Source organism: Oncorhynchus kisutch, linkage group LG3, assembly GCF_002021735.2.
Source record: "Oncorhynchus kisutch isolate 150728-3 linkage group LG3, Okis_V2, whole genome shotgun sequence".
NCBI lineage: Eukaryota > Metazoa > Chordata > Actinopteri > Salmoniformes > Salmonidae > Oncorhynchus > Oncorhynchus kisutch.
The window spans coordinates 69,575,076-69,647,164 of record NC_034176.2 but is presented as its reverse complement, the minus strand read 5'-3'; the positions used below and the strand labels follow the sequence as shown (position 1 = coordinate 69,647,164).

Sequence of the window (72,089 nt, the reverse complement as noted above, 5' to 3'; positions counted from 1 at the left end):
CAAGAGGGGGAGGTTTCTTTTTAAACGCAGAGACATAGCGTTTACTTTTTAGGAAGGTATGCAGCAGGCCTCTCCCCCGGAAACAGCCCTGTACGTAGCCTAAGGTGTTCTGGAGTATTTGCTTTTAAATCCACGATTAAATAAGAAAATGGCTCTTTGGTAGCGTCCTCATAGCTCTCCATAAAGTATGATTTCCGTCCAGGGTACATCTGCTGAGCTAGAGTGCTAATTTGCAGTTTGTCTCTAGGATTTTTAAACAATACCATGTAGTTGGCATTCAAGCTAATGGTCCGACTATTTTTACCTTGGTGAAACACATTCTGGACCAAGTAAAGCACGGACAGGTTTCTATGATGAGTATATTGGGTAAAAGCTCGTGCAATTTCAGGGTGTTCGCTACCAGCAAATAGCATATCGTCCAAAACCAGCAGATTATTTACATGTGGGGGGAGAAGTTCATCATCAGACAGAGAATCGGGTATTCCTTCAACAAACTTGATTTTTATTGTCTTCAATAATTCATCATACAGAGGTTGGTAACATGAATAACACCATACAATATTGTCAGGCTTTTGAGATAACACATGTTCAGAATTCTCTAAAATACTTTTTACAAAAAAAGTTTTACCACTGTTTGAAGGGCCTGCAATTAATGCTGAAAAAGGCAATTGTAGCCGGGGGTCAAAACCCTCGACAGCAGTCATAATATCTTAAGCTTTAAGACACACTGGGGCTTGTAGCATAAGTCAGTAGCCAAAGGGCAATGTGGTACCGTCAGGCAATAGCTGTCTCTTGTCATAGACTACCCTGAATCTTTTAGTGAGTGGTGCGTTTCTTAGATGGAACCCCTTTTTATCCCTCACTATTTTGTTGTAGGAGCTCAAAATCTCCAAGTCACTATTCTTGTCCTTTACGAACCCCTCGACCAAGCGCGTGATTGATTCCAAGTTTACACGCGGTGCATTTTCATAGTTTTGAGTCACGCCTTTGGCTTTCAACACCACGTGATTGGCTTTAGTCCTAAAAGCATAGCTTTTTGGACCACATGAGGACCATTCTGTAATATGGTCACCCTCTTCGAGTTCACTCGTTAAACCCCCAAGATAGTTGCTAAGTGGGGGGGTCCAATCCCCCGGTTTGCTTACATAGACCACAGAGTCTGTGTCGTGGTAAAGAACCCGCCTCTGAAGCTGTTCCATGAGGGTGTACAGTTCAAGGCGGCCATAGGCTGTGGTAAATGCTGCAAGAAACACATTTACATTACCCGGGGGTAGAACCCACTTTTGGTGGCGCCTCCATTGCACCAAGGCAATGTCTTGACTCAAGAAGGAAAAATGTGAAATTTCGTATTGGTCCGAAAAAACAAATTCCCAAAATTCTTCGGGGTCTTTAATGATCGAAGTTGTTAGCATATTGCATCTCTGCGCTAATTTCCCCCAAAGGGAGTTCAAGTACAATTTCGACACATTTCTTTTGGTTTTGTTGACCTCTATTCTGTCAGGGTCAAGAAGTATGCCTTCTCTGTCATGGTAGTCTTGAATGTACTGGTCTTTACTTTCTTGATCTGTGACCGATGCAGGATAGCCTGAAGCCATCTGCTTGCATCTCAAGAAGGTTTTGATGTACTCTTTAAAAAGTGTGTCTGATTTCCTGGAAAAGTTCCACACTTCAAAGATTTTGGCCACACGATACCCCTTCTCTAAAGCCTTAGAGAATTCTACAGTGACCCATACACCGGTCAGGGCTCTTTCTTGATCTGTGTGATCACAGGGGTTTTCCTGGTTGTGGTTTTCACAGCATGTGCGACAAAGGGGAAAGAAAAGTTTTCCTTTAGGACCCTTGTAAGGCAACACAGGTATAAACAGCCCCCTAGGAGGGTAGACAGTCGCTTTGATTAAACCAAAATAATTTTGGGGTTCGTCAAAGTCGCTGTGAATAATTTCAGGATGCCCTATAGGATAGAATGAGGAACTCATTACATGAGGATATAGGGATGTAAAATCTACATAGCCTATTGTCTCGTCGGGTTGAGCTACATAACGCAATGTCAAAGCATTGGTCCGGCCTCCAAACAAGGCCTGTCGCGGTTCCAGGGGCTCTGGAGGGTCATAATGGGTAAGGAAGGCCTTAACACTAGGATCTGCCTTTTTGAGGGCTGTCCATTCGTGCTCCCACAAAACCACAACTTTTAACCCGTAAGTAGCCTTTAAAGAATTCAGTTTGTCTTGAAACTCTTGGTACATTTCCCCAAAAGTCTTTTGGGTTAGGACACACAAGGTGTGGGGGACAAAGCATAATTTACAACCGTGGAAGAAACAACCGTTGTACTCATACACTGTCTCAACCCCGTCAATCTGTGTGTATCCATCTACATGGTAAGGCCCAAAAGCCTTCTCCCCCCGATTCAAAGCATGTTGGATAAAAATATCTTTATCCTGGGCCAAGTACTCCAACCATTGAATGGAACCACTAGAGTAGGCCTTGAATTGGCGTCGGTAGTTGTCTGGCGATGGGATAGCTATAGATTCAGGAGTTAGATAGTGTGTACGATAGGTTTTCATGCACGCTGATGCAATAGTTGTACAGCTCCAGGGGTCAATGCCCGCATCTTTGATTACCTCTTCTCTGAATCTGAGGCATCCTTCACGAAGTATAACAACGTCATTGTCACAGTATGATTCCATCTCTTTATGGAAATCAAAAGTGCCATGTCTTACGGTCTCGTACCATGTCATGAATCTCTCACGCTCTTTGGGAGACATTTGATCACACCCGTACATTTCGGGGGCTGGATAAGATCCTATATAATGTAGATTCTCCTCAGATGTGAAGAAATGAGGGAAATAGCCTTTGACAGAGTTTTCAAAACCCAAGGCCTCTGGCATTTGAGCCAATCTCATGGGTAAGAAGCTTAAGCTGTCAATGTATCTCTGTTTGAAGGCGGGGTCAACAAAGCATAATATTTTACTCCCTTGAGCTATGACACTGGGGGCCACGCCTTGCTGTATCAAAGGGTTCAGAAGCAGATAGGAGTCATAGGCCCTAGCATTGTGAGCTATAAACGTGAAGTTTCTGTACTGGGCTTTTCTAAAATGTTTTAGAAAGAGCCGGGCACAATTGGGTCCCTCGGCCGACCATTTTTCACCCTTGAAAGTCATGGTTGACACAAAAATAGGCAAATGAACCCCTGATTGCTGATTTGTCTCAAAATCATAAAACACATATTTCTCTGTATGTTCATCTTCAGCCAAGGGCTGAATGTAACACTCATGTGTTACTTCTTGAACCGCTTCCGCGTCTCTGCTTTTCAAAGGACCTTTACAGATTGGGCAGTGTATAATTCCACAAACATGAGGTTTAGGGCTATCTATTTTAAGGTTGTAATTGCAATGACATTTTGGACATTTCTTGTTAATGTCACAACTGCTTACAGATTTACATGCCTTGGGATGCCATGTTTCAGTTTTGTGTTTTTCGTAACAGTAGGCCGAACGACATGTGCGGTGACAATCCGCACAGGGGGTCAAGTTTAGCGGCTGCATAGGGCAATGTTTATCCAGACATACTGAACAGTTGTAACGGCACGAGTGCCCCCCCATGCGTGTGTAGCCGGTATGACAGGCTGGACAGACATATGGCGCGCCTAAAAAGGCTGTGATGTTAGTTACGGCATAGTAATGCTCATTTTGCACATAAAAGTACATAGTCTTAGGATGTGGTTCGGGTATATTTTGGAACTTGAGGAGAGCGTCATTAGCCCTACTGTGGTACAAAACCACAATCTTGATGTTCAGAAAGTTTTCAAATTTGACTATGTCTGAGAAAGCCACAGCATCCTGTATACCGAGACCCACCGCAGTTTGTAGCTCTCGAGCTTTTTGTAACGCGGCTTGATCAGTACATCCTGGGCTGAGTAAGTGGGCCAAACCTATGGCAAAACATAGCTTATTACCTGGATTGTGAACGTTTATGAGATAGGCCCTTTTATTGCTTATGATTTCGGACTGCATTAAACTCTCGAGCTTTCGTCTCTGACCCCCGCCCCCTTGTGGTTGTCGTACTAATTGTACTACAAGTTCGAGGGTCCTATCTGCTAGCACGTTTAAATTTGACTGAACAAGGCGTTCTAGCAGTTTAACAAATTGTTCAAGCTCTGCTTCACCATTCTGTAAAATAAGCGATACCTTGCTCTGTAGACTGTCTCCACAAATTTCCAACTGTAAGAGATCCCTAGGTTCGCTATAATCTCTAATCCTCGCTAACAGTTCATTCAAAGTGTCCATAAGCATTACGTAAAACACAGCATATTCCCGAATCTGACCCCCCCATGCGAAATTGAAAAACTGGCGAACCTCAATATTGTTGAATTTATTTCGACGCAAAACATGTACACTTCGATCAAGACCTCCCCCCTCCAGATTTGCTAGGCAATTGTCCAACTGTTCAAAAACATCGTATTGGGTTTCAGACTCTTCGGACATTGGTGTTAAAGGCTGATTTATAGGTGTCTGGGGTGCTGAATTAAACCTAGCGCTCTCGTTCTGTACACTGATCTCAAGACCGCCCCCCTCCAGATTTGCTAGACATTTGTCCAACTGTTCAAAAACATCATATTGACTTTCAGACTCTTCGGACAATGTTGTTAAAGGCTGTCTTAGAGGTGTCTGTGGGGCCGAATTAAACCTAGGGCTCGCGTTAAGCTGGGTAATTAGAGATATGATGGTTTCGGGAATCTGTGTTAACATGTTTTCCTCGGAAGGCCCTGACTCATTCATACGTGTAATAATGTCTATGAGTTCGGAGGGAATCTGGGATAATAGATTTTCATCTATTGTCATTATGTCAATTACCCCCGAATCATTCATATGGTTAACTATATCTTGGAGCTCTGTAGGGATCCTGGCTAAGAGGGTTTCAATTGTCTCACTTTGGTCTATAGGGGGCGCCATCTGTCTAATTAAGGATGTGTGTGTGTGTGTGTGTGTTTACATGTGTGTTTTTTAACGGCGGTATTTGCTTGTTTTAGCCCTAATGTTTTTTAACATACGGGGTAGCTCGCTACGCCAGAATGACACATCCTGATTGTATTGATGCTCGAGTAGAATACACATGCGCCTCTGGAGTAGAGCCTTTCGTGATTTTAAACCCAGGGTAAACGCTTTGAAAAAACGTTCTTGGTCTATTTCAGAATCTGCTGTTTCCCCCACAGAATTGGCCGATTCAAGAAGGTTGGCAGCTTCACAGAACATCAAATCGTCTACCTCAGAAATGTCATTTAAATCTTTGACATCATCAGGTTTCGCTGTTTTCTTGACTGGTGTCTTTGGAGCCTCCTCGGGGATGCTTGTCTGGGCATCCTCCGATGTTTGTGCGTTGTGTTTATAAGCCGGTGAGGAGTCTGAAATAAAAATAATACATACAAAAATAGGTTATTAACCCTAAAATATGTTAAAAATGCCAAATACATTTCAGATATAAGCCTATATATTAACAATACATTAATTACATACCTCGGCTTTTTTGACGAGGGCTGTTCTGAAGAAGCTCTGAAACCAGGGGCTGATGTCTTTGTTCAACCTGTATTACAGCATCTGCAGGTTCGGTAGATGGTGAGCCTGAAAAAAACACAAAAAAAACAAAACAAAAAAAAAACAGCATTAGGCCTTGTTTTAACATATTCCGGCATAAAAAAAATATATAAATATTAAAATAATAATATATATAAATAATAATATATAATTGATTCATACCTAGTCCTTGGAACGACGTCTCGTGAATATCGGCCAAGTAGAATTGTTCGGGTGAAGCGGAACTGTGGATCTGAGCACTAATTATCCTTTGGTGTTTAGAAATATGGGGGACAATGTTGTCCTGGCCAAGGGGAGTTGACCTGCCGTTTAAAGTCTCTGTTCGCTGCTTTTGTGTAAATACATCCTGGGAGTAGGGCAGAATTGTCTCGTAGTCATATGCTTCGCAGAAACCGTTCAGGCTCCATAGGGCCTCGTTTAACCTTCTAGGCTTTAGGTCCTCTGTAAACATATAAAATAACTTTTAATATAAGATGCCCACACTTTTTGTTTTTAAGGTATAAATATTTTTATGTATGGAATTCTTGGAGCTTACTTACGTTGACAATTCAGGGCAGGCGTTTGTTTGTCTGCACTTTGTTTCGGAGCCCCATTGGATGGTTCGAGCTCAGTTATACCTCGGAGTATCTGCGTGAATGCTTCAGAATCTATAAAACATTCGACAATATTAAAGCTATAATCACTTTAGCTAATATTGCCTTGTTATACAGTAAGCATACTGATCCTAATGATTGTTTAATATTTCTATAACATCCCACGCTTTTCAAACAATTCCCCACAACAACCAAATCTAATAAAGATTTATTTCAAGAACTCACCTTGCGATAGATCCATTAGACTGTTTTCCCCGATTATCTTTTTTAACGCTTCAGTCCGATAACGATTCTTGGAGTTTCTGGAGGTGCTGTTTGCATCGGAACTAAAACGCTGCTAACATTGCCCATGGTTTCTAGCGCTTTTGTACCCTACGACCTAGAGAAAAACCCCTGAATGATTTTTTACATAGCATTTGGGGTTTGTCGTTTTTTTCGGGCTATACCCCCGCCCATGGTATATTTGACACATTTCAAACACATGGTATTGGGTGTGTCTAAACATTAGGATCCTTTTGGATCTTCTAAAATCTCCGGGGTGCTAGCACCTAGATGCATGGGGGTGGGTTGGTCTCGACATCGCTGGGATGAATGACTTTTTAGCCCACCTAAAAAAATTGTTTTATGAAAGGCCTTTAAGATTAGGAGTCGTAAGACACAATATTATTGTTGGGGGGTAGGCATCTGTTTTGCAGGCTAGTGTAAACCTTGGTTTCAAACGACCCACCAGGCATGCAAGGGTATTTTTTTAACAAACAACCCGCCCCCCCTTTTTCTGTTTTTGAAACACACACACACACACACACACACACACACACACACACACAGCCACTACAGAAAACTCCCTCACGCACATACGCGCGCACATGGCTTTTTCCGCAAGTTTTTTCTCAGGGACAGACTGCGCTAAGAGTGAACAAACGCGAGAGTTCATAACGTGGTGAGATTCTGATTTTAAAACCATTTATTTCATTCAAAATATTTAGTACATACATTTTATATCCTTACATTCTTAAGGTATTTTACGATGCCTTTCTTACAGATCCTGGGAGCTTATGCAACCAACCGCCATTGTCCGTGTCGAGTTCACCCTCAAAAGGCAAGGCTCTCTTGCTAGGTCCATCAACACTTGGTAAGTTTTCACTCCAGGGGTAGATCCTCCGTCGGGCCTTTTGGTCTTGACTCTGTCTCAAGGAAAGCCTCGCCCAGCGCTTTAACTGTTCCCCATTTTGGAAGAGAATGTCCAGCTTATTCATAAGTGTTATGAAAATTGGATAATCCACCCATTTAAAACTAAACACAGGAATAAAAAAGTTTACATGTTTGCGTGCTCTGGAAGCTACAGGAGAATTGACAGACTTTGTAGCATTATACTTATCATAAAGGTCACAGGCTAAAATTGTCACTTTGTTGTCAGGGCTATAGTCCATTGAAGCAATTCTTAGAGCCTTGAGATCACTGCGGCCGCAGACCTGTTCTTCCAACGCATATCCTGGCACATTTGTAACACTTAGGACCTGTTCAATTTTACAAAGAGCCAGCCTGATGTTTAGCCATTCTCTCATCCCCAGAGCCGGGGGAAAACTCCCAGGTTTTGCAGGATAAAGGGGTTTGGGTCCACGGTCTGTGAATATCTTTACCGTAGAATCCTCCGGGTGGAATATGTAAGACATGTGGCCCTCACTCGTACCCAAAAATCCTTTAAAACATTCTGGAGCTTCACACAGAACTTCTTCAAGGCTTTGGTCACTGGGTTCATGACAAGCCGAGCATAACATCCCTAAAATTGGCATAGGTGTCATTTTTGTTTAATATTCAGGGGGGTTATCATGTACAGTCTTAAACAGGTATTGTTCAGGCGCTTTATAAGGGGCATTAACCAACCCAAACCGTGAGAAACAGTAACAGGTTGACCTGACACATGGTCACTTACTCAACCCCAACAACACCCCTGGGCATGCACCCTTCTACATGACATAGGGTCATAAATCATTACATAGGGTCATAAATCAGGCTTGGGTCATCAATCATTAACGGCCTGTCAAATGGACCCTTACTCACCCCATAGCCCCCACCTAACCAGGCTTGCCTATCAGGCTTGGGTCATCAATCATTAACGGCCTGTCAAATGGACCCTTACTCACCCCATAGCCCCCACCTAACCAGGCTTGCCTGACCAGAAGACATGCACACGTCATCACTACATAGGGTTCACATAGAGTTCACATAGGTTCACATAGGGTCATCAATCAAAATTTTGACACGTGACATCTACTTTAATCTCTCTGTCCTGAAGCCTACTGTGTCTTAGTCCTTTATCAATGTAACTGATAACAGATGTTTGCACACTGGCCCTATGCATGTGGCATAGAGTGAAGGCTCTGAGACCAGCAGGAATCAATGGTAGACTATATTTGTATAATTTTCCATTCTGAGCTTGGGAGATAAACAGGTGCGATGTCGGCCAGATACTCTGAATGGTGATTGGGAGCAAATCACTCAAATTAACTGCAATTACGGCACTGGCACTGCCAGGTGAAGGTCTCATCTCCCTAGTTAATCAGGCAAGGGGGCTGTGGCGAGATTACCATAATGCATCTAGCCAGTGGGCTCTGAGCATGGACATGGTCATGACCAGCTGTGGTCAATGGTTACTGACTCCTTGCTGCCAGATAAGTGGTCCTTGACTAAGCAGAACAGGTTACCTGTGGAATTCTTCTTCACATATAATTATTGTGATAGAGAACCTGGTGGTTGTGTAACACCAGCCTTTGTTTTAAGACATGGCGTTAAGAGGCTTGGGCACCGCTTGTGCTCTTCTGCTCCCAATAAACAGTAATGAATCATTTGAGTGATGAGATGCAGAACCTTCTCTCTCTCACCTCACTCATCCCCCTCCCCCTCTCTCCTCCCTGCCTGCTGCAGATAGACCCTCCGCCAATGAGAGGCTTATAATCCATCCTCTCTTTTTTAGACTGAAAGAGAAGAGGAAAGCCTAGTCAGGCTCTGACAGCGACACCTTTTCACGGCATCCAGAGATGCGTCTCTTAGTCACTGCCATCCAAAACATTTCAATTTCTCCATTTGACATTTCAGAATCCCCTCACTCTGTCCTACCTTCTGACAGTGATGGCTTAATTGTGTACTGCACAGAACAGTACAGCCATTTTGGAATAACTTTGTATTTGGAGGGATTTTTAAAAAATGTATAATTATCCTCTTTCTGCAATTTGCATATGGGTTACATCAAAGGGATATTTGTCATCAACTTTATTTTTGGTCTCTTATGTTTATTTGATGCAATGATGCATCAGAGTATTTAAGATTGAACACTTAAAACCATACACACCAACTGCAGTAGGAAAGAGCCAGAGGCACAATACAGCCTAGCTTCCTAGCATAACACACCTTGAAACGGTTATAGTGCTCAATAGTGCTTAAACCCTATACACCACAGGCCCACAGGATACGAGAGAAGGAAATAGAAAAGGAGAGAGAGCCAAAAAAACTAGAGAAAAAGAGAGAGATCCATAAAACAATATCAAGCACTCATTACAGAACATCGCCATCACAGCAGAATCAATCAGAAAGTGTTTAGAGATGGGCCTGGGGAGCCAGTCTATTGGATTAATGTTACAATAATCAAAACACAGGGTCAAAACACTCCAGAAAGAGCCATATATCCTGGTTGTATTGTGGCACTGATTAGTTTTGAATTGATCATGCCATATGCTTTGTTTTAATAAACAAACACCCATTGAACTGCACAATCTGTACATGTATATAATTGATCAAGTAGGCTGAGCTTTTTATAATGTCTTCTTGGTTTCCCCTCATATGATTACAGCTTAGATCATCACTTTCTATATTGGCTGGAGCCATATGCTTCCAGTGCCCAGAGTTAAATGTTCTCTTAAAATAGAAACTCCCTCTATCAGCCGAGCAGGGGTATCTCACAGCCTCTGAGTGACTACAGTATGTATGTGGGTTTGAGGGTTTTCTCCTCTATTACTCCATTTCTCATACCTTCCCCATTGCTGGGGTGGGCTGAAGGGGGTTAAGGGTTGGGGTGAAGCGGCGATGAGGATGCAGGCTGTGTGTGCCCAGGGGCTCTGTAATGGGTATGGTTCGTGTGTGTGGTGTGGTGTGGTGTGGTGTGGTGTGGTGTGTGTGTGTGTGTGTGTGTGTGCTTGCTTGCGTGCGGTAAGGCTCTGCGGGTGCATTCCACCAGCCTTTTATCACTGTGATGCTCTGCCCCATTGAGCTGCTTCTCAGCTACAGACTGTAACACACTGCCATTACTGGAGCAGGAGAGAGAGAGGGGTGGAGATTGAGATAGAGAAATAGAGATATGGATACAGATGGGATTATGGATAGGAAAGTGTTGATGAGAAGAAAAAGGAGACAATGTGGATGATTGAGCCTTAGAAAAGCTGGAGGGATGATGGGAGAAGGTGCAGAGGGATAGATAGAGTAAAGAGGAAGAGAGAGGAGGCCGGGTAGATATAGAGAGGAGGGAGATATGGGAGTATGGGTGCAGAATATGCTGTAGAGGAAAAGAGGAGGAGGAGGAGGAGGAGGAGGAGGAGGAGGAGGAAGAGAGGGTAATGGAAGATGGAAGGGAGAAGAGGTTGATGAGAGGAGGGAAAACAGAAAGTAGAGTGGGAAGAGGAGTGGGAGTGGGAGGGTAATTCCCCACTTGAGCTACCTCATTTCCCTAAACCCAACCATCATATTGGCTGAACAATAAAGGAGGATAAGTAGCTTACTGTAATAGACAGATGCACATACACATATTTTCTGTGAAAAAGAGAGAGGAAGAGAGAGTGAGAAAGACACTATAGAAGAGACAGACAGAGATTCACAGAGAGGCCCTAGTGTCTCTTAGTTGCCATGGACACCAAGAAAGCTGACTTGAGGCTGTGCAGAAAGAATGTCTCACAATTAACACACACCAACACACACACATACACACAGCACCATTGCCACCACCCACTTCTCTCTTCAGCTTTCTCCCCTCCTTCAATGGGGGATGGTGGAGTTCTGACAACGAAAAATACTTGTATGAGAAATAAAAAATGGTATACAAATGATGTGCTTTTAACAAAACGACTGCGGTAACCGGTGTACAGTTCTCTGCTGTTGTTGTGTGATAAGTATGCATTGTAGGATAAAACTGTTCTTTATTGAATGCAGGAAAGCACAGCCATTGGAGAAGCGGAGGAGGGCAAAAGCGGGAGTGCGAACACAAACTGGTTACAGTTCACTGTGAGTCGTGCATGTCTTTGATGGCATGAACACTGCTGGAATCTGTGCTCTTATTCGAGAGCAGGCAGAAAGCACATGAAGGCTCACTCATCTCTCCTATACTCCCTTAAATTTGTATATATATTCTGTGTGTGTGGGGGAGTGGGGTGTGAGTGTGAGTGTGAGTGTGCACGTGTACATGTTTGCGGGGTGGGTGTGGTATGTGTGTGTGGGTTGGGTGTATGTTTGTGTGTGTCTGTCTGTGTGGGGTGTGTGTGTGTGCATGTGTGCGTGTGTGTGTGTGTGTGTGTGTGTGTGTGTGAAAAACAATTCAAATGTCACCATATTTGCAAAGCTTATACCTTCATGATATATCCTACCCGGCAAACGAGGGGCCAAAATAATCATAATTGAAGGATGAACATATTGTTTTCTCAATAGTGATACTGCAGTTAGTGTGGATACACAGAGATGGAAGGCTCTGATCATGTGTCTCACTGATTGAACTTCATACAGGCTATGAATTGACCCCCTGATCATTCAGTCTGTTCTGATGTAGACTATGATTGGACCCTCTGATCATTCAGTCTGTTATGATGTAGACTATGATTAGAGCCTCTGATCATTCAGTCTGTTCTGATGTAGACTAGGATTAGAGCCTCTGATCATTCAGTCTGTTATGATGTAGACTATGATTAGAGCCTCTGATCATTCAGTCTGTTCTGATGTAGACTAGGATTAGAGCCTCTGATCATTCAGTCTGTTCTGATGTAGGCTATGATTAGAGCCTCTGATCATTCAGTCTGTTCTGATGACGGACATACCTGATAGTTATTTTTGGTGAAGGAGAAGCGGGTGGAGGGGAGGGGGGGGGGGGGGGTGCGGGCTTGGGCCAGTTCCTGCACGGGGTGCAGAGCTGTTGGCCGGGGTTGTGGTAGCCAGGTGGAAAGCACGACCAGCCGTAGAGAAATGCTTATTGAAATTCTCGATTATTGTGGATTTATCAGTGGTGACACTGTTTCCTAGTCTCGGTGTAGTGGGCAGCTGGGAGGAGGTACTCTTATTCTCAATGGACTTTACAGTCTCCCAAAACATTTTGGAATTGGTGCTGCAGGATGCAAATTTCTGTTTGAAAAAGCTATCCTTTGCTTTCCTAACTGACTGTGTGTTTTGGTTCCTGACTTATTGTATGTGGTATTGTATGTAGATTGATGAGGGGAAAAAACAACGTCATACATTTGAAAATAAGGCTGTAACAAAATGTTGAAAAAGTCAAAGGGTCTGAGTACTTTCCGAATGCACTGCATATGACAATGTTCCATTGAAATACACTTGGATCATGGGAATAACCAAACCTTGGTTCCTCTTCAAATGAATTATATGAAACAAAGACGCCTATGATTTCACTAGATGCCTATTACATACATTTTTTTGCCCTTTGGTGCCATTTTCACTCTTTGTACAAAAGTCAAAATAGATCCTCAAAAAGGCAGTTGTTTCAAAACTCTAAGCAAAATTTCAATTGACAAAGTACAATACACAAAATCATACAGTTACTTGTTCACTTAGAAATACATGTTTGACGCTCCAATACATGTTAATAGAAAGTAATGGATTTTTACAATGCAGTGATCACATTACTTTTGATATGTTCATATTCTCTTTTGTTAAAATTAATTTACTATTACTTACTCCGACTGCTCTTAATTGTTGACCACTTAAACGTTTGGTTTAAAATTGCATTACCCATGTCGTCCAAAAAGTTATACTTTTGACTCATCTGTCCATAGAACATTCTTCCAAGTGTCTTGATGATCATCAAGGTGCTTTATTGGCAAACTTGAGTCAGCATTTTGGACTAGAATATGTAGCAAGGACCAGCCAATGAGAGTATACAGAGTACAGAGTATCTGTCACGAATCCCGCCGAAGATGGTGCCTCTTCCTGTTCGGGCGGCACTCGGCGGTCGTCTTCGCCGGCCTACTAGCTGCCACCGATCCCCTTTTCTGTTTCAGTTAGTTTTGTCTGATTAGTGTCACCTGTTTCTTGTTTGGGTTTTGTTTTGGGCTATTTAAACCCGATAGGCCGATAGGCTTTTGTGAAGGCTTGTTTTTCTGTTCATGGTGTGTGGATTATTGTGGATACCGTTTTTCCGGACAGTTTCGTCCTGTTTGTTGGACTGGGTATTTATGCGCCCTTGTGTTTGACCGTTACTCTGTCTTGGAATAAAGATCCACGTTTTGAACTACCCTGCTCTCTGCACCTGACTCCTCCACCCACTACTCCTAGAAGCCATGACAGTATCCCATTATGTCTGGCGAAAACTAAACACTGCATTCCACAGTAAGAACCTCATATCAACGGTGAAGCATGGTGGGGGAAGTGTGATGGTTTGCCTGTAGCATATTACATCCAAAGGGCAATTTATCTTAAAAGTTTTGCTGTTGGATGAACTGGTTGTTAAAATAACGACATTGAGAAGATATTATTATGTTGTGTTTTGGTGATTAAACCAATGTACTCATTATATTTCACATTAAACATTATTTTGGATTGTTAAGTGTTAAGTGAAAAATTCTTCAGTGAAAATAGTACCAAAGCGACAAAAACAATATTAACATGTATCCGATGGTGTTGCTCTTTATGAGGTAACCATACCCTCCAGCATGGAAAGGGTTTGTCTCATTCATTATGGAGTCTGATTCGACTCCTGTATAAGGCTCTATGGGGCTGGTAGCTTTAGCTCCATTGTGCTGCTTAAATAACTATTTGGTGCACAGGCTGTTTTCATTCATCTTTACAAAACTGTCTGGACAAGGGTTGGACAGGAATGTATTACATACACCTCAATTCCCTTATAGTTCCATCTTTAAATCTATATATCATACATATACTGTACATGCTTGCACACACACGTGCACTCATACAAACACACATTTCCACACGGTTAATACAGTGCTTGTCAATCACTGAAATGGATTGAGAAATTATTAAATTGACTGCACAATTAAAGAGGTGCATACTCATCAATTGTGCAAATCTATAATATAATTAGTTATCAACCAGCCTCACCATGCAGCCCTTAATGGCATTGGCATACTGTATATCCCAAGATAAATAGGTAGAACAACAGTCCTACCTGGCTAAAGCGATAAACAGAACAGTATAGAATATAACTGAGAAAAACAATATGAATTAACGCAGTAGCAGAAAACATGCACTTAATAATTAACAGCGTGCACAGTCAACACCACTAATTAGTTCGTTCTCAGGGCCAGTTGTATGGAAAGCCAGTTGGGCGTCACTCTTGACGTGCATTTGGATGCCAGCCCAGGGGTCTCGGCGCAAAGAGAGCATTGGGGGTTTAGTGTTGGCGGCGCAGTTAATAAGCGGAGCGCTTTGAACCGCGGAGAGTCGGGATCGCGCTCGCTCATTGCGTTGATGGTGAATTGAGCGACTGGCTGCGCGGCGCCGGTCATTCACGCATCGAGAGGGCGCATGCACTTTTTCAGCACCAATTGAGTGTGGATAGCGCACGGCGCCTCATAGCCTCCTGTGAGTGGTCGGACATTCAACCTGTGGCTAAATTTTACGGTAGGCTACTTTGATGGGAAAACTCCCACAATTGAATACTACACACTCGAAAAGGGATGCCCGACATCTGGAAAGAAACAAAGGAATATGATGGTTTTTTGACCTACTATACTTACCTGTTCCTCCTCTGCTACCCTGGTTGGTTTTTCAGACAGCCAGAGTGGTGCTGAGCTGCTGGGTGTTGGTGACTCCGCTTCGGGTGGAGTGGTGCGCTGCTACTGGGGCTTTAGTTGACTCTCTGCCGGGAGGATTAGTGTGATTCTGCGGGGGCTAGTCGACTCTCTGGTGGGCGGGGTGGTGTGGTGGTGCCATAGGAGCCCCTCCATTCAGAAGGATGCTGGTGGGAAATGCCTGGCGACAGAGAGGACGAGATTTGTCAAAAAGCACTAGAACTACTGTCTGATCTGTGCTCTAAAGGGGAAGTACAGAACGAAAACTGTCTGGATTTCATTTACCATTTCCGGGACCTCGCCAGACCACGCTACACGGACTCAGGTATGCACCAGCCAATCGTATCCAATTAATCGGACCTGAGAGCAGTGTATGTGTATGCAATGTGTGTGCGCTTTTCGGTTTGAATTATACAGACGTAACTTGCTCGGAAACACTTTGATCTAAATATTTTTTTTTCACACATTAAGTTTGGAGAGAAAGGGTTCCATTTCTGCACAGAACTTGTTGCATGGAGATTAGGAGTGGGGAAATTATTTTATATAGGGTTTTGCAGGAACACTTGTTTGATTACAAAAAGAAAAGCCAGTAGGTTATATTCAACCTTGCCAATACATGTAGTGTGGGATATGCAGTGCGTACTATGGATTTGTTATATGTGCATTTATTTCTGGTGCACCTGAGGTGGATGGGGTGTTGAGAGTGGGGGATGGGGACTGGCGCGAGTTTGCGGAATCTTTGGTCGCATTCATTGAAGCTTGAGCTCGCGTGATACCCAATGCTATCTCATTTTTTTTGCATTGGCACATGCGATGCAACACTCTGCCACACTAAAGTTCTCAGTGGATTCATTTTTTAATCCCTAACCCATTTACCAAGGGTGAGTGGTGAGTGCATGCCTATACGTGCTAGCCAATGCAAGAGAGGGAGGCAGTGCTTATAGTGGAACGGGAATTTTGGGGAAGCTAGCACGCCGTGCGAGTGCGTCTGGAGACGATGGAGGAGTGCATTCTTAGTAATACAGTATCACACTAACCCACGCGAGCTGTTTGTGTGTGTGTTCGTGCGTGCGTGCGTGGACGTGTTTTCCACTCTACCCACTGATCATGGGCTGCCTGTTGCAGACCTTGGTGATTACTAGTAGGTTCACAGGAGGTTTCTGGAAGGCATAAAATGTTACATATTGTGAACACTTCTGCATTTCTCACATGCCCCTGATTGATGAATTGTTCAAGATGTGGTTCGTAACCCCACCCCCATCCTTTCAGTCAAAACCTCTCTTCACTCACTCACCCATCTCCTTGCTCCCCTCTCCCTTCTTTCTCCTCTCCCCTCCCCTTCCCCCTATACCCCCTCTCCTCTCCCTTCTACTTTCTGCTTACTATCTGTCCCTGCTCCTCTCCCCTATGCACCATTTCTTCTCTCTTCAGCACTATTCTCTGTGCACTCTCCCTTCTCCTCTCTCCACTCTCCCCTCTGCATTGACAGCCAGGTGGAGTGTATGGTGGGGTTATTGAACTGCGATCAGAGGCAGATTCCCTTGAGTCCACAGACCCTGGTTTTATTAACATATCCAGCTGAGCAATGTCATCCTGTCCTGGATGACTGGCACCTCAATAAAACCAGAGAGAAATACAGATGAAAGAGAGAAGAGAAAAATATATAGGAAGATTGACAAGTCCCTTTGCGTTGGTCTCTGGCATTCAAAGATAATATGTGACCCAAACGGAGAGGAGTGTGTGTCTGTTTCTGTGTGGAGGGTTAAAAACCAACCATGGCTAACACATTTGCAGTGTTTGTACAGGCCAAGCGACTCCCTCACACCAGATCAGGTCAGAATGAATGTCTGCCCATACTCAATGTTAATGCCACTGTGAAGCTAACTATTTTAAATCATCTGGAGAACGAAAAATATATCTTACAATAGATCTCTCACCTTTACCAAAATAACTTCAGACATCGGCCTGCTGTCTATACATTAATGTAGTGCTGAGCATGTTGCTAAGCACTCAGACCCATTATGCACAATGGTGTGATTCTGGGCTATATGTATAACATATGCCATGTTGAGTCCTCAGTAATAGCAACCCCGGGGGAAATTAAGCTATTGTATCTTAAGCCAGATCATGGCCATACAGCGAGTGGCTGGGGAAAGAGAGTTTTCCAGCAACATGTCCCCCTGCTGTGCCACCTTGTAGACTGAGACTCCCAGCTACTCGACATTGTTTAGGTGTCATTGCCACAGTATTATCAAACTGTACTTATACAGTTGAAGTCGGAAGTTTACATACACATAAACAATAGTTTTGGCAAGTCGGTTAGGACATCTACTTTGTGCATGACACAAGTAATTCTTCCAACAATTGTTTACAGACAGATTATTTAATTTATCACAGATTAAGTTTAATTCACTTTATCACAATTCCAGTGATTCAGAAGTTCACATACACTAAGTTGACTGTGCCTTTAAACAGCCTTGGAAATTCCAGAAAATTATGTCATGGCTTGAGAAGCTTCTGATCGGCTAATTTACATAATTTGAGTCAATTGGGGGTGCACCTGTGGAGGTTTTTCAAAGACTACCTTCAAACTCAGTGCCTCTGCTTGACATCATGGGAAGATCAAAAGAAATCAGATCTCAGAAAAAATTTGTGGACCTCCACAAGTCTGCTTCATCCTTGGGAACAATTTCCAAACGCCAGAAGATACCATGTTCATCTGTGCAAACAATAGTACACAAGTATAAACACCATGGGACCACGCATCCATCATACCACTCAGGAAGGAGACACGTTCTGTCTCCTAGAGATGAATGTACTTTGGTGCGAAAATTGCAAATCAATCACAGAACAACAACAAAGGACCTTGTGAAGATGCTGGCGGAAACAGGTACAAAAGTATATATATCCACAGTAAAACGAGTCCTATATCGACATAACCTGATAGGCTGCTCAGCAAGGAAGAAGCCACTGCTCCAAAACTGCTATAAAAAAGCCAGACTACGGTTTGTAACTGCACATGGAGACAAAGATCGTACTTTTTGTAGGAATGTCCTCTGGTCTGAAGAAACAGAAATAGAACTGTTTGGCCATAATGACCATCGTTATGTTTGGAGGATAAAGGGGGATGCTTGCATCATGAAACCTGGGCGTGGCCGCATCATGTTGTGGGGGTGCTTTGCTACAGCAGGGACTGGTGCACTTTAGAAAATAGATTGCATCATGAGGAGGAAAATGATGTGGATATATTGAAGCAACATCTCAAAACATGAGTCAGGAAGTTAAAGCTTGGTCGCAAATGGGTCTTCCAAATGGACAATGACCCCAAGCATACTTCCAAAGTTGTGGCAAAATGGCTTAAGGACAACAAAGTCAAAGTATTGGAGTGGTCATCACAAAGCCCTGACCTCAATCCCATAGAAAATTTGTGGGCAGAACTAAAAATGTGTGTGCGAGCAAGGAGGCCTACACATTTGACTCAGTTACACCAGCTCTGTCAGGAGGAATGGGCCAACACTTATTGTGGGAAGCTTGTGGAAGGCTACCTGAAATGTTTGACCCAAGTTAACTTCTTACGGCTGAGATCCCGTTAACAGGATCGATATGACAACAGCCAGTGAAAGTGCAGGGCTCCAAATTCAAACAGAAATCTCATAATTAAAATATCTCAAACATACAAGTATTTTACACCATTTTAAAGATAAACTTGTTGTTAATCCCACCACAGTGTCCGATTTCAAAAAGGCTTTACGACAAAAGCACACCATCTGATTATGTTAAGTCAGTAACTAGTCACAGAAAAACACAGCCATTTTTCCAGCCAAAGAAATGAGTCACAAAAAGCAGAAATATAGATCAAATTAATCACTAACATTTATATCAAAACATCTCAGTTTACATTGGCGCGTTACGTTCAGTAATGTTTTGCTTCCAAAAGCCACATCAATTTACATAAATACTCATCCTAAACATTGATAGAAATTATGCATGTAACTTTAGATAAACTTCTCCTTAATGCAACCGCTGTGTCAGATTTCAAAAAAGCTTTACCGAAAAAGCACACCATGCTATAATCTGAGTACAGCGCTCAGAGACCAAAACAAGCCATACAGATATCCGCCATGTTGTGGAGTCAACAGAAGTCAGAAATAGCATTATAAATATTAACTTACCTTTGATGATCTTCATCAGAATGCACTCCCAGGAATCCCAGTTTCACAATAAATGTTTGTTTTGTTCAATAAATACACAAAGTGCAGGCCAGCCGAAAAGTAAAAAAATTACATTACAGTTCGTAGAAACATGTCAAATGATGTATATAATCAATCTTTAGGATGTTTTTAACATAAATCTTCAATAATGTTGCAACCGGAGAATTCCTTTGTCTTGAGAAATGCAATGGAACGCAGCTACCTCTCACGGGAGCGTGCCTGAATGAGCTCATTGTCACGCCCTGACCTTAGAGAGCCATTTTATTTCTCTATTTGGTTAGGTCAGGGTGTGATTTGGGGTGGGCCTTCTATGTTGTCTATTTATTTGTTTTTGGCTGAGTATGGTTCCCAATCAGAGGCAGCTGTCTATCGTTGTCTCTGATTGGGGATCATACTTAGGCAGCCCTTTTTCCCACTTTCTGTTGTGGGATCTTCTTTTTGTTAGTTGCTGGTTTAGTGCTACATTACTTTACGTGTCGTTTATCTTTCTTGTTTTTTTGGTGTTAATTTAATAAATTCACTATGTACGTCCACCACGTGGCACCTTGGTCTCATTACGACGACAGCCATAACACTCATGGCCTTCTGGCAGACCTCTTACTCAATCAGCTCTCATTCTCTCCTCCTTCACAGTAGAAGCCTCAAACCAGGTTCTAAAGACTATTGACATCTAGTAGAAGCCGTAGGAAGTGCAAACAGACCAATTTTACACTGTATCTTGGATAGGCAAAGAGATGAAAAACTACAAACCTCAGATTTCCCACTTCCTGGTTGGAATGTTTCTCAGGTTCTTGCCTGCCATATGAGTTATGTGTTACTCACAGACATCAGTCAAACAGTTTTCGAAATTTCAGAGTGTTTTCTATCCAAATGTACTAATAATATGCATATCGTAGCTTCTGGGCCTGAGTAGCAGGCGGTTTACTCTGGGCACCTTATTCATCCAAGCTTCTCAATACTGCCCCCAAGCCATATGAAGTTAAACATTTTAAAGGCAATTCTACCAAGTACTAATTGAGTGTATGTAAACTTCTTACCCACTGGGAATATGATGAAAGAAATAAAAGCTGAAATAAGTAATTCTCTCTACTATTATTCTGATATTTCACATTCTTAAAATAAAATGGTGATCCTAACTGACCTAAGACAGTGAATTTTGACTAGGATTAAATATCAGGAATTGTGAAAGACAATGAGTTTAAATGCATTTGGTTAAGGTGTATGTAAACTTCCGACTTCAACTGTAGATAATGCCTGTGATAAATAATGCCTATGAGGTTTTTGGTTGGTAGCAGCTCACTCATATTCACATACAGTAGCTAATTTACACTGAGTGTACAAAACATTAAGAACACCTTCCTAATAATGAGTAAAAAAAACACGTTATCTTGCCCATTCACTCTCTGCATGGCGTACATACACAATCCATGTCTCAATTGTCTCAAAACGTACAAATTGTTTTTTAACCGGTCTCCTCCCCTTCATCTACACGTATTGAAGTGGATTTAACTAGTGACATCAATAAGGATCATAGCTTTCACCTGGATTCACCCGGTCAGTCAAACTATGTCATGGAAAGAGCAGGTATTCCTAATGTTTTTTAAACTCAGTGCATATTGACTGCTATTGCTGCTGATGACTTATTGAGTAGAGGTGTAGGTAATGTAGATGATTACATATCAGTTTGCTATAGGGGCACACTAATTAGTGCTTCCTAACTAATCTCTCACTAATTCAACACCAAACAATCTGTAAGGCACCTTAGAGCAACACAAGGGAGTACTGTATGTCCAAGGAAGTGCTTAAATTGGCAATATCCCCCTCTCTCTTTCTGTTGGATGTTTTTGTTAACTATCGGGGTTATTTGAGTATTTTCAAATATACTATGAATCTAGACCTCCTCAGGCAGTACCAGGGCAATGTACCAAGCAAACCGCCACTAGGCCTCTGGATCAATGTGCTCTCAGGCTACATGGCAGCCCATGTCAGTCTTTCGCCCTCATCTCTGAGCTCAATAGCCACCGTCCAATCAGATGCCACATTGTGGTCTAAACACAGCTCACCCCTGGTGTACCATGTCTTTGGCTGGTTGTGACATGGCCTGTGGTTTCACTGATTGACTTATTTCATCAGGAATAGTGACTGATGCTATCAGTAGCTTTGTGATTCAGAGAATGGGATTTGTGTGTTGAAAGCCTCCCCCATTCATGTTCAATAGCCAACTGCAGGTCTGTGACGGTCACATGTGCTGTGTGTACAGAGGACATCAGGTGGACATATGGACAATGCTCTCCATCACTCCAGTATCTCTGCACATTATACATATTGTATTGGAATTGCATGTAGCTTACTTACTTCTTGGGTGTTCTACCTTATGTTATTTTCAATACTACATTGATATTGATTACTGCATTGTTAGGTTTAGAGCTGGCAAGAAAGGCATTTCACTTGACATTAAAACTTTAAAATTGAAACATGTGTCCTACACAGATAAAGAGGAGCTTCAGCACAGGTGACAGGAGTGGCATGGCATGAATTTTACAACAGCAAAATGGCCACCCTGGTTAGTGGCATTTCAATGGCATTACTGTCATGAAGCACTCAATCAACTGATTGATTGATTACCTCTGATGCAGAGGTACATTTTCACACAGTTGGTTCTCCATATTGCAGTATTTTATGATCCTGGATCATGTTTATAACAGCTTGGAGGAGCTTGAACGGAGGGATCAGCCCAAGAAGATTCACGATTGTTTATGACGTTTTTTGATCTTCATAATAGCCTAGAAACACAAGTTGAGATATTATGTGTGTGGTATGTTGGTATGACATCCTCAAAGTGGCCTTGTCCCATTTACCACCATGTACAGTGTTGACTGTACACACGTTTTGATGAGGTGTTTGCAAGTGCTCTGAGAAATGCAAGAGCTGTCAAAGCTCTGAAGATAATATTTCGGGGGGCAGACTTCATCATTCACCTTCTTCACACTGTCACAACATAGGCCAACTCACTGCAATATTTGAAGTGGCTCATTTAAGGGTGCATTTATTTTAGACCACTGTGGACTATAATCTATTATTTTTAATCAACTGTTTGATTACTGATTGACGTGAGAGCTAACGGAACAGTATAATTCTTGACTTTGATGTGTAAAAGGAGTTATATCCCTGACATATCAGAGGGGGAAGCATGGGTGAGATTAAGGAGGATGAGGGGGATGGTAATAGAAAGTTAGGAGACAGCAATAAGAGGAGGAAAAATAAGGGTAGGTGGTGTGCAATACTAGGCTCATTAAGGAAGCCCCAGACTCCCAGCTTGCTTTGCCTCAACATTCTGAGGGAATATGTAATGGAAGGGGCCATGTCAAAAACAACCCCTTTGCTTTTTACTGCAATCAAAGGTGGTCAGCTGGCCTTTTACCCTGGATGTGATTTCCCTTGGTCCGCCCAGCAGATTCCACATGCATTAGTGCTGAGCGATTACTGCTTTTTGAGGTCGGTTTGGTATATGTTCTATTATTTGGGTGGAAGGCTGTAACAACACAGAATAAAACAATTCATAAAAGTCCCATGATGGTAGTGACTGCACATTACTGCTTTTCACTTATTAACCATCATTTAAGCACATTACTTTAATAAAATAATTCAGTTGTGTATATTACATTTGTTTTATTTGATGACTTTATTATTTCATTCCAAGTCATCCTCTCATCTCTGTAGAGTTGCTGCCTAACCTGTCTGACAAAATCACTATTTTAGTAGTTCTTCAAAATAAATAAGGCATACTTTTATGACTGCTGAATACCAACTATCAATCACTTTGATCGTGTATTTTCAGGTAGAGATACCTGGCTAAGCAACAGCTGCGCTCTATATCACCTCAAGATCGCACATTCTTCTCTCTTCCGTAGCAGGAGTAAAAGAAACACAGATTGGCTAAGTAGATTCACAATGGATTATGGTCATTGTAGTTAATTACTACTGTTTATACTGAGCAAAAATATAAATGCAACATGTAAAGTCTTGGTCTCATTTTTCATGAGCTGCACAAAAAATGGTTCTCTCTCCAATTGTGTGCACAAATTAGTTTATATCACTGTAAATGAGAATTTCTCCTTTGCCAAGATAATCCATCCACCTGACAGGTGTGGCATATCAAGAAGCTTATTAAACAGCATGATCATTACACAGGTGGACCTTGTGCTTGGGACTATAAAAGGCCACTCTAAAATGTGCAGATTTGATTCACCATTCTTTTTATTTTGTATTATTCTGATTGGCTGGGCCTAGCTCCCCAGTGGTTGGCCTAGCTCCATGGCTGCACCCCTGCCCGGTCATGTGAAATCTATAGATTGGGTGATAATGAATTTATTTCTATTGACTGATTTCTGTCTATGAACTGTAACTCAGTAAAATCTTTGAAATTGTTGGATGTTGTCTTTATATTGTTGTACAGTATAGAATATTGGTCTGTTGGAAACTACAACTCCATTCGACATCGGACAGTTCAGGCTGGATCTGATTTGTCTTTAGAGAAATTGTGCAATTTGCGCATTGAGCTCACAGACAAAAAAACGAACTAAATGCAATTAAAATAATTGAACCGATGTTGTTTAAAAAATGAAAAATAACCAACATTTTGATTAATCGCTCTGCACTAAAATCCATGAAACAGACTTCGCATCAGAAGCCGCAGCTCTCGACCTGAATTGTAATTCAATTTAAAATCAAATCAAATGTTATTTGTCACATACACATGGTTAGCAGATGTTAATGCGAGTGTAGCGAAATGCTTGTGCTTCTAGTTCCGACAATGCAGTAATAACCAACAAGTAATCTAACTAACAATTCCAAAACTACTGTCTTATATACAGTGTAAGGGGATAAAGAATATGTACATAAGGATATATGAATGAGTGATGGTACAGAGCAGCATAGGCAAGATACAGTAGATGATATCGAGTACAGTATATACATATGAGATGAGTATGTAAACAAAGTGGCATAGTTAAAGTGGCTAGTGATACATGTATTACATAAGGATGCAGTCAATGATATAGAGTACAGTATATACGTATGCATGTGAGATGAATAATGTAGGGTAAGTAACATTATATAAGGTAGCATTGTTTAAAGTGGCTAGTGATATATTTACATCATTTCCCATCAATTCCCATTATTAAAGTGGCTGGAGTTGAGTCAGTGTCATTGTCAGTGTGTTGGCAGCAGCCACTCAATGTTAGTGGTGGCTGTTTAACAGTCTGATGGCCTTGAGATAGAAGCTGTTTTTCAGTCTCTCGGTCCCAGCTTTGATGCACCTGTACTGACCTCGCCTTCTGGATGATAGCGGGGTGAACAGGCAGTGGCTCGGTGGTTGATGTCCTTGATGATCTTTATGGCCTTCCTGTAACATCGGGTGGTGTAGGTGTCCTGGAGGGCAGGTAGTTTGCCCCCGGTGATGAGTTGTGCAGACCTCACTACCCTCCGGAGAGCCTTACGGTTGAGGGCGGAGCAGTTGCCGTACCAGGCGGTGATACAGCCCGCCAGGATGCTCTCGATTGTGCAACTGTAGAAGTTTGTGAGTGCTTTTGGTGACAAGCCGAATTTCTTCAGCCTCCTGAGGTTGAAGAGGCGCTGCTGCGCCTTCTTCACGATGCTGTCTGTGTGAGTGGACCAATTCAGTTTGTCTGTGATGTGTATGCCGAGGAACTTAAAACTTGCTAGCCTCTCCACTACTGTTCCATCGATGTGGATAGGGGGGTGTTCCCTCTGCTGTTTCCTGAAGTCCACAATCATCTCCTTAGTTTTGTTGACGTTGAGTGTGAGGTTATTTTCCTGACACCACACTCCGAGGGCCCTCACCTCCTCCCTGTAGGCCATCTCGTCGTTGTTGGTAATCAAGCCTACCACTGTTGTGTCGTCCGCAAACCTGATGATTGAGTTGGAGGCGTGCATGGCCACGCAGTCGCGGGTGAACAGGGAGTACAGGAGAGGGCTCAGAACGCACCCTTGTGGGGCCCCAGTGTTGAGGATCAGTGGGGAGGAGATGTTGTTGCCTACCCTCACCACCTGGGGGCGGCCCGTCAGGAAGTCCAGTACCCAGTTGCACAGGGCGGGGTCGAGGCCCAGGGTCTCGAGCTTGATGACGAGATTGGAGACTACTATGGTGTTGAATGCCGAGCTGTAGTCGATGAACAGCATTCTCACATAGGGATTGCCATGTTTGTAATTTTGTCTTTCCATGGATGTACATCATTTTTACTGTTACTGATGATTGCCAAACAGCTTCACTTTTTTCACTTTCACCCCTGTGGAGGTACAGTATGTAAAAGGGTCTACGATAAGATTTCATTAAGATGTGGTCACTGAGATCCAGAGAAACATGGTATCTATTTGTGAGAAACATGGTATCTCACAAATCCAGACAAGATAACATCCTGAGTGTTCTCTTGGATAGCCCTATCTGCGCTTAGTCATTTAGCATACATATATAATTCAACAAATAACTAAAAAAGCTTTCTCCCAGTGGATTAATTACACAAATCATCATTTCATAATTTCCTACGCCTCAGTTGTTGTAAACCCACAGGGTTTCAGTAACAACGGACAAACAGGGCTGGAGAATGGGACAGCATATGGCAAAATATGGTGAACTACACGGTACAATACTGTATGGTGCAAAACAATTTACAGTTGAGTGGGTCTGTTTTATAAATGCCTCTAGTCAATCTGAACATTTAACACCTGTAAAGATAGTTAGGAAAAATGGACGACCTCTGTAGGTTTGCCATTATGTGTAGTAGTGATGAGTGGGGGAGTGCTGATTTGCTCTGCAGTTCGGAAGCTGTACGTTAGTTAGGTGTCATGCATTGTGTTACATTGTGTGACCCTAATCTCTGAGAGTTTGCCAAGTCCTCCAAGTTCAATGGGTGACAGCTGTGCAAAAATGATGAATTCCCCATGACACTGATTCATCTCTTTGAAGATCTCTCTGGCGGAACTTCATCCTCTTCAGAAGAATTCCCAGAGAGGGAGATCTCATCATTACTTCACTTCCTGGGATTGCTTTGGAGGCAAACGCCAAGATGAATCAGAAGGCTCTTCGTGATTGTCTTTCTGTTCCCCCCCCCCTTCCGCGGTGACTGGGGGACCCTGTGCCAGTGTGAATGAGCACACTTAATTATTCATCACAACACTTTGAAATCTTAATCTTTCATTTGTGATATTTGAGGCTGCCTTGATATAGCCAAAAAGTGCCTGCAACCCATGTTGCATGGAAACATGGGAACACAGTAAACCCTAAACAGTCTCTCTAGCTCTCATTCTGAATGTGAGCAGTACCGCGATGCTCTGTAATTATGATGACGTTGACAGCATTGTAAAGACACATTTCACATTCATAGGACTGTCACTGCTTCCTACAAGACCGTTATGGGGACAACAAAGTGCAATACATCAATAGCATCATCAACATACAAGTACACAACATGTTGCAAGTCATGCTGAAAATATAATTACAGGATTACTTGCAGCATTTTCACAAGGCTTCTCACACTGTATACATATGTGTAATATCTTAGTTTAAACCGTGTAGAGGATGAGGACCAGCATAGATATAGGGAGATTCTCCATTGGGCATAAATCCATCCTCTCCTCGACTCCTCCGTCCTCCTCCCCTCCTGACCCGGAAGGAAACCGATATGTCGTTACCATTGGTAGGAGAACATCATTTTGTTAAGAGGTGAACAGAGGAGTTTGCACTTCTCCTCGATAGCCTCTCCCGGCTGAGAATTCTTACGTATATCCTTCCAGAGTCCTACCAGGAAGAGTTTTTTTTTGTAATCCGCCACACCTCCTTTGAATCAACAGGTTTTTTTCTCAGAGGAGAAAAGTACCCACGCGTTTTAAAACGCCCACTTTTAGTCTAGAAAATGTCTGGTACAACTAGCAAAATCTGTTTGAGCCACTTTATACACAGTTTGCCTGATGACGAGCTTGTGGAGGGGAGTCTCATTTCATCAAGCACATTTGTTTCCACGTTTCCTCTCCTCGATTACATTTACATTTTTCAAAAGGAGACAGGAGAGGAAGGAGAGAGGATTCATCCTTGCATGATTCACAATTTCTTCGAAAATAAGTTGAAATTTAAAACGTTGGTGTTCACATGTGTATTTGCCTGATTTACAATGACACAGGACCAAATGTTTTTATTAAAATAAGTACTGAAATTTAGATTTTTCACTTCAAAGTCCCAAAATTATTTAAAATTCTAATTAATTTAGTTGGAGGCAAGTGATTCTCAGCAAATGTAATTTATCTCACCTGCGGTAATTTGCATGGCCAATGTGGCAAAAATAGCCAGCCAGTTGGGTTGAAATCTGGTGAAAGAGACGGCCATGGCATATGATTTTCATCATTTTTATACTGATCAAAGCTTAATTAACTCAGTTACCACACCAGTGTGGAAGCTCATGCTTTCAATATACTTTGTATCCCTCATTTACTCAAGTGTTTCCATTTACATTGGCAGTTACCTGTATGATGTGATTAGTTGGTACGTAAAATACGTATCCAGGCGTAAGATCTGGCAGGCGTCAGCAACGCCTGGGCAGAGGAGCCCAGCTCTCCTTGGATGAGGAGGAGACGTTGGGCATCGGTAAAGGACCTGGCATAAACCATTCAAACCTCTAAACAGGTATTCTGTTCACTATGAACATAGCCTTGGTCTATCATAGGTCTATCTCTATGGCATAAACATTAGAGTTTCCAATACTAAGGCTAAACACTTCAAATTAAATTACATTATAAGAAGACACATTCGCCGTTTGTTATTTTATATTACCCTACAAAGCACAATGTGTTATCTTGAATTGGATATACAGTTGAAGTCGGAAGTTTACATACACTTAGGTTGCAGTTATTAAAACCTGTTTTTCAACCACTCCACAAATTTGTTGTTAACAAACTATAGTTTTGGCACGTCGGTTAGGACATCTACTTTGTGCATGACACAATAACTTTTTCCAACAATTGTTTACATACAGATGATTTCACTTATAATTCACTGTATATAACAATTCCAGTGAGTCAGAAGTTTACATACTCTACGTTGACTGTACCTTTAAATAGCTTGGAAAATTCCAGAAAATTATGCCATGGCTTTAGAATCTTCTGATAGGCTAATTTACAAAATTGGATTCAATTGGAGGTGTACCTGTGGATGTTTTTCAAGGCCTACCTTCAAACTCAGTGCCTCTTTGCTTGACATTGTGGGAAAATCAAAAGAAATCAGCCAAGACTAGTTCATCCTAGGGAGCAATTTTCAAACGCCTGAAGGTACCACGTTCATCTGTGCAAATAATAGTACGCAAGTATAAACACCATGGGACCAATCAGCTGTCACACCGCTCAGGAAGGAGATGCGTTCTGTCTCCTACAGATGAACGTACTTTGGTGCGAAAAGTGCAAATCAATCCCAGAAAAACAACAAAGGACCCTGTGAAGATGCTGGAGGAAACAGGTACAAAAGTATCTATATCCACAGTAAAACGAGTCCTATGCCGCTCAGCAAGGAAGAAGCCACTGCTCCAAAACTGCCATAAAAAAAGCCAGACTACGGTTTGCAACTGCACATGGAGACAAAGATCATACTTTTTGTAGGAATGTCCTCTGGTCTGATGAAACAGAAATAGAACTGTTTTGCCATAATGACCATTGTTACATTTAAAGGAAAAAGGGGGATGCTTGCAAGCCGAAGAACACCATCCCAACCATGAAGCATGGGGGTGGCAGCATCATGAGGTGGGGGTGCTTTGCTGCAGGAGGGACTGGTGCACTTCGGAAAATAGATGGCTTCATGAGGAGGAAAATTATGTGGGAATATTGAAGCAACATCTCAAGACATCGGTCAGGAAGTTAAAGCTTGGTCGTAAATGCGTCTTCCAAATGGACAATGACCCCAAGCATACTTCCAACGTTGTGGAAAAATGGCTTAAGGACAACAAAGTCAAGGTATTGGAGAGGCCATCACAAAGCCCTGACCTCAATCCTATTGAACATTTGTGGGCAGAACTGAAAAAGCGTGTGCGAGCAAGGAGGCCTACAAACCTGACTCAGTTACACCAGCTCTGTCAGGAGGAATGGGCCAAAATTTACCCAACTTATTGTAGGAAGCTTGTGGAAGGATACCTGAAACGTTTGACCCAGTTAAATGATTTAAAGGCAATTCTACCAAATACTAATTCAGTGTATGTAAACTTCTGACCCACTGGGAATGTGATGAAAGAAATAGAAGCTGAAATAAATCACTCTACTATTATTCTGACATTTCACAGTCTTAAAATAAAGTGGTGATCCTAACTGACCTAAAACAGGGATTTTTTACTGGGATTAAATGTCAGGAATTGTGAAAAACTTTGTTTAAATGTATTTGGCTAAGGTGTATGTACACCTTCAACTTCAACTGTAGCTAGTATGTTTGTGGCAAACAATTTAGCAAACAATGAGTTCTGTGAGGAGAAATGAACAGAGAGGTCCGACGTCGTCACACCAATTTAAACTCTTACAGATGATCCATCACATACTTTCATTAATTGCTCAAAATGGCTGTTAAATATGACCTGCACTCCAGGTATATATAAATATTGAAGATTTAAGCCTGAAGAGTGGCTTGGAACTTGCTCAAGTTGGGTCAATTGATTCCCATAGAATGTTTCTCCACAACACATTTTCTTGCTCTATTCCTAACGGTCAAGGACAGTGGATTACAGCAGCACTAAAATCAGGACCCTGGCCGCATATGGGACTCCAGAGGAGATAATTAAACAACTTTGGATAATTCCTAATTAAGTTTGTCACACTCTCTCTTTATTAAGAGAATATTAAGGGAGAATGAGAAAAGTTCCCGCAAAGCACACTTGTAATTGACCAAGCCATGTTTTTTTTAAATTAGTGCACAGTGATTTAAATCAGTCTTAAGCCGTTCCTTGTGGTGTGTCTTTAATAGCACACAGCTAGAGAAGCTATAACACACACTACATGAACAAAAGTATGAAGACACCTGCTCGTTGAACATCTCATTCCAAAATCATGGGCATTAATATGGAGTTGGTCCCCACTTTGCTGCTATAATAACCTCCACTCTTATGGGAAGGCTTTCCACTAGATGTTTGAACATTGCTGCGGGGACTTGCTTTCATTCTGCCACAAGAGCATTAGTGAGGTCATGCACTGATGTTGGGCAATTAGGCCTGGCTTGCAGTCGGCATTCCAATTTATCCCAAAGGTGTTCGATGGGGTTGAGGTCAGGGCTCTGTGCAGGCCAGTCAAGTTCTTCCGATCTCGACAAACCATTTCTGTATGGATCTCGCTTTGTGCACGGGGGCATTGTCATGCTGGAACAGGAAAGGGCTTTCCCCAAACTGTTGTCACAAAGTCGGAAACACAGAATCGTCTATAGAATGTCATTATGTGCTGTAGCGTTAAGATTTCCCTTCTAAGGGACCTAGCCCAATCCATGAAACTATGAATTGGGGCAGGTAGCGTTCTCCTGGCATCCGCCAAACCCACATTTGTCCGTCGAACTGCCACATGGGGAAGCATGATTCATCACGTGTTTTCAATGGCGGCGAGGTAAAAAATGTGTTAAATGATGATGTGATGATTAATTCTCTCCCAAGCCTCTGTCTTGTACATGTGTAATTGATCTTTGTTTGTCTCACTGGCCTCTCACATCCTTGTATAAGTAAAATTACCCTACTAACTCTCTCCCTTTCTTTCCTCCTTCTCTCCCTATTTCCACCCCTCCCTGCATTCTGTAGATGTGTCGGTGAGCCTGCTGTCCCTGGTGGTGACAGCCTGTGGCCTGGCCCTGTTCGGGGTCTCAATCTTCGTGTCCTGGAAGCTCTGCTGGATCCCATGGAGGGAGCGTGGCCTCTCCCCCAGCATCAAGGAGCCCACCCATGGGCACCACGATTCCCCCATGGCACCTTTGCAACCCTACGTCCCAGCCAGGGAGCCAGTCTACACGGCCGTCGACCCCCCCGTCCCCGCCCTCGACCGCCGTGAGTCACATCGCTGCTCCATTGTCCCTGTGGCATCTGGGACAGTGACGGGGCCGGTGACCCCCGTATCACCGCCCCCCATAGCGGCGATCATTCCCATCCCAGAGGCAGCCATGAAGATTAGCCACACATCTCCAGACATCCCCCTGGAAACCCAGAGTAAAGGCCGCGAGAACGGGGTCCACACCAACCCTCGTACGCAGAGGCAGACCACTGAGCCCTCACCCTCCGTCCGGTCAATGTCTATACACACAGAGATTGGGTGAGTACTATATCACAGTCCTCTACTATGATGAAGTCACTATTGTGCCATGTACTGTGCTTGTATACTGTAGTACCTACTATACCAAGTTCCCTTACAATATAAGACTGCTACTAAGACTGCTACTTTGCTTTCATAATACATAGTATTTAATTAGTTCACCACAATGGTTATCACTGTAGGAGTAAAGATTTCAATACTGTACATTGCCAGTACATGAATACCACAGTCCACCAGGATTGGAGTTAATTCCACAAATGTAATTCTAATTCAATTCTCTCTCCATTTAAATTCCATTTAATTTTATTTGAATTCCAGGTCAGTCTTTGAATTCAGAGATAATTACATTCCTCTAAATTCCAATGTTAGGTTTAAATTCCAAGAATTCCACAAATGAAAATTAAATTCCCTCAGGCTTTCAGGCCATCATGTCAGAAATATAGGAATGCAGGTTGAAATTATTACAAATAATCCTACAGTAAATTTGTTATAATATTTGTGATCATTCCTTTAACTGCGTAATGTAATAATACTGAATTCCAATTAAATTCCAGAGGTTATATGTTTTTACAATTCCAATTCCATTCCAATTAAAGAAAGTCCAAACAGTTACGGAATAATTCCGTAACTTAAAGATCTTTAACATTTCAATGTCATTCAATATAAATTATCCACCATGAGTGGACTTATGAATTGAATTGGAATTTCTAATTAAATTGGAATTTACCCCAACCCTACTGTACAAATATTTATACTGTCCTTCTGAAGTACAGGCATCATAATTGGTTTGCAACTTTGGTTTGCACAATATTTTGCACGAGTGAAATACACCCATTCATTCATTTGAAATCATTTTCTCCAGATTTTCTCCAGATTCTTAATTTCACCTTCAGAACATTGTAAACTCTTCCACACATAGGTATAAACCATGACTCACTACGTTGTTAAAGCCCTGTGTGACACAAAAGAGGCAGTTGGGAAGTTCTAGCATTAACCAGGTTTAGAGTACTGAACAGAAGCTCAGACATAGCAACCCAGCAGCTGTAGGGCAGCTATCCCATTGAGTCTTGTGGAGTCACGTCCTCTACAGCAAACAATGTTCTATGAGTAATTATAACCACAGACACTCTTTATATCAATGAGTTTCACTTTAGTTTTAAGTAATTTGTCGTGTGTTTGAAGGAAAGGCTATCTACTGCTATCCACTGTACAGTTAATTGTTATTTTTGTTGATTGTTGCTTGAGCTGTAATGGTCATATTTGCTGAAAGCCTTTGTCTATTTTATTCAGGTACTCTGTTGTATCAAATACACATTTGCTGTCTCTCTGTGTGTCTCCTCTCCTCTCCTCTCTAATGTGTCTCTTTCTGTCTGTCCTCTCCACAGGTCTGACTCTATCCGTAGATTATCCGTAAACAGGTCCAACCCGGACTTTAACGTGGCCCAGTTCCAGAGACAGGACTCTCTGACTGGGATGGGCCTGGGTCTGGGCCGTCTCAAACCAGAGCTTTACAAGCAGCGCTCCCTGGAAGGAGATGAGGGGGGCCGGCGGGGCGGAGGCTGTGGACGCCTACACTTCATTCTTAAGTTTGACTGTGACCTGGAGCAACTAATCGTCAAGATCCACAAGGCGCAGGATCTCCCCGCCAAGGACTTATTGGGCACCTCGGACCCCTACGTCAAGATCTACCTACTACCGGACCGTCAGACCAAGCATCAGACCAAGGTTCACCGCAAGACGCTCAACCCCGTGTTCGATGAAGTATTCCTGTTCCCCGTGGAGTACGCTGAGCTGCCGACGCGCAAGCTGCACTTCAGTGTCTACGACTTTGATCGCTTCTCGCGCCACGATATCATCGGCCAGGTGGTGGTGGACAACTTCCTGGATCTGGTGGACTTCCCTGCAGAGACAAAGCTTTGCCGAGACATCCAGTACGTCTCCACGGTGAGTCAACACGTTCTGTTTGATCACTTCCTGTTTCCGGCTTGTAGGGGAAGGATTGTTCTGCTTAAACGCTGTAGATTTACTAAGATAAATGGTCAATTATAACTATAGCAGGATATTAATTTCAGATTAGCCATTTAACCATTTTTCCTCTGGTTGAATGCCTCTGGTTGAATGCCTCATATACATTTTTCAAGATGAGCCACAGTAAGCTTCATCTGCAATAAAGAAAATGGGCTCTATTTCCGGCGGCGCTTGTGTCAAACGTGTGTTAGTTTGCAATTTCGTCATGTAAAAACTGTCGCACTGGCATTTTCCAGCCCTAATGTCGGGTTCGGCAATTTACCTGCCTTAAATCAGCTTGCTTGTGCTCCGATGGGAGGGGTGGAAATATTTGAGGTGTGTCCTTAAAAACATGATCCAAAGTGCTAATTTGAGGCAGCACTCAAAGGGATATTTAAGACCAATAAAAAGCTGGTTTTAGCGTTAACGCAGTTGATTATGGCATGTATTTTGACAGCAGAAACACAGCCTATCCAGCTGTGACACACACTGCCCATATGCACATGGCACAATATTAGCCTAATGTGCTTTTGGCGCCTGCATATACTTCGTATTCAGAAACAGAAAAAAACATTTTTACGTTTTTAAACATTTTATTTGGTTAGAAACCAAGCATGGCCTCACCTCCTCTCAATCAAGGCTTTTTTTGTAGTCCTGCCTAATGCAATTGCGAAGTAGTCGAAACTTGATAAAGGGTTTGGCTCCTGAGACCGCTTGGTTATAAATCTTAATTATTACCAAAACGTTATTAAAATGTAAAGTTTGAGAGGAGTAAAACTGTGAGCTGACATTCCCTTTTCATCTATGCATTAGAGGCAAGCCCACTTTATTTTAGCTATGCAGGTCCCGTTTGGACATGTTTAAAAAAGAAATGTATGATATGGGCTATGTGAATGCCCATCATGAATAGAGAGATGAGAACCTTGGTGAATACCGGTGAACCTTGTATTCAGAAGTTATCTGTACCTGGAAATGGCTTGTTTTCCGTTTTATATGTTCAAAACACAAGCCCTCCCTTCAACTGCAATGTGTGTCTTTTATATCCTGGAGATTTTATGATATCATTACATTTCATATTTATTTATTGTTGTTGTTTAAAAAAAACTGATTGCTGTTTTTTTCGTTTCATTTTATTACAACCAATCTTATTGGAATGATTCACCTGTCTGGTTTAATGGTTACAATGTCTGTGGCTGCAATGTAACTTCTGCAGATGTGTGAATGGGACCTGATCTGTAAGATGGATCCGATTATGTTCATAAATCATAGGTCGATTTGGAAGCAGTATGACGGTGAATGGACATTCTCCCTTTCACTCTATATTGGATCTTTGTCCAGCTACTGTGAAAAGTTATGATGTTCCGTTAAACCCTCCATAGTCTTCTTTGTTTTAATTTTGGCCATGGGGAGAAATGATGGTGCCTGTAAGTGTGACATAGCCTATTTAAAACAAGTTGTTATTTAATTTAATTTAGAATTTCATTGTAATTATGTGTTCTATTTTTAGGCTTTATCAATAATTAATTTCATCTTGCTTATTGACAATATTTGGCATGTCCCTGCTCAGCCATAAAGCAATTTACAGTAGGCCTAGCCCCTATATCATTGTGGATGCTTTTGAATCCAAGCAATAACTTAGAACAATGTAGACTGCAAATGGGATCAAGTTAACGTGTTTAGCAAAGATAGGTCTACATTTAGTTATTTCGTTTCTGTAAGCTATTTAACAAGCTTTAATGGACTAACATTGGAATTGGAGTTGATTCCAAGGCAATACATAAAATACAGTAAATACACAACTTGAAGCAATCACATATTTCACCAGGGAGTACATTCAGGGAGCACGCCAAGGCTCAACACACCCATAACCTGTTTATTCATCAAAACACAGCCCTTTTGCACCAACGCCAGCAAGTGCGCCGATAATTGTGATAGTGATAACAGCAAAAATATTTTGGACACACCACTGAACCTATAGTGCTACCGCATGCGCTTAGATATACCATTGCATTAGGTTTCTTAAAATAGAGCCCAATGTGTTTCATTTGTGGGAGAAATAAGTTGGCAGGAGACATCTGACAGTGAAGACCTACAGTTGAAGTCAGAAGTTTATATACACCTTAGCCAAATACATTTAAACACATTGTTTTTCACAATTCCTGACATTTAATCCTAGTAAAAATTCCCTGTCTTAGGTCAGTTAGGATCACCACTTGATCTTAAGAATGTGAAATGTCAGAATAATAGTAGAGAGAATGATTTATTTCAGCTATTATTTCTTTCATCACATTCCCAGTGTGTCAAAAGTTTACATACACTCAATTAGTATTTGGTAGCATTGGCTTTAAATTGTTTAACTTGGGTCAAATGTTTTGGGTAGTCTCCACAAGCTTCCCACATTAAGTTGGGTGAATTTTGTGCCATTCCTCCTGACAGAGCTGATGTAACTGAGTCAGGTTTGTAGGCCTTCTTGCTCGTACACACTTTTTCAGTTCTGCCCACAAATTTTCTATGGGATTGAGGTCAGGGCTTTGTGATGGCCACTCCAATAATTGACCTTGTTGTCCTTAAGCCATTTTGCCACAACGTTGGAAGTATGCTTGGGGTCATTGTCCATTTGGCTGACCCATTTGCGACCAAGCTTTAACTTCCTGACTGATGTCTTGAGATGTTTCTTCAATATATCCACATAATTTTCCTCCTCATGAAGCCATCTATTTTGTAAAGTGCACCAGTCCCTGCTGCAGCAAAGCACCCCCACCTCATGATGCTGCCACCCCCGTGCTTCGTGGTTGGGATGGTGTTCTTCGGCTTGCAAGCATCCCCCTTTTTCCTCCAAACATAACAATGGTCATTATAGCCAAACAGTTCTATTTCTGTTTCATCAGACCAGAGGACATTTCTCCAAAATGTATGATCTTTGTCCCCATGTGCAGTTGCAAACCGTAGTCTGGCTTTTTTATTGCGGTTTTGGAGCAGTGGTTTCTTCCTTGCTGAGCGGCCTTTCAGGTTATGTCGATATAGGACTCGTTTTACTGTGGATATACATCATTTTGTACCTGTTTTCCCCCAGCATCTTCACAAGGTCCTTTGTTGTTGATTTGCACTTTTCACACCAAAGTACGTTCATCTCTCGGAGACAGAAGCCGTCTCCTTCCTGAACGATATGACGGCTGCGTTGTCCCATGGTGTTTATACTTGCGTCCACTGGAATTGTGATACAGTGAATTATAAGTCAAATCATCTGTCTGTAAACAATTGTTTGACTAATTACTTGTGTCATGCACAAAGTAGATGTCCTAATCGACTTGCCAAAACTATAGTTTGTTAACAAGATATTTGTGGAGTGGTTGAAAAACAAGTTTTAATTAATGACTCCAACCTAGGTGTACGTAAACTTCTGACTTCAACAAGAAAAAGTGTTTTAATGTGGAGAAAACAAAAATGACTGCTAGCCAGCTCACTGAGCTGACAGTTGGGGAGAAATTAGAGGAGTTAGCTTGTGCGTGGAGTGAATGGATCTCCACTTTTTCAAAGAGGATTTATTTTATGATGACTTTGTTCTGTCTTACTGTAGTTCTGGTGCTGGTGAAAATAATGTTTCTTCAACCTGGAGTATATTATCAGATCATTATTACTACACTGAGCGTAATGAGAGACTCTGATGTATTATTCTGACAGGTCTGGGGCAATATGAAGTTCATATATTTGGGCAGATATTTAAATACCTAGTCTTGGAATCCCACAAAGGAAAATAGGAGTCATTAATCCACATGGTGCAAACATGTTATTAAATTGAGTCTAATTTCACTTAGCCTACACATCATTGTGTTTCTCCTCAGATTTTGCCTGCACATATGTGACTGGTTACAGGATCCTATGCACCTGACGCTAGTTCCTACTTCAAAAGAGAGCCGTTTGAAAAAAATGTATACAGGGAGAAATACAGGATTCTTCCAGGCTAGCCATGATTGGCTGAGATAGTGGAGGGGCTGGAAATGCAGAGAGATGAGTCCTTATTGGTGTGTCATGTCACAGGCTTCAGTGTAAAAATGAATGGGGGCTCCCCTGGTCAGTATATAGATAATCTTTTCTATAACATATTTTTGGGACTATATAGCTTTTTTTTATTGAACCTTTATTTAACTAGGCAAGTCAGTTAAGAACAAATTCTTCTTTACAATGACGCCCTACCCCGGGACAAACCCTAACCCGGATGACACTGGGACAATTGTGCGCTGCCCTATGGGACTCCCAATCACGGCCAGTTTGATACAGCCAGGAATCAAACCAGGGTCTGTAGTTACCCCTTTAGCACTGAGATGCAGTGCCTTAGACCGCTGCACCACTTGGGAGAAGAGATAAAAAATGAATAGGAAAAGAGACAAAAAATAAAATAAGAAGTAATTTGTAAAAATAAAATAAAAAACACCAAAATGGGCAGGTGCTCCAGCACCCCTAGGGCTCTACCTGTACACGTGCTTGCTAGTATCTCATCTCTCAGTAGTGAAGCATTGTCTCCTTCAGGAAGATAACTCATAATCACTTTCTCTGCATTGTTCCATCCAGTGGTCCCTGGTGAAGGACACAGGCATTTCCATTGGTATTAGCATTAAGCACTAATCTTCCCAATTCACCCCATCTCAGCTCCTTTCCACCAGGTCCTAACCTCATTCAGCAGAGCTAAATGGGCCCATGGTGATGATGCCTGAGGTCATCAGGAATGAGTGCTCATCACAGTGCCTCGTAAATTAGACAACTGACAGCTCTGTGTGTGTTTTTGTGATGGAAAGATCAGTGTGTGTGTGTGTGTGTGTGTGTGTGTAAAAATACACTACCATTCAAAAGCAGCCAACAAGTGCTAAGCGTATGTGCGAACTCCTTACAGACTGTTGGAAAAGCATTCCAGGTGAAGTTGGTTGAGAGAAGGTCAAGAGTGTGCAAAGCTGTCATCAAGGCAAAGGGTGGCTACTTTGAAGAATCTCAAATATAAAACACATTTTGATTTGTTTAACACTTTTTTGGTTACTACATGATTCCATATGTGTTATTTCATAGTTTTGATGTCTTCACTATTATTCTACAATGTAGAAAATAGTCTAAATAAAGAAAAACCCTGGAATGAGTAGGTGTGTCCAAACTTCTGACTGGTACTGTATGTCTGTCACTCTTAGGGCTGGCACAACTACAATAACTTTATAACCTTGTAACCAACAGTTATGGATGAAGACCATGAAAATAAAATAATTAAAAAAAACAAAAAACAAGATGGGACGGGACATCCGGGCATTTGTGCGGTCGAGTCAATTTCTGCTGGAACATTTTTATTTATTTTGTATTTCACCTTTATTTAACCAGGTAGGCCAGTTGAGAACACCTTTATTTAACCAGGTAGGCCAGTTGAGAACACCTTTATTTAACCAGGTAGGCCAGTTGAGAACAAGTTCTCATTTACAACTGCGACCTGGCCAAGATAAAGCAAAGCAGTGTGACAAAAACAACAACACAGTTACACATGGGATAAACAAACGTACAGTCAGTAACACAATAGAAAAATCTTTACACAGTGTGTGCAAATGTAGAAAGGCAGTAAAATGGCCATAGTGGCGAAGTAATTACAATTTAGCATTAACACTGGAGTGATAGATGTGCAGATGATGATGTGCAAGTAGAGATACTGGGGTGCAAAAGAGCAAAAAGATAACAATATGGGGATGAGGTAGTTGGGTGGGCTATTTACAGATTGTCTGTGTATAGGTACAGTGATCTGTAAGCTGCTCTGACAGCTGATGCTTATAGTTAGTGAGGGAGATGTAAGTCTCCAGTTTCAGTGACTTTTGCAATTCGTTCCAGTCATTGGCAGCAGAGAACTGGAAGTAAAGGAGGCCAAAGGAGGTGTTGGCTTTGGGGATGGCGAGAGAAATACACCTGCTGGAGCGCGTGCAACGGGAGGGTGTTGCTATGGTGACCAGTCAGCTGAGATAAGGTGGGGATTTACCAAGAAAAGACTTATAGATGACCTGGAGGCAGTGGGTTTGGACTCTACAACGTGAAGAAATATTGTTGCTCCTTGCTGAAACAAGCAAGGTGTTGTAGCAAACAAGTATTTGGTTGCTTAGGCAATGCCCCCCTTCCTGCAGCAGCACATGCAGTCGAGGAGAGGAGAAAATGTGCATGTACATTTAAAAATAAAAAATTAAGTTCTCTCTACTTTTTTCTGTAGACTTCTGTCTCCTGCAATTTTTTATATGACACTCTCCAACCACTTCTCCCCATTATGTCTTCTTAGAATAGAGATGTTTAATCATCTCCTCAAAGCAATCCTTTTCAAAGCTGTGTAAGATCAGACAGACCTGTCTTGTTGTGGACAATCACAGGTAGGCCCTGTCTTCAGTGATCTCATTGATGGACCAGCGCCTTTCTCAGTGTGTCAGTGTGTGAGCTACAGTAGCTGTGATGTGACCATTGATCCTGTCTGTGTTTTTCATGTCACATGGAACTGGCATTTATCAGAGCTCTGCCCTCCCATTGATTATAAAATATGATTCATATTATTCCAGGGAGGTCAGTGCTGAATCAATGAGGCGTAGCTGATGAAGAGAACACCCTCACACACACTGATATATGATGACATTTGTCACGGAAGATTTAACACCCACTCAGAGCATTCCTGTACACACAGGTTTGCGATACAGTCACAGAGCAAGGAAAGCATGCAAATGTTGACAGCATGCATAATAATAATCCATGAGCCGGTTATTCTGTCCTCTGTGTTGGGGTTCAGGTGATTCTGTGCCTTTAATAGTGATACAAGTCTTGTCTGAACAGCGACCATTTTGACTTTCATGAGTTTGGAACCCAGGTGACCTGACTCTAGGTGACTCATTATTCCTTCAGGATGACTGTGTTAGAGCCCTGTGCCATGTTGCCTGGAGAATAATAGGGATAGCTAATGACCTGCCTTTCCCTTCAACCCATTTCAATGGAACTCAAAGGCACTTAGACCAGGGGTGGTCAATCCTACTCTGGCCCTGGCTGTCGACTTTTGTTCCAGCCAATGTGGCTGGTTGGATAGTGTAAGTCAGGGCTGGCCAGCCCTACTCCTGCAAAGCTACATAGAGGGTGTGCAGACGTTTCCAGTACTGATTCAACCAATGCCCTGCTGAATCCTGTGTTAGTGCTGGGCTACATTCACATAGAGATCTTTTATTGAGGCCCTGGGGTTTTGGATGTAAAGGTTGGGCTTCAGAATGTACTCAGTGGTAATTATCTGAATGCAGGCCCTCTGCTGCCTTGTTAACATCAGCCGTCCTCTCCTGTCCCCTCTCCTACTCTGCTCTCTCTCTTCACTGCTCTGCTCTCCTCTCCCCTCCACTGCTATCTTCTTTTCTCACATAATTGGTTGTCTAACATATTGGCCACATGTGTGCGTGTGTCTGACTGTCTCAGTGTGGTTTAATTGGATGCTCTGTGACACAACTGAACCCTACCTCCATCCCCTCACCTCCTCTGCCTCCTCTCTCTCACCTCCCTCCTCCTCTCAGCTCTGCCTCCTCCGCCCCCACCTCACCTGTCTGGTAATCAGGCAATTGGTTCTCTCTCTCTCTGGGTGATGACGGTGAGATGACGGTGTACCCACCATCTCTGATGAGCTCTACTTTAACCATGAATACTAATATTTGACTAAATAATAATATGAATACACTCTTATAAAAAACTGTTCTACCTGGAACCAAAAACAGTTCTACCTGGAACCAAAAACAGTTCTACCTGGAACCAAAAACAGTTCTACCTGGAACCAAAAACAGTTCTACCTGGAACCAAAAACAGTTCTACCTGGAACCAAAAACAGTTCTACCTGGAACCAAAAACAGTTCTACCTGGAACCAAAAACAGTTCTACCTGGAACCAAAAACAGTTCTACCTGGAACCAAAAAGGGTTCTAACTGGATTTTTTTTCTAAGAATGTACAGTTGGACACAATGAGGGTGGTAATAGGCTGGGAAGAGAAATACAAGTATATAGTGGAGGGCAGACTCAGGTAGTAATTAATAAATGGCCACTCATATTGGGTCTTTGACTTCAAATGTATTTGCCACTTTGATCCAGCCATTATTTAGGAATATGACCTAAATAATGTTCCAGTGGGGGGGTGTCTGGTAACATGGGTCATTAGCTCTTAGTGTGTCTATATTTGGGAAGGACAAAAATATCAGTCTCAAGCTCATGGTATTTCATTTGACAGCAGGCACATAATTGAGAGCAGTGGTATTTGGATGTATGTGTGTGTGTGCATGTGTGTGTGTGCGGGAGTGTGAGTGTACATGCATGTGCCACATGTGCTTCTGTGCATGTTTATGTTTGAATACACATAGCAGGATGGAGGGCTTCATTTCAGAGGGGAGTGACCTAAATCTCAGCTGTCAGTGAGAGGGAGGCAGCTTTGACAGGTTGACACAGAGATGGTGATGGCATCCATTAATCACTAGAGCATGTCTAGGGCTGGACCGGGCTTCCCACTAAGTCTGGAGCCCCAGCAACCACAGGAAGCAGCCCTAACCAAGACCAAGACCAAGAAATCATACATCCCTTATGACTAAGACCAGGAGTTTTCCTGACCATATAACCTGACCAGGAAAAACTCTGGGCCTAGTTATAGCCTGTATGTTATACATTTATAGAGTTTTGTCTTTATATTTTATTTTCACAATGATATTACAATTGGATTGCAGTAGTCTTGTTTGTGTTGAGCTGCCTGTGGTTAGCATTCCCTAGCCTGAGGGCACATGAAGCTCTCTGGAACAGATCAAACCCAATCCAAACCACATGATATCTGTCTAAGATGCTCTGTCAACATGATCAAAACAAAGGAGATGATAGTGGACTACAAGAAAAGGAGGACCGAGCACGCCCCATTCTCATCAACGGGGTTGTAGTGGAACAGGTTGAGTGCTTCAAGTTCCTTGGTGTCCACATCACCAACAAACTGTCAAGGTCCAAACACACTAAGACAGTTGTGAAGAGGGCACGACAAAGATTCTCAAAAGGTTCTACAACTGCACCATTTAGAACATCCTGACTGGTTGCATCACTGCCTGGTATGGCCTCCGACCGCAAGGCACTACAGAGAGTAGTGCGTACGGCCCAGTACATCACTGGGGCCAAGCTTCCTGCCATCCAGGACCTCTATATCAGGTGGTGTCAGAGGAAGGCCCTAAAAATTGTCAAAGACTCCAGCCACCCTAGTCATAGACTGTTCTCTCTGCTACCGCATGGCAAGCGATACCAAGTCTTGGTCCAAAAGGCTTCTTAACAGCTTCTACCCCCAAGCCATAAGACTCCTGAACAGTTAATCGAAGGGCTACCCAGAACCCTCTTTTACACTGCTGCTACTCTCTGTTCATAATCTATGCATAGTCACTTTAACTCTTTAACTCAGTCACTTTAACCTACATGTACATACTACCTCAATTACCTCGACTAACCGGTGCTCCCGCACAGTAACTCTGTACCGGTACCCCCTGTATACAGCCTCGCTTGTTATTTTACTGCTGCTGTTTCATTATTTGTTACTTCTATTTTCTAATTTCAATTTTTTTATTATCTATTTTTTACTGAGCACTTATTTGTATTTTCTTTCTTAATTAACTTCGTAAAGCATTGTTGGTTAAGGGCTTGTAAATAAGAATGTCACTGTAAGGTCTACACATTTTATTTTATTTGATTTGAGAACAGTTCACAGACCCAGCCCAGTGAAATGGCTTTCTCTTGACTTTCATAAGCAAGCACGTTGGCCCCAAACATAACAATTTACTGCAAATGACAGACTCTGACTGGCTACATGATAGCTTTGAAGGTAATGCGTTACTTATAACTGGAGGATCTCTAGCTTCAGTATATTATGTACACTTGGGTTAACCGCTCACTGTGTACTGTGACATGAATGCACCTGCATATCGGAGGAGGTTATTAGGGTCTTGAAGGTAAAACTGTTGTGGCTGATGAGGGGGCTTGAACCAGAGATCCTCCAGTTATAAATAACGCATTACCTTCAAAGCTATCATGTAGCCAGTCAGAGTCTGGACCCAGTGAAAAATGTCAGAGCACACTTATATTATCACAGATCAGAAGAAACAAAGAAACCTGACAGGGCTACTCTCTAGTGTCTATAACACTCTGTGTCCACCCAATATATTCTATCTTCTCTCTCTCTGAACCACTAGTCAAGGGGAAAAGAGAAAGAACAAAAACCAGAGTGAGATGAAGGGTGAGACGGTATGAAACAACCCCGCTGAAGTGTTACTGAGAAAGAGGGAGGAGTGTGTCTCATAGAGCTGACAAGATCATCTCTCCCTTCTTTCACAACCTGAGGCAATCAGATCCACATCTCCTCACATAGCTGACAGAATCACACAGGCGGATTCTCACTGACCAGCTGTATCAGTGCTCGGTATGATGGGGAAGATATACATGGGGAATGTTATTCTTTACAACATGCCAGTTGCACTGAAATATCACAGCTATTGTAAGTTAACAACACGCCTCAATTACTTTGGAAATTTAGCAGTTTCTCTGAAATGGAACAGTTATTGTAAGATAGCAACTTGCCTTGAATGACAAAATAACTCCTCATCCCTTTCATCATTAGCTAGACACAGTTGTATTGTTCAATGTTATTTTCACAGCCTTTTGTAACCTGCTGTTATGTTTACCAGCTGCGTGTTAACTTTGAATATGTGTAGACAGAGTGTGTGTTACTACTGCACTCTGATACCACTGCACACCAAACATAGACGAAGTTGATGACAGTCATGGCTCCCGAAATAGTAGAGCAGTGATGTTGTTCAAATGACATCCCAGAAAGCGTCAGAGAAACAGTGAAAGTACAGTTTTATTTGTATCTTGGCCTATTTCGAGTACGTCAAACAATACATTGTTGGTTGGTGGATATAAAGTCGGAGATCTTTGATAGGCTGATGAAGAATTTGTGCCAGGATATAATCAGTGCCACCTATTGAGGTTAGCATAGGGCTAACGTGTGCCATATTATCTGATGGGACCAGCTGTAACTTACTGTTCTGTAATGTGCAAGTAAATCGACAATTTTAATTGGCTGATACGCATTTTGTGCCGGAGAACCTGTTTATATTTAAATGGTTCCTTGTGGTCGCAAGTTGCACCCTGTGTGTTTGCACTTATGTGATGAGCATTGCTATTGTGATTTTCTAACAGTGAAAAAAAGTCATTTTCACAAATCCATCTTTCTTGGAGGAATAGCCTTGATAAGGCTAGATTGTGGTTGTCATTTAAAGACAATCCAAGGTGGTTGTGGGGAACGTGACCTGTTATTTGTGTTGTTTGTAGATGAGTGGCCCCCATTAACTCCCATATGATGGTGGGGGTAGCGTGATGTATCTGTCTGCCTGACAACCAATCAGAGGGAAGGATTCCTGATGGAGGTCAATAAGAGTGACTGACAGAAAGATGGAGCAGAGATGGGGTAGGAGGGAGATTCAGGGGTTACATCTGACCTCTGCTTATAGTTTGAGTACACAAATTGTTACTCGAACAGGCTCCTGTGGGATACATTTATTATGTTCATATTGATCTGTTACCCCGGGTATTAAGTTTACCTGGGATTTTAAAGCAAAGTCATTTGAAATACATTGCTTGTTGTGTGGCCTTAGTGGCATTTCTGCCCATTTCTATTCACTGTCTTGGGACCAGCACAGTTTGACAGGGATGATTGAAGACTGTAGAGGAAAACCATAACAGAGACTGTAAAGTCATCTGGATGTATTCCTGTGTCTTCCTCTCACTGGTTTTCCTCATCAAGCAATGTGAACATGGGAGGCTGGTGGGAGGAGCTGTAGGAGGACAGGCTTATTGTAATGGTTGGAATGGAGTCCAAACTGGTTTCATTATGTTCGATAGCATTCCATTCTAGCCAGAATAATTTGTCCATCCTCCTATAGCTCCTCCCACCAGCCTCCTCTAAATGTGAAACATCCTGTATTTTAGTCTTTGGCACATTCACTCTTCCTTATTCCCTCCTTCAGGTTCTCTACAATCCTTTGGGGGTTGTCTCAACCAAGTCTGGCCTTCTGTTGTTTTCCAATGCATACTTTTACATTTTAGTCATTGAGCAGACACTTATCCAGAGGAATTTGGGTTAAGGGACAGATTTTTCACTTGGTCAGCTCAGGGATTTGAACCAGCAACCTTTCGATTCCATGCCAAATGCTCTTAAGTGCTAGGCTACCTGCCGCCCTGCACACACATACACGCACGACGACAGGAATGCGCACACACACACACACACATACACACAGAAACACACACACACACACACACTAACACACATACATACACGAACACACACACAAAACCAATATCCGCTTAGTTGACGTATAACTGATTGTTAGGCTCGCGGGAGAGCAGCCCTGCTGGTTATAGAGGGGTGTTTGCTTATCTGCTGCAATATTGGCCATTTGTCAAAATCACGGCACAGCATAGGCTTCTATTGATGGTGAATGCAGAGTCATTGTTATAAATGAAGCAGAGACAGCTTGCCTGTATAACTGACTGGGTGCTATTTCAGGTTTGTGTTCCTCTGCTCAGGGAAGATGCAGCACCAAGGAGGCAGCAGCATTGTCACATTGTAATGATTTAGAGCTATGAGCACACAATAAGAAGATGTCTCTGACAAACACAGGATCCAGTACACTTGCTGTTTGTCTCTAGTGTGAAGGGCCTATACAGTTCAATGGAAGTGCAGCTACTGTATATTCCACATCTATGCTGAGGCCATGACCATAGAATAAATCATTTTATATCTCATTTTGATGTTCTGAAACAAAGAGGTATGACTGCACAACTGTAAGACTCACTTAGCTTCTCCTGTGCAGAGTAGTAGCTACTGTAAGTAGATTATGTTACCTGAAACCATGGCTATTTCTTTGATCATTGGCGTTAGCAGTGTATTGTCTCTACGAGGCTGTACTTTAGCTGGGATGTGTAAAGCCATTGAGATTTGGGGCTGTGAGGCGACGTGATGACCAGAGACTCTCAGTGGAGCACAGTCGTCACCTTCTCCTACACCCGCTGTTGCCTCCTACACCTACTGTCACCCCCTTCCCACCCGTGCCCTCTTAAAATGCAATTTCCTGCTGGCGAAGGCCCTACGGGGGGTCCCCGGGTGCCTGAGACACGGATCTAACCCTTCTCATCCTGCTTGCACCCCTGAGCAACCTGATAGGAAGACAATTAGGGAGAGGCGTGTAAATGTCACAGGACGCAGGGACCTCATTACGGAACCCCACAGGGGGTTCTGGGAGAAAACAAACACCCCCCCCCCATCGGGCATGGTAGACGGTAGAGAGAGACCAGCAGAACGCACTGCTATTAACAGTCTGAGGGGCATTCTGTTTGTGTTCACTAATCTAGTTTGGGAAGGAGAAAGTAATTGTAAAAAAAAATGCTTCCGAGTTTTTTGATGGAGTGCAAGGCTGCATACGCATCAAGATGCCTTAGGAATGCCTAGTGGTATTCATTAGTAGGACTACAGTACTATATACAGTGGTTCCACCTTTAAAAGTTGACAGCTTACACCGCGGGACTTATAGGATATTTGTGGTTTAGTACGGTACCCTGCGTCACCACTTCATTGCTCCAGACCAGCGCAAGGGGGAGTTAGAGCACTGGTTATGTTTTGGGTCCTACTGTGTCTCTAACTGACAATGAATGGGCGGCATAAACCTAAATAGAAACTGATAATTGTGCACAATTTCAGTATTACTTACTAAAACTATTGTTACACTAAGGTTTTTATAATTTTATTTTTAGGATTATTTTGCTCTTACTGTAGTACTGGAGGCCACTCCCGGCCAGTCATGTTGTACAGCACCTGAGTGGTGCAATGGTCTAAGACACTGCATAGCAGAACAAGCTGTGTTGCTACAGATGCTGGTTCAATACCTGAGTTAGTCTTGACTGGGAAACCCATGAGATGACTGTAGGTTTTTGGTTTTTCTCCATCTAAAAACAGAAATAAATAATTCTAAATAACAAACTGGCTTTATTTACAAATTAGAAATTAGCCCCATTAGCCCCATGTTCAAGAATGGCCTTTTTCTCACTCATTTTACATTACTTGAAAATGTAATAATCTCCAAAATATTGTTATTTTTTAAACAAAGCGATTATTATTATTATTATTATTAATTTAGTATTATATAAAATCCTGTTGGATATCCTCACATGTATATATTATTAACCCTGTTATTAGCAGAACAATATATATTGATCAGGGCTCCCGAGTGGCGCACAATGGGACTGCCTTGCAATTCTACAGCTGTATCTACTGAAAGAGTGCAAGGTTCAAGGCACGAGGGCAGGGGGCACGGGATGGGCCGCAAAGCCGTGCACAGAAGACCTACCTAGCCCATGGGGAAGGGGGTGGACCGCCACACTGGCAACATTTTAAGGGGCATTGCATTTATAATGGCGCTGACTAGGGAAACGTTCTCGCTGTTCTGTTCTTAGTACCAGTCTGCAGGTTCACACTGAAATGATGTAACTAATAATGACATCTTTATTGATAAAAATACTCTTTCAAAAGGCCGATGTTTAGTTAGTTGGATCCATAACGAATTACTATGGGAATAAATATCGCTGAATTACAGAAATATCCTCCAATCCTCTATATGTAATTACTGGCGGAGAGTCATGTCATATTTTTGTAGGCCTACCGTAAGCGACTTGAGTCTCACTAGTGTTGAGTAATGTGCTGTTGAAATTGGTGTAGGTGTTATTTATTTAAAGAGTATATTGAAGTTAGATGCAATAGCCTACAACTATTTTAGCACCGTCTTGCACTACTCTGAGACAAGCATGACCTTCCGGCGCCGACAAAGATGGCCGCCTCGCTTTGTGTTCCTAGGAAACTAAGCAGTATTTGTTTTTTATGTGTTATTTCTGACATTGTTACCTCAGGTAATCTCAGGTTTTATTACATACATTCGGGAGGAACTATTGGATATAAGAGCAACGTCAACTCATCAACATTATGACCAGGAATACGACTTTCCCGATGCGGATCCTCTGTTTGGCCTACCACCCAGGACAATGGATCGGATCCCAACCGGCGACCCAAAACAACGATGCCGTAGAAGGGGCAGACGGAGCAGTCTTCTGGTCAGGCTCTGTAGATGGGCACATCGCACACCGCTCCCGAGCATACTACTCGCCAATGTCCAGTCTCTTGACAACAAGGTAGACGAAATCCGAGCAAGGGTAGCATTCCAGAGAGACAGGCAGTTAACCCACCTTTCCTAGGCCGTCATTGAAAATAAGAATTTGTTCTTAACTGACTTGCCTAGTTAAATAAAGGTTTAAAAAAATAATAATAATGCTGACCGCATTATCTACAAAGAGAAGTCTCTTCGATCATAATCACAGTCGTGTATATTCCCCCCAAGCAGACACATCAACGGCCTTGGAAGAACTTCATTGGACTCTATGTAAACTGGAAACCACATATCCTGAGGCTGCATTTATTGTAGCTGGGGATTTTAACAAGGATAATCTGAAAACAAGGCTCCCCAAATTCTAGCAGCATATCGATTGTGCTACCAGGGCTGGTAAAACCCTAGACCACTGTTATTCTAAATTTCACGACACATATAAGGCCCTCCCCCACCCTCCCTTCAGAAAAGCTGACGGCGACTCCATTTTGTTGCTCCCAGCCTATAGACAGAAACTAAAACAGGAAGAACCCGCACTCAGGTCTGTTCAACGCTGGTCCAACCAATCGGATTCCACGCTTCAAGATTGCTTCGATCACGTGGACTGGGATATGTTCCACATTGCGGCGAACAACAACATTGACGAATATGCTGATTCGGTGTGCGAGTTTATTAACAAATGCATCGGTGATGTTACACCCACAGCGTCTACTAAAACATTCCCCAACCAGAAACCGTGGATGAATGGCAGCATTCGCGCAAAACTGAACACGAGAACCACTGCTTTTAATCAGGGCAAGGTGACCGGAAACATGACCGAATACAAACAGTGTAGCTATTCCCTCAGCCAAGCAATCAAACAAGCTAAGCGTCAGTACAGAGACAAAGTGGAGTTACAATTCAACGGCTCAGACATGAGAGGTATGTGGCAGGGTCTACAGTCAATCACAGACTACAAAAGAAAAACCAGCCCGACGCGGATCACGATGCCTTGCTCCCAGACAGACTAAAAAACTTTTTTGCTCGCTTTGAAGACAATACAGTGCCACTGACACGGCCCGCTACCAAAACCTGAGGGCTCTCCTTCACTGTAGCCAACGTGAGTAAAACATTTAAACGTGATACCCTCGCAAGGCTGCAGGCCCAGAAGGCATCCCCGGTCACAACCCCAGAGCATGAGCAGACCAGCTGGCTGGTATGTTTACAGACATATTTTATCAATCCTTATCCCAGTCTGCTGTCCCCACATGCTTCAAGAGGGCCACCATTGTTCCTGTTCCCAAGAAAGCTAAAGTAACTGAGCTAAATGACTACCGCCCTGTAGCACTCACTTCTGTCATCATGAAGTACTTTGAGAGACTAGTCAAGGACCATATCACCTCCACCCTACCTGACACCCTAGACCCACCGGGCCGCCCCCAGGTGGTGAAGGTAGGTAACAACATCTCCACCCCGCTGATCCTCAACACTGGGTCCCCACAAGGGTGCGTTCTCAGCCCTCTCCTGTACTCCCTGTTCACCCATGACTGCGTGGCCATGCACGCCTCCAACTCAATCATCAAGTTTGCAGGCAACACTACAGTGATAGGCTTGATTACCAACAACGACAAGACGGCATACAGGGAGGAGGTGAGGGCCCTCGGAGTGTGGTGTCAGGAAAATAACCTCACACTCAACGTCAACAAAAAAAAGGAGAGGATCGTGGACTTCGGGAAACAGCAGAGGTAGCAGCCCCCTATCTACATTGACGGGACAGTAGTGGAGAGGGTGGAGAGTTTTAAGTTCCTCGGCGTACACATCACGGACAAACTAAATTGGTCCACCCACACAGACAGCGTCGTGAAGAAGGCGCAGCAGCGCCTCTTCAACCTCAGGAGGCTGAAGAAATTCGGCTTGTCACCAAAAGCACTCAAAAACTTTTACAGATACAAAATCAAGAGCATCTTGTCGGGCTGTATCACCGCCTGGTACGGAAGCTGCTCCGCCCATAACCGGAAGGCTCTCCAGTAGGTAGTGAGGTCTGTACAACGCATCACCGGGTGCAAACTACCTGCCCTCCAGGACACCTACATCACCCGATGTCACAGGAAGGCCAAAAAGATCATCAAGGACAACAACCACCCGAGTCACTGCCTGTTCACCCCGTTATCATCCAGAAGGCGAGGTCAGTAAAGCTGGGACCGAGAGACTGAAAAACAGCTTCTATCTCAAGGCCATCAGACTGTTGAACAGCCATCACTAACATTGAGTGGCTTCTGCCAACACACTGACTCAACTCCAGCCACTTTAATAATGGAAAAATTGATGTAATCAATTTATCACTAGCCACTTTATATTATATAATGTTTACTTACCCTACATTACTCATCTCATATGTTTAAACTGTACTCTCTACCATCTACTGCATCTTGCCATCTTGATGTAATGTATCACTAGCCACTTTAAACATTGCCACTTCATATAATTTTTTCATACCCTGCATTACTCATCTCATATGTATATACTGTACTCTATACCATCTACTACATGTTGCCTATGCCGTTCGGCCATCACTGATTTATATATTTTTATGTACATATTCGTATTCATTCCTTTACACTTGTTGTTGTGAAATTGTTAGGTTATATTACTTTTTAGATATTACTGCATGGTCGGAACTAGAAGCACAAGCATTTTCACTACACTTACATTAAAACCTGCTAACCATGTGTATGTGACAAATAAATTTGATTTGATTTGAGATTTTTATTTTCACTGAATCTCCGTTTGGGTATTAGATTAGAATTAGAAAATGAGGGTGTAGAAATGTTATACTCTTACTGTATCCTTTACTTAACTACACAAGTCAGTTTACAATGACAACCTACTCCTTCCTCCCTGTCGGGGAATTGAACCCCAGTCTCCCGCGTGCCCGCAGGACACTGCATTTTTTAGCTAAATAGCCCAGTACAGTACTCCCGATTGTCCGTTGTACAGATAAAGGAAACCCAGAGGCTTTTTCATTTTCTTTGGAATAGAAACACCATAATATTAATCAAATGAATCCCAAACTCTAAAAGTAATTGGAAAGGTAGATACAATTATTTGTGACATTGTGGTTACAATAAAGAATGTAAACAATATGCTGTGTTTTTATTTACAGTCGTGATGGACAGCTGGTGGCATTTTGAAAACAGGTTTTCAAACACTTGTAGCACGATTAGCAGGACAATAGACTTTTATTAGCCCGGCTACTGTACGTGTGAACATCCCCCTACCTGCAAAGTATTCGATGCTTAAGTACTCTGAAGTGTTACATTTCTAACTTAAAACAGCAGTACAGTATTTTTTCATCAACATCTTTACACTTTAGTAAATAAAATAATGATAAAAATACTCTTTCAAAATGCTGATGTTTATTTAGTTATGGATCCATAACAAATTACTATGGGAAGAAATATCACTGAATGACAGAAATATTGTAACAAAGTTGTTTAATGAAGGTAAACAAATTGTTGCTTACTGAATACTCTTTCAAACACGTTGTACAGGGCCATTATGGCTATTTGCAGGGCTATATTTTGTGTAAGTTTGGTAATATTTTTATGAAACCTTTCATTGGGTTAATCAATTAAAATATTGTATAGAAAGTTATTGCTCTCCCATTAAAATGTTCCAGTGGAATTCTCAGTGTGTAAGAGAAGATCACCAGGAGGAGATCTCATCAACTCTACGGAGTTATTTTCAGAACAGGGTGATAATTGAGCTGTTGCTTTTTACAGCCGAACAGAAGTCTTCTCTCTCGCGTAGCATCATTGTTTGTTATTGGAAATATGAGAGGGAGTTTTCCATACAAATTACTGGGAAGGGTTTCAGATATATCTATCCTGACATCTTTGCTACTACACCGTTACCTGTGAGTGAGCTTTTAATTTTTAATTTAATATTTATGAGTTAGTGATGATACTTATGAGGACATGTCAGTGATGAGTTCTCCTATAAATTAGCAACATATTAGTTATAAAGAGAGTGAGGGAATTTGCCATTGTTAATCTCATAAGAAAAAGCTCTTCCTACCCTTCACCGAAACCAACTAGAGAGTTGCCATGGGATTTTTGGTCAACGTATTGGCTCAAGTCCTTGTAAAACCCCAAGGCAATGGTTTGTGCTTGATATGATCAGAGCTTGTTGTGATAGCATTCTGTTCCATACTTATTCTAATGATATTGAGGGTGAGAACAATAAGTATCTTGTCTTTGACCGATCCTGACCGTATGTTGATTATTTTGAGATGATTTATTTAGTGGTTGATATAGTGGTGTTGTGTTTCCACCCTGCAGGATACAGTGGTTGATATTGTTGTATTGTGTTTCCACCCTGCAGGATACAGTGGTTGATATTGTTGTATTGTGTTTCCACCCTGCAGGATACAGTGGTTGATATTGTTGTATTGTGTTTCCACCCTGCAGGATACAGTGATTGATATTGTTGTATTGTGTTTCAACCCTGCAGGATACAGTGATTGATATTGTTGTATTGTGTTTCAACCCTGCAGGATACAGTGGTTGATATTGTTGTATTGTGTTTCCACCCTGCAGGATACAGTGGTTGATATTGTTGTATTGTGTTTCAACCCTGCAGGATACAGTGATTGATATTGTTGTATTGTGTTTCCACCCTGCAGGATACAGTGATTGATATTGTTGTATTGTGTTTCCACCCTGCAGGATACAGTGATTGATATTGTTGTATTGTGTTTCCACCCTGCAGGATACAGTGATTGATATTGTTGTATTGTGTTTCCACCCTGCAGGATACAGTGGTTGATATTGTTGTATTGTGTTTCAACCCTGCAGGATACAGTGGTTGATATTGTTGTATTGTGTTTCCACCCTGCAGGATACAGTGGTTGATATTGTTGTATTGTGTTTCCACCCTGCAGGATACAGTGATTGATATTGTTGTATTGTGTTTCCACCCTGCAGGATACAGTGATTGATATTGTTGTATTGTGTTTCCACCCTGCAGGATACAGTGGTTGATATTGTTGTATTGTGTTTCAACCCTGCAGGATACAGTGGTTGATATTGTTGTATTGTGTTTCCACCCTGCAGGATACAGTGGTTGATATTGTTGTATTGTGTTTCCACCCTGCAGGATACAGTGGTTGATATTGTTGTATTGTGTTTCCACCCTGCAGGATACAGTGGTTGATATTGTTGTATTGTGTTTCCGCCCTGCAGGATACAGTGGTTGATATTGTTGTTTTGTGTTTCCACCCTGCAGGATACAGTGGTTGATATTGTTGTATTGTGTTTCCACCCTGCAGGATACAGTGGTTGATATTGTTGTATTGTGTTTCCACCCTGCAGGATACAGTGATTGATATTGTTATGTTGTGCTTCCACCCTGTAGGATACAGTGGTTGATAGTGTTGTGCTGTGTTTCCACCCTGTAGGATAATGTGGTTGATATTGTGGTGTTGTATTGTGTTTCCACCCTGCAGGATAATGTGGTTGATATTGTGGTGTTGTATTGTGTTTCCACCCTGCATGATAATGTGGTGTTGTATTCTGTTTCCACCCTGCAGGATAATGTGGTTGATATTGTGGTGTTGTATTGTGTTTCCACCCTGCATGATAATGTGGTGTTGTATTGTGTTTCCACCCTGCAGGATAATGTGGTTGATATTGTGGTGTTGTATTGTGTTTCCACCCTACAGGATAATGTGGTTGATATTGTGGTGTTGTCTTGTGTTTCCACCCTGCATGTTAATGTGGTGTTGTATTGTGTTTCCACCCTGCAGGATAATGTGGATGATATTGTGGTGTTGTATTGTGTTTCCACCCTGCAGGATAATGTGGTTGATATTGTGGTGTTGTATTGTGTTTCCACCATGCAGGATAATGTGGTTGATATTGTGGTGTTGTATTGTGTTTCCACCCTGCAGGATAATGTGGTTGATATTGTGGTGTTGTATTGTGTTTCCACCCTACAGGATAATGTGGTTGATATTGTGGTGTTGTATTGTGTTTCCGCCCTGCAGGATAATGTGGTTGATATTGTGGTGTTGTATTGTGTTTCCACCCTGCAGGATAATGTGGTTGATATTGTGGTGTTGTATTGTGTTTCCACCCTGCAGGATAATGTGGATCTGGGAGACCTGATGTTCTCTCTGTGCTACCTGCCCACCGCCGGCAGACTGACCATCACCATGATCAAGGCCAGGAACCTTAAGGCCATGGACATCACTGGGGCATCAGGTAGAAGTCAACACTACCTCACACCATAACAACACTACCACAAAAACACATAATATCTCACTGTGTATTTATATTCAGCACATCACTATAACACTGTGGGTTTCTATTCAATACTACTTAACATCAACATATGCTGTAGACAACAAAAATAGCACAGCAGACTCTTTCGCAATCTCTATGTCTCGGTCTCAGTCTCAGTCTCAGTCTCAGTCTCTCTCTCTTTCTCTCTCTCTTTCTCTCTCTCTCTAGACCCGTATGTAAAGGTCTCTCTAATGTGTGACGGTCGGAGATTAAAGAAGAGGAAGACCTCCACTAAGAGGAACACTCTGAACCCTGTCTACAATGAAGCCATAGTCTTTGATGTCCCCCCAGAGAACATTGACCAGATCGGCCTTATGATCGCCGTCATGGACTATGACCGGTGAGTAAATGAGCTTTAACTCAGAGATCCAGTAGTTGTTAACTCCGTGACTCAGTAGCTTTTAACTCAGTGACTCAGTAGCTTTTAACTCTGTAGCTTTTAACTCAGTGCCTCAGTAGCTTTTAACTCAGTGACTCCATAGCTTTTAACTCAGTGACTCAGTAGCGTTTAACTCAGTAGCTTTTAACTCAGTGACTCAGTAGCTTTTCACTCAGTAACTTTTAACTCAGTGACTCAGTAGTTTTTAACTCAGTAGCTTTTAACTCTGTAGCTTTTAACTCAGTGACTCAGTAGCTTTTAACTCAGTAGCTTTTAACTCAGTAGCTTTTAACTCAGTGACTCAGTAGCTTTTAACTCAGTAGCTTTTAACTCAGTGACTCAGTAGCTTTTAACTCAGTCTCAGTAGTTTTTAAATTGTGGTTCTTATGCAGTATATACCTTTCTGCTACTTGTCAGTCTATCAGGCTTCTTATAGCCCCTTGAGAGAGTAGGTACCTCCAGTCAAGAAAATACTTATTCAGAATTGATGCAAGGCCTACAGAGGGTTAAAAAGCTTTCAATGACGATGGAAGTGAAATAGAGAAGGTTACGTTACTCCAGGGCCTCCTATCTTGTGGGTAGCAGTCCAACATCTCCTCGTCTTTATCTTCTTTCTATTCTTTCTCTTATCAATTCTCATTTTTGTATCGCTATGTTTTTCCACCATGGCAAATGTATCATCATTACTGTGAAGGCAGACATATTCACACGATCATCTAGTTTTACAACACCCACCCGTAGCACGCGCTACAGCAGGTGTATTTCACTGGTCATCCCCAAAGCCAACACCTGCTTTGTCCGCCTTTCCTTCCAGTTCTCTGCTGCCAATGATTGGAACGAATTGCAAAAATCACTGAAGATGGAGACTTATATCTCCCTCTCTAACTATAAGCATCAGCTGTCAGAGCAGCTTACCAATCACTGTACCTGTACACAGCCAATCTGTAAAAAGCCCACCCAACTACCTCATCCCCATATTGTTATTTGTCTTTTTGTTCTTTTGCACCCCAGTATCTCTACTTGCACATCATCATCTGCACATCTATCACTCCAGTGTTAATGCTAAATTGTAGTTTTTTCACCTCTATGGCCTATTTATTTCCTTACCTCCCTAATCTTCTACATTTGCACACTCTACATAGATTTTTCTGTTGTGTTATTGACTGTACATTTGTTTATGTGTAACTCTGCTTTATCTTGGCCAGGTCGCAGTTGTAAATGAGAACTTGTTCTCAACTGACCTACCTGGTTAAATAAAGGTGAAATTTTTAAAAAGTTACAAAATAATGACTGTTCTGTCACACCGTTATTGAAAAGATACTCTCATTCTGTCACATCATGTTGCTCTGTCACACCATTCATACAGACGCAATATGAATGTTCTTTCCTGAGATTTCACATCCCATCATACATTTTGGTTGATGTCCTATTTTTCACTGAATTCACACATTTTCAATTAGACATGTGATTCACTTTTAGATCCACACAGGGTTACTGTAATGTTACTTTAATGTTCTGTCTAAAGTTAGGATTAAACTTGTAGGTTTATCTTACTACCCAAATAAACGTTATGTTTAGGTCGAGACAGTACTCCTTCATCTCCTGTCCAAAGGCAGGAGTAATGAAGGCCTCTGTGTGTTTCCCTATCCAGTGTAGGCCATAATGAGGTCATCGGGGTGTGTAAAGTGGGCAACGATGCAGAGCACCTGGGCCGAGACCACTGGAGCGAAATGCTGTCGTACCCACGAAAGCCCATCGCCCACTGGCACCCGCTCATAGAGGTAAAGCCGGTGTTCGTTTGTGTGTGTGTGTGTGCGTGCCCACATATGTCTTTGTTTCCAAGTGCAACATTTTGAAGGTCTGTCTCAGCTGAAATAGGTTTGTATTGCATATTGTCAAAATGACTCAAATACCCAACATCTTGAAGTTGACTAGTTTGACCTATGTCTGGTGGTTTTAGACTTCAGACGGTAGAGTGTTGTTACCTGCCACAGAAACTCATTCATCAAAATTATCCTTCTCTTTTCTAAGGCCTCATTCTTCTCAATAATCAATACCCTAAGAGGCTCTCAACCTCTCTACCTCCCAGCGCAAAAAAAATCCTCCATTGTTAAAAACAACCACAGCTGAGAATGCCAATGCTTTCAGCGAGTAGAACTACCTTGATTTTTTGTTGTTGTTGTTGAGCCAAATCTACTAGGGAAAAATGTAATTAAAATCAGACGTTCATGTGTACAGGTGGTTAGTGGTCAAGAATCAAGGCCTTTCCACGTTACATTGTAGCTGAACAACGGTATTACGTACAATAGCTGACATTAATTGGAAAGATATAATAATACATCTATTTTATTATTATTATGGATGATAGATTGAGTGGAGAGGAGTGTTGAGGAGTTGAAGGAGAGAGTGTGTGACCTGTGCACGCAGCCTTGCGTAATGGCTTTATTGTGTTGGCAACAAAGGAGACTGTCTTCCTTTAGAACACAGCTGAGTGAACCACCAATGTTTAGAGAGGGAGAGAGGGAGAGAAAGAGAGAATGAGTCAGACAGATAGGGAGAGACATACTGCAGATTAAGTGAAAGAGACAGTACGAGAGCAAGAAAAGAGATAGACAGACAGAGGAGGATTTGAGAAAAGGAACAATTAAGCAGACTATTCTGTTTGCTTCAGGGTTACTGACTTAGTTAGTTACATTATGTGACTATGCTTTGAAATCCTAATTTGAGCCCCCAGGAAAGCACATCTATTATTTAGCAGTCTGCCTCACCAGCCATTCGAATCAATGTTGTTCTGCCTTCACAAGGCCCTCCCCCAAAAAGTCACATATTCAGAACACGCCCAGGTCGCAAAAGGACTTCAAACTCAACTATGTCTGTGTGTGTTTGTTTGCTCTGTAACCCATCACACTCTCCCTCACTCTCTTTCTTTAATGGCTTCTGTCTTTTTGCTTTTAAGCCAGCAAACAAAACAATTACTGTCAAGAAGAACTGAACCTTTCACTGGAAAATACATCTGACCTCGATGAGATGAAAAGAGAGGAAGACGTATTTCTGCTTGCTTAACTAACCGATTCTGAGCGGCTAGATTTCTGCAAGCGAAATAATCAATCAAGTGCTTTCATGTTGAAGTGCTGGGAGTTTGAGAGAATCTCTGTTTTCACTACGGGTGTTTTAGAGAGTAGTTCTGTTTGGCAGTCCTCTAAGGAGGATTCAAAGGCAATAAAGATTCTTTCCAAAACAGATTTTAGTTTGGCACAGCTTGTTGCTTATCACCTACAATTAGTGAGAGAGTCTTGAATTTGTGAGCTCTTATTAATGTATTTAGGTCACAATTGCTGCTATTAAGCTTTAACTACAGTGCAGTGAACTTCACCTACAAACAGAACTCACAATTTAATCGGTTTATCAAAGTAGCAGATTTGGTCAATACACTGACCCGAAATGATCCGTTATCTTCATCCCCTTTACAGAATGTCTCTAGGACTACTAATCTACATGTACACAGCTATCTTTATTGGAGGTTTATCTCTCTCATCTCTCTTCTCTCTCTCTCCCACAGTACCAAGGCACCACAGGCGGGAGCCAGGCAGGGTCCTGTAATTCCCTGAAGACTCCTCCGTCTCCGTAAGCTTAACCTTCTGGTCCCTCCCGGAATACGACCACAAGGAGAAGGGGCAGGCGGCCCAGCCCAATCGTAGGAGTACCGTCCTGCTGAGTGGTCGACATACTGTTATAGTCGACATACTGTTATACGTCATGACAATGTGCGGTCGATCTTATGGTTATCAGAAACCAATTATTGTCTGCTCTGTGTCTCTGGGACAGGACGTTTGCATGGGGAGTAGGATTGATTCAGTTGCATGTTGAGTGACCACATTATATGGTTGTTGTCTTTTTATTCAGTCCCAAAAAGAAAATGGATGACAAAAACAACCAGGAGGTTTTAACAGTTTGGTCTAAGCCTGAGTTTGAAGTAACCGTTTTTTACATTAGTCTTGCTCTACCTGTTTTTAATGGGGTGTGTCTGTATTGCACAGTGTACTTAAAAACAACCAGTCGAACTGATGTACATATTTCATTTGGAAACGATGCATGAGGTCATGGGTTTTGGTGGAATATCTTCTCCTCAGTTTCTTTCGGTTTCTGTTCTTGGAATAGAATGTTCTGTCGCATGATCACATGACATGTGCAGTGGCAGTTCATTTCTTAGACTTAGTACCTGTACGTAAAAATGTCCTTTCAAATGTTATCAATAAATATTTATTGATAAAAACACAGCTGGGTGGTCAATGTTAATATTCCTCACCTGTTGCTATGACAACCGCAGATTATCGTGAGGCGATAAAAGGCAAGTGTAAAACCAAATGGTAATGAAACCCAACATGCCTAATCTGATCATGTAAATTAATACAATTATTGTGTGTAATTGGGGGACGGTGATTCTATTAAGTTATTACAGTAAGCTAAATGTCAAAATAAAATAGGATAAAGGCACAAACTGAGTGACTGTGAAATACTGTAGAGAGAGGGGGAGAGACGATCAAGGCCAGAGAGAAGGGGTATCAAGAGATAGTATGACATAAAAATAAAAAAAACTGCGAAATGTGTATGTGTGTGTGTGTGTGTGAGTCTAAGTGTTTTCTGAGAGATGTAGATGGGGTCTAGTCATTTGTTTTGTACCTTGTCGATGATCCGTTGTTTATCTTCGCATATTACAAATCCAATAAATGAGATTGCAGCCGAGTGAATAACCATGACAGGAAGAAACGCCTGTATTTGTGAGAAGGTTACTAAATGAATCCACATAGAAACCAATGCCAAATGAACATCTACTCAGAACATTCACAGATGATTTATCAATATGGTTTAGAATAATCTGGATACATGTCTAGTTGCTAACTACTGTTTCACTTTATCAGCTGGGTTCAGTGAATAATACTGTTGCTATGCATACCTCTTGGGGATACATGTACTTGTACATTTGAGGCTCTGACAGAATATTGACTCCACTGTTTCCTTCAGTATCATACAGGTTCATAATTTTTAGAGCAAGCCGATTGGCTATTGAACCATTAGCTCCTTATTGCGTAGGCTGCATGTTCTGGGGCTAAATTGGTCCACCGTCGCTCTCCATGGATTAGCTGCCTCCAGTGATGATGAGCTGTGATTTGTCACTGTCAGAGAGGGTGTTTTCAATTAGACATGCCTACCCCTCACAAAGTGCCAGAAATCAAAGTCTGATGGAGTTGTACCTACTCCATATGCTGTTCTCAGGTCAATTTAGCATGTTCCTCCAAATGGTAAAGTTAGGGATTAGGAGGGTAAACTGATCCTAGATCTGTGCCTGCTACCCGCAGCACTAGAAGTGTGGTGTTCTAATCTAATCAATTGTACCTCGTGTATTGAGCCAGTTTATCAGATATACTGTAGATCAGAAGAGGTCTACCATGACGGTCTGTTGAATATCCATGTTTCATTATCTGATGCTTTTAGTGATGAATGACTTTATATGTTGAACTCTTCTGGAATGATGGCTGCCATTGTATTGACTTTAGTCATGGGAATTACGTAACGTCTGTTGTACTATGGACTTTTACCATTTCTGGAAATCACTCTTATGGCTACTGTGAAGGTTACCACATTTACCAGCACGACTTCATAGCTCCATACACATCTATAACAAGCCAACATTGTGTACATTTTAAATATGACAAGATAGAACACTAGGAACTGGAGCCATCTATTTCTTTTTTAGCTGAGCATGTCATCAGCAGTGGTGTAAATTATTTGAGTAAAAATAATTGAAATTACCACTTAAATATTTTTTACAACTTTTTCTTGACTACATTCCTAAAGAAAATAATGTTCTATTTGTTCCATACATTTTCCCTGACACACAAAATACTCATTACACCCAAAATACAGTGCTCAGCAGGACAGGAAAATGATCCAATTCACTCACTTATCTAGAGAACATCACTGGTCGTCCCTACTGCCTCTGATCTGGCAGACTCACTTAACATACAGTACATGCTTGGTTTGTTAATTATGTCTGAGTGTTGGAGTGTGCCCTGGTTATCCGTAAATGAAATAAAAAACTAGAAAATGGTGCTGTCTGGTTTGCTTAATATAAGGAATTTTAAATGATACTTAGGTATATTTTAGCAATTACATTTACTTTTGGTAAACCAAATACTTTTAGAATTTTACTGAAGTAGTATTTTCTGTGTGACTTTCACCTTTACTTGAGTCATTTTCTATTAAGGTATCTTTACTTTTAGTATGACAACTAGGTGCTTTTTCCTCCACTGGTCATCAGCCGATACATTCCCTCCCTGCATATGGGACACTTCAGAAGATGACGCGTGACACCGTTTAGATGATGATGATGGTGATGATGATGCAACGTTCGCTGTAAACAGGGCAATTTCCCCTTTCTGTGTAACCTACAGGATGCTTTGGAAATAGAATTAGGAATTAGAATGCTAGAATGGTTATGAACCTTCTTATGATGGTCTAAAGGGTCAGCCATTTTGGTCGGGGAGGTGGTCAAACATGGTTTGCCAGTGCTGTGATAAGATAGTGTAAAGCAATGCATTTGAAGATTATCTGCATTGTATGTTTGTTAGCTATAGCCAGACAGTTTTACAGCAACGATTCCATACATTTTTCAAATTATGCCAATATGCCAACATTCCATTTAAACAATGCAGTCAATCCACAGCTATGCACATGATTGAAATCAGTTGATGAAAGGATTTAGACAAGTTGTAAATGCAACAAGTACTGATATTGTATAATATATTTTCCAAGAAAATAAAAATGTTGAAATTTATGGGCCTGTTTACATATATTTTAGAGGCTATTTATACCACAAATTGGTATAAAAAGTATTTAGAATTATACCACAATATTCTGGGGTTACAACTGCCCTATCCCATTTGGACAAGAGGAATACCTATGTAAGAATAATGTTCATCGACTACAGCTCAGCATTCAACACCATAGTACCCTCCAAGATAATCATTAAGCTGGAGGCCCTGGATCTCAACCCCGCCCTGCAAATGGGTCCTGGACTTTCTGACTGGCCACCCCCAGGTGGTGAAGGTAAGAAACAACATCTCCACCCCACTGACCCTCAACACTGGGACCCCACAAGGGTGCGTGCTCAGCCCCCTCCTGTACTCCCTGTTCACCCACGACTGTGTGGCCATGCATGCCTCCAACTCAATCATCAAGTTTGAGATGACACAACAGTAGTGGGCTTGATTACCAACAACGACGAGACAGCCTACAGGGAGGAGGAGAGGGCACTCGGAGTGTGGTGTCAGGAAAACAACCTCTCACTCAACATCAACAAACCAAATGAGATGATTGTGGACTTCAGGAAACAACAGAGGGAGCACCCTCCAATCCACATGAAGGGACAGTAGTGGAGAAGGTGGAAAGTTTTAAGTTCCTCGGCGTACACATCACAGACAAACTGAAATGGTCCACCAACACAGACAGTGTGGTGAAGAAGGCATAACAGAGCCTCTTCAACCTCAGATGGCTAAAGAAATGTGGCTTGTCACCTAAAACCCTGACAAACTTTTACAGATGAGAGCAATTGAGAGCATCCTATCGGGCTGTATCTCCCCCTGGTAGGGCAACTGCACCGCCCTCAACCACAAGTCTCTCCAGAGGATGGTGCGGTCTGCACAACGCATCACCTGGGGCAAACTGCCTGCCCTCCAGGACACCTACAGCACCCGATGTCACAGGAAGGCCAAAAAGATCATCAAGGACAATAACCACCCGAGCCACTTCCTGTTCACCCTGCTTCCATCCAGAAGGAGAGGTCAGTATAGGTGCATCAAAGCTGGGACCAAGAGACTGAAAAACAGCTTCTATCTCAAGGCCATCAGACTCCTAAACAGCAATCACTAATTCAGAGGCTGCCGCCTCAAATCATTGGCCACTTTAATAAATGGATCACTAGTCACTTTAAACAATGCCACTTTAATAATGTTTACATGTCTTACATTACTCATCTCATATGTATATACTGTATCTTATACCATCTATTGCATCTTGCCTGTGCCGCTCGACCATCGCTCAACCTTATCTTTACATTACCATTCAAAAGTTTAGGTTCACTTAGAAATGTCCTTATTTTTTAAAGAAAAGCTCATTTTTTGTCCATTAAATAACATCAAATTGATCAGAAATACAGTGTCAACATTGTTAATGTTGTAAATGACTATTGTAGCTGGAAACGGCTAGAATATCTACATAGGCGTACAGAGGCCCATTATCAGCAACCATCACTCCTGTGTTTCAATGGCATGTTGTGTTAGCTTATCCAAGTTTATAATTTTAAAAGGCTAATTGATTATTATAAAACCCTTTTGCAATTATGTTAGCGCAGCTGAAAACTGTTGCCCTGATTAAAGAAGCAATAAATCTGGCCTTCTTCAGACTAGTTGAGTATCCGGAGCATCAGCATTTGTGGGTTCGATTACAGGCTCAAAAGGCCAGAAGCAAAGTACTTTCTTCTGAAACTCGTCAGTCTATTCTTGTTCTGAGAAATGAAGGTTATTCCATGTGAGAAATTGCCAAGGAACTGAAGGAACTGCTAACCAGAATAGAAAGAGGAGTGGGAGACTACGGTGCGCAACTGAGCAAGAGTACAAGTACATTAGAGTGTCTAGTCTCGTTGTCGTCCTGTCCACCACAGATTAAGATTTTTACATGGCCATTTGGGGCTTCTTCATGCTCCACCTGCCACACAGTGATGATATCTCTGTTATCTCATCCCACCTAGGGAGGCCAATGGAAATGTATTTTTTCTTCCATGATTTTTACTGTATCATTATATCAAGGCAAGACATTGCCTTTTACTTCAGGTCCCACATCCCATGGGATATAAAACACACCATCTCATGGTCTTACTGCTTTAACGCAGCTCGTCAATACTGCTCCTTCACAGGTCATTAAAATACGGCTTTTACACAGCCATACACTATGCTGTATAGCACATAACACTGCTAAGCAGGGCATTGATATGGACCACCATAAAGAGAAAGTGTGTATCACCTCTACCACTAGTGCTGGCAACAGACAGAGACTGGTGCTACTGCACTGCTACTGCACTGTAGAACATCCTCTTCCATATCTGCTCCCCATTACATTCAGCTAGCTGCAGTCTGTTTCTTTTCTATTGTCCATGATCCCTGTCTTCTCCTCTGTATAGCATATAGCATCACTCAGGCCAATGGTTCGAGTTGCTGTGATGTAGATAAGGCCTCTCATCCCTGACTGATATAAACCAGGCCATTAGCTAGCTGCGCTGCTGTTGGATGTTGCCGTGCTACAGATGAATAATTTAGTTACCATTAGTATGCGCAGTGTCACAGGTCTCTCTGAGCGCCTTTATGACAGCCAGCCTGCTGTCGCCTCTCGTCTGGTTAACAACCATGACCCATGGTTCCGCAGTCCACCTACACCAACCATTACTGTATGACAATAGGGTGTGTGTTTGTGACGCATCTGTCTGTCTCTGTCTCTATCTCTGTGTGTGTGTGTCTCTCTCTCTGTGTGTGTGTGTGTGTGTGTGTGTGTGTGTGTGTGTGTGTGTGTGTGTGTGTGTGTGTGTGTGTGTGTGTGTGTGTGTGTGTGTGTGTGTGTGTGTGTGTGTGTGTGTGTGTGTGTGTGTGTGTGTGTGTGTGTGTGTGTGTGTGTGTGTGTGTGTGTGTGTGAGTGTGTGTGCATGTGGTGTGTGTTTGTGCGTGCATACCTGCAAACCTCTCGTTAGGGGTCTGAGTGAAGTGGATAAACTACTGTGATCCATCCAGGTGCCTACAGAGGTGTTAGCCTATCATGTTGTGTGAGCTTTTATCACTAATCGCCTCAGCGGATGACACACAGAGTAATTATCAGGCTGACATGTAGCACTTAAAAGCTGACACTAACAGGCGCTGAGCCAGGGAGGCTTGCTATCTCTTACGCTACATGTGGCGGCGATTTGCTTTTAATAGTGCAGACATAGAGGAGGTATGAATAGACGTGTTGCCATGACTCTTGCCCACTGGGCTGCATGTATTCACTGAGTCGACTCCTGGACTACAACAAGCATTTACTCTGATTGCCAAGAGTAGTAGTCTGTTGAATGTGGCACTTGATAATCAACTGTATAATCATACTCATTGTGGAGTGATTGACCTGTGCTCAGCCACCCTCTCCTTGCAACATGATGCAGGCAAATGATGAGAAAATAAACTGCTGCAATAGGGTGAAGGCAGAGGTTGAAAATGAGTACAGGCAGAGCGAGAGAGGTATAGAGAAGGAAAGAGAGAGACATACATACATAGTTGTAGGATTTTAACTTGAGCCAGTTTGCTACAGCAGGAAAATAATTCTGCAGCAACAGGAAATGTGAATTATTATGTTCTAATTATTATTATTAAGTAAGATTTTTTTGTAGGGGTTGATACATTGTTTATTTGTGCAAATCAAGTCTGACCTTTTAAAATGGAAATTACAAACTTACAAAGCCTTTTGTAATACAATACATCTTCGCATTTCTTGTTCTGCAGTACAATTCTCAGAAACAAAAGAATGATCAAATTAAGATCCTTCATCTGTACAGACAGACAGACATACAGGCAGACTAGGTCTATAGAAATAAGCTGTTCCAGTGTTTTGGGTGGATATGCGGATAGGTAACTAACCTGATGATGTCACAATGCCCCTTTACCAGGGATGGAGCACTAGTTATTATAAGGGAACATTATGAGGTAACATGTTGCCACGGAACCACACTTATGTCATAATCTCGGACCACATTAAAATTGTCAGACAAGCTCAGGTAGAGGCATTAGCTACATTTGAACGATCTCTCGAATAATAAGTGATCTGATTGATTACAACAGTACACTACCCTGGCGTGACATGGGTCAGAGACTAAGTGACCCTGTCTCTGAGGTATCCCATAGGGAGAAACCAAAGGAGACCCAGGAACATAAAGATAAACCCAAGGAGAAGAGGATCCCTCAAGCCCTGAACTTTCTTCAGCTGTTTACGCTGTTGAGCTGCGTCAAGGTGAAGAAAACACCCTTTGATCCCTCCCAGAGTGGTGAGGGGAGAAGGGGAACAACGATAAACGATACGAACAACAATAATGACTCTGATACTGGTGAGTGTTAGGAGGTGTATATTGATTAGTGCTGCTACGTAGTAAAATTATTTAGGCTTCACTTCGAGAAAAAAACCCACATCATGTCTTAGAAATGTTTCACTTACAGGCTTGGACAACTCTGCAGGTGACGTGAAAAGGATCAAGGACCAGAGTAAAGGAAAGGTTGGGGGAGAGAAATATTGCATTGAATCTCAGGACCACAAATGCAGAACGGACAGCACTAACACTAGTTATTAGGGTGTAACATTTGGACATGGAAACACACTTATGAAATCATATTTGCTGCTAATCAAGCTAGAGCTCATTTGCTACGTATATTCAACATTGATATTGTAGTTTGAAATGTCAGTAGATTTCTAACTGATGTACTGATTGCGACACTGAGGTCTCCCCTGAGGAGAAAGCAAAGGAGATCCAGCAGAAAGAGAAGAAGAAGAGCATCCACCCAGCTGTGGCGGCCCTGCAGCTGTTCACTCTCTTCTGCTGTGGTGGGAAAGTCAAGCTGAGGAAGACTCGTCCCTCTCAGAACAGACAGAGTAGAAAGGACCAGGACAAAGATAATGCATCTGATACTGGTGAGTGTTATGGGGTGTCTGCTGATTAGATATAGAATGAGATTGGCTCCACTTGGAAGAACGTGTTTTCAAAATCAAAATGTCTATTCTACACAGGTTCAGACTTGTCTGGAGGTGATGTTACAACCAAAAGGGTCAAGGACAAGAGTAATGGAAAGGTGTGCAGGGAGAAAGACCGGACTAAAGTTCAGCTGTTGAAATCATCTCAAGACCACAAACCCAGAAGTACAACACCAGAAACAGACAAGGGAACTAGTTCGGGACAAAGACCTAACTCTGTGAGACAACCAAACATGCTGTATCATATTTTAATTTGAGCAAAATAACCTTCCCATAATGCTGCATTATCATTGGGTGTTACAATTGTCTTATGCAGATAAATCGAAGGACACCACGGCAAGTGAAGACCCCTGTGGAGGAAATGTACATAATACCTGACTCTCCAACTTTACCACGTGCCCACGTAAGTTACTGAAACCTTATTTACTATGCGGACAGACAGAGATTCAAACATCCAGACAGTTTCCCCTCTGACCTCAACCTAACCCCCCTTTTCCTCCGCGTAGAGCTCCCTCTCCCAGTTTTCCCTGGCTAGGAACCTGGCCGTCCTCCCGCTGGAGTGGCAGCTACCTGGAGTCCCTCTCCCCACCTCGTCTATGGCAACTAGGACAGAGAGAACGCCATCCTCTACCAACACTTCGACACAGGCACAGACGGAAACACAGACAACAGATATGAACACAGACACACAGACTACTGCCACCTCTCAGAGCCAGATCTCCATGGTCTCATTGAAGACCATGACAGAGGTTCACACATCAGAACCCCTTACCCAGACCTCCACCCCTGACATGGCACTGACTCCTGAGAGCACTACTGATGAGGATGTGAAGGATGACTCTGCTAAAGATTTGATCTCCATCTTAAAAGACACCTCTATGGAGAAATCCATCAGTGAGACCAGCCTGAAAGACCTCATCGCTGAGGATGAGGAAGATGACAATGAGCTGAAGGATATGGCTGCCTCCGCTACCCCTGTTACTGATAATGCTAATGAGGATGCAAAGCCGCTGGAGCTCGCAGCACTTTATGACTACATGTTGACAGCAGAGACCGAGCTGCCTCTGCATCTCTGAAGAGCCAGTTGGCCTAATGAACATTTCAATATAGCAAAAGCTATACTATGATCAATTAATAAAAACATTTTTTCTGCAGCAAATTTTCACTACTTGATATGTGACGCAGCATGTTTAGATTAGACCTATTTGTTTGAATTCACCAAAAATAATAAATATTACTGGGAACAATCAAACCACTACAGGTAGGGGAGAGTGAATACATCAGCATAGAGTTCATTTGGACAATAATGATCCATAGGCATATTGCATTCTGTACTGTATGAAATAACATTCACCCACAGCGAAATCAGATGTGTTCTATTTTCTCCCTCTGTCCTTCCCTCCCACGTCCTGATGAGGTTTAGATTGTCGTGTCATCCAGCCCTTAAACTCAGGGCCTAATTACCTTTGTTTCACATCAAAGAGAGTCCTCCTGTCACCACATATCTGAGCCACCTGAAGATGCTGTGTTACTGGTCGGTTTCCAACAGACTACAGGGAGATTGGTTAAGTAAGTCAACCTAAATAAGGATGGTGGGAACATCATCATACTACAGCACATCATTCTCTTTGCCTATTTTACAGGAGGGGAGGACATATTGGTGTCATCAGAGTAATTGATTAGCACACATACCGTGTGTGCCTCATGTTTTCACACATCATGACGTAGTCCCTGTACGATAACTCTGGAGCGGGATCTTGTCGTTTTATCAGCTTGAATGGTGACAGAATAGAGAGCTTTGAAACTATTGAATTAAGTGTTAAAATAACAGGTGAAAAATGCTCCGTTAGAAAATCACTTTGAGAATTTAGGTATTTTACGAATTCTCGCAGGTAAGATTTCTGTCAAACTGCACTTTTCTGTCTCTGTCATGCCTGCGGTCGCCAGCTGTACAGCCTCCCCAGAGTTGCATATTCCAGTGGCCTACATGCATGGATAATGAGATGAGAGAAGTAGTAGCAGCACATCGTTTAGGGCTACAGCCAAGCTGTCTTTCACCTGAGAAACCCCCTAGTTGTACATGAGTGCACACTCCACAATAAAGATCAGCCTGACATCAACATACTGTTGACAAAGTAGACTTGGAATTAAATCTACATAACATAGATACTGTACATGTATGCAATTAAACATAGCGTTTTTGATGATTGTTAATCTAGAAAAGATGCAGAACATATTAACTCTGAAAGGGGAGGGAAAGAATAGAGAGGGGGGTGAATGGGGGAATATAGAGGAGAAACAGTAGGGGGGATGGTGAGATGTATCCATCTGTGAATTCCAATATTAATCTACCCAATAAGGAGACCAACGTGTCTCTCACTCAGGTGTACACACAGACATGTATGTACACACACCTACAAACACAAGAACACACACACACGTTCACACCCAGTCCTCTATCCAAATGAAGGGGTCAGGGCATCACAGTGATCTAGTTACAAGAATATTGAGAGAAGCCATTTCTTTCCTCTAGAGACTAACATTGATGAGGTTCACTGGACACTCAAACACAACTCCAACAAGTCCGTGAAACAAAAGATTACATCATCATTTTACAGTTTTTTACAATCACTAGGACCCATTTCTCGATACTTAGGTCACTTTTTCAAAACTCTTCGCGCAGTTCTCCTCCTAACTTTCAGCTTGGCACAGCAGTTAATTTCACATTCAAATTGCCCTAAAACTACCAAAACACAAACTCAAAGAACAATGACCTAAACAACACTAACAACCGGTAGCATTACACAATGTTTTCTTTACAAAACAAGAATGACACCTCTCTACTGTTTAGAATTCACTGCAGTTTATGTTACAGGAATGTATCAGACATGATGCAATATGCTTCAACATGTTTTATGTCATTTTCTGGCATTGAGTGATTCCAAAATACAATAATTTATATATCTACTGATACAGATACAGTAGCAATACTAGTCAATACTGTCTTCTGCATTTGGCCACAGGTTCTCATCCACATCACATCTTATGTCATCTTGGGCAATACACCTAGGAAATAATCTTTTGGCATGCCTGATCCATCCCTGGCAATCTTCTGCAGATATGTTCAGGCATCCAGCATTCATTGCGTCCAGGAGGGACATTTGATCATGTAGATGGTGATCATAAACCTTCCACCTCCATGAGTAAAATAATTCCTCTATGGGGTTGAGGAATGGAGAGTAAGGAAGGAGGAAAAGTGACATCATCCTGGGATGGGCTGCAAACCACTCTGACTGCACGGGAGTGATGAAATGCCACATTGTCCCATACAATTACAAACAATGACTGATTTCGCCTCACTGCAACCCTTTCCTCACCTGGCACAACCCTCCCATAGAGGTCATCCAGGAATGAAATGAGACTCTCGGTGTTGCATGGCCCAATTAGCGGTTTGCAATCCATCAGAGGATATTGCTGCACACATTGTGATGTTGTCACCCCTCTGGCCTGGGACATCCACTGTGGCTCTTTTCCCAATCACATTCCTTCCTCGCCGCCGTGTTTTGGCCAAGTTGAAACCAGCCTCATCCACAAAGATGAATATGTGGGGTGTTTGCCTTGCTTCAATCTCCATGACTCTCTAAAATAAATCCACAAGGCAACATAAGAGTTAGGCTATTACGGTAGTTTACATTATACCTTAAAACATGCCATTGTGTGCCTCTGCCCTGTTTGGTTTTTTTCAAAACCAGTTCTGTATTTTATAGTCATCTTACCTGGACATATTGGTTCCTGAGTTGCTTGACTCATTCAGAGTTCCTCTCAAAGGGGACAGTGTACAACTGCTTCATCCTGACTTGATGTTGTTTCAGGACTAGAAATATTTGTTATGCTTACATTGTCTGCCAACACTCGTCCAACACTTTCCTGCACAGCAGTGAAAATCCTACCTCTCCCGCCTGTAGGAAGGAGGTAACCGTTGGGTCCTAAGCAGAAAAACAAAAACATTTACAATTACACACAAGTAGGTTTGGAGGCTTTGCTCAATTTACTTCTGTAATGTGCAGTTCAGTCAGATGCCCTTGCAGAATACACGTCTAACTGTTGTTTTGCCGGAAATTTCTCAGAATAGATGGCACTGTTGAGCGTTGCAGATTTGGCTGCACTCTCAGACCAGCCTCTCTCATTGATAGATCATGATTTATTACATGATTAATTATGGTAGCCCTAATCTCAACTGAGAGGACAGCTCTTGATCTTCCTCTCAGTCTTCCTCCACCACACATACGTACTCCTCTCCCTCTCCCAGCCACTCTTCTTCCTCTGTCAGCCACTTCTCTATCTCTGGCTGGGTCCATGTTTACATTACAGTACAGCATTATTCCTAAAATGTCCTCCAATGTATAGATGGTAATGTAATTGAAAGACTAACACCTGTGTAGGTGTTCAGCTACAATGGGAATCAGCTGTGGTTGGTCTGTTAACTGTTTTGATAGTATTTCATTTTTTAGATTTGGAATATATTTCAATACAGTATTATTGTAGAAATGTAGCAAATGTATGTCTTATTCAATTTTGTGTTATTTTTAGGTTT

The 72,089-nt window shown here is 42.2% G+C and overlaps 1 protein-coding gene across 1 annotated transcript; it reads left to right on the top strand.

The window, feature by feature from the left end:
• The first annotated feature begins 14,794 nt into the window (after positions 1 to 14,794).
• On the top strand, positions 14,795 to 61,790 carry syt9a (synaptotagmin IXa). Its single transcript, XM_031812706.1, has 7 exons — positions 14,795 to 15,517; positions 31,223 to 31,727; positions 33,113 to 33,671; positions 55,101 to 55,221; positions 55,471 to 55,642; positions 57,333 to 57,462; positions 59,241 to 61,790. Exons 1-7 carry the CDS (start codon positions 15,370 to 15,372, stop codon positions 59,307 to 59,309), a joined length of 1,704 nt encoding a protein of 567 aa, XP_031668566.1. The 5' UTR covers positions 14,795 to 15,369; the 3' UTR covers positions 59,310 to 61,790.
• Positions 61,791 to 72,089: the final 10,299 nt, after the last annotated feature.

Coding starts and splice junctions, on each gene's coding strand:
- syt9a (XM_031812706.1), top strand. CDS start 15,370: ATGCCTGGCGACAGAGAGGACGAGATTTGTCAAAAAGCACTAGAACTA. Junction 31,728..33,112: donor TCTATACACACAGAGATTGG/GTGAGTACTATA, acceptor TCCTCTCCACAG/GTCTGACTCTATCCGTAGAT. Junction 57,463..59,240: donor ACTGGCACCCGCTCATAGAG/GTAAAGCCGGTG, acceptor TCTCTCCCACAG/TACCAAGGCACCACAGGCGG.